The 72,089-nt window shown below is 33.4% G+C and overlaps 1 protein-coding gene and 2 long non-coding RNA genes across 3 annotated transcripts; 1 reads left to right on the forward strand and 2 right to left on the reverse strand.

Annotated features, from left to right (window-relative positions):
- Positions 1 to 27,537: 27,537 nt before the first annotated feature.
- Positions 27,538 to 28,860, reverse strand: LOC105220397 (uncharacterized). The gene is made up of 2 exons (XR_852330.3): positions 28,262 to 28,860; positions 27,538 to 28,199 (listed from the first exon to the last, which is right to left on the reverse strand). It is a non-coding gene; the product is annotated as an uncharacterized LOC105220397 (long non-coding RNA).
- A 272-nt stretch (positions 28,861 to 29,132) lies between these two features.
- Positions 29,133 to 52,067, forward strand: LOC128920307 (uncharacterized). The gene is made up of 3 exons (XR_008470404.1): positions 29,133 to 29,434; positions 50,706 to 50,812; positions 51,644 to 52,067. It is a non-coding gene; the product is annotated as an uncharacterized LOC128920307 (long non-coding RNA).
- LOC128920306 (venom allergen 3-like) lies at positions 31,733 to 32,824 on the reverse strand. Its single transcript, XM_054227379.1, has 3 exons — positions 32,598 to 32,824; positions 32,125 to 32,527; positions 31,733 to 32,033 (listed from the first exon to the last, which is right to left on the reverse strand). The coding sequence occupies exons 2-3, from the start codon at positions 32,307 to 32,309 to the stop codon at positions 31,757 to 31,759; spliced, it is 462 nt and encodes a 153-aa protein (XP_054083354.1). The 5' UTR covers positions 32,310 to 32,527; positions 32,598 to 32,824; the 3' UTR covers positions 31,733 to 31,756.
- Positions 52,068 to 72,089: the final 20,022 nt, after the last annotated feature.

Here is a 72,089-nt window from a genome sequence, read left to right on the forward strand (position 1 = left end):
GCTAAAATGTCAGCTATACCCAAACTTTTTGAAGCTATTGTCACTGACCAAATAACTTTCTTAATCTCTCCTTTAATTTCATTCTCTCAGCATGGATTTTGTAAAGGGAAATCTACAGTAACTAACTTGCTTGAATTTGTAAACCATGTGTCAATGGGTTTTAGGGATAATAAGAATACTGATGTTATATATACAGACTTTAGTAAAGCATTCGATAGAGTAAACCACTCAATTCTTTTGCAAAAACTGAATCTTCTTGGTTTTCAACCAAGACTTCTTGAATGGGTATCCTCATATCTTACTAACAGAAAACAACAAGTTTTATTTAATAATACATTATCCGATTCAATTAGTGTCACTTCAGGGGTTCCACAGGGTAGTCATCTCGGCCCGATTCTGTTCTTGTTATTCATCAATGATATACCTTCAGTAATTAAGTTTTCAGAAATTTTATTATATGCGGATGATGTAAAACTTTTTAAATCATATACTTCTCATAACGAAAGGACTGAGTTGCAATCGGATTTAAATAATTTAGTTACTTGGTGTCACAAAAATGATATGCCACTGAATCTTAAAAAATGTAAAACGATGTGCTTTTCCCGTAGAACTGTTGATCTTTCCCCCTATGTAATAAATAACTTCAGTCTAGAGCAAGTTTTTAGCTTTGTTGATTTAGGAGTTAATATGGACCCTAAACTAAATTTTAATTCTCATGTAAATTCAATTGTCTTAAAAGCTAAAGGTGCTCTTAGCTTTGTTAAACGTTGGTCTAAAGAATTTAGTGATCCGTATATTACTAAAATTCTTTTTACAACATTGGTAAGGCCTATATTGGAGTATGGTTCTGTGGTATGGAATCCTAGCTATCAATCCCATTCTGATAAGCTTGAATCCGTTCAAAAACAATTTTTACTTTTTGCTTTAGGCCACTTACATTGGGATTCAAGATTGAATCTTCCCCCGTATACTAGTCGTTTAAAACTTATAAGTCTTCCCACACTCACTAGTCGCAGAGAAATGCTAGGTATAATTTTTCTAGTAAAACTTCTGAATGGTTTAGTTTGTAGTTCATTCCTTTTGTCTGATATTAAGTTTAATGTCCCATTGCGTTCATCCAGGCAGTTTAGACCATTATTTCTAAAATCTTCTAGAACAAATTTTGAGTTAAATGAACCATTCTGCCGAATATGTCATGATTTTAATTCGCATTCCAGCACATTTGATCCATCTGACTCAATATTTAGCATCAAAAAAACTATTTTGTCTTCTCTTAATAAATAATATTCAGAAATGTTTAACTTTTTGTTTTTATATATTTTTAAATCTCAGCTGTTGAAATGTTTCTTTCTGTAGCTGAGCAGTATGAGAACCGGACGCTTAAAAATCTCTTGCCTTTCTAGACTCGGCAAATTCCGCTCGTATGCGGACTGCGCCCCACGCGTCGGTTGGGCGGGAGGAGGGTAATCGTTTGGGTTAATAATAATATTTTTCCACACTTCCACCTCTTTCTTCGTCATTTGTCTTGAATTAGCTATGTTGGACTACGTCCATACTAGTATAGCTGAAAATACACATTATAATGCCCAAAAAAAATTCGAAACATACGATCGAGTACTTTCAAAATTCACGAAATCAAAATATTTTTTCATGAGTTACACTGGTATAGCCCCTTAAATGTAACTGTCCACAATTATGCTTTTGCTTTTTATTACACATTACCTTTGAGTTAATGTTTTTCTTTTCCATTTTTAGTTATAGACTTTTCTGATGTTTTTTTTCGATTTTATGAGCTTCCTTCTTATACCATATAGCGCCAAACAGTTACGCTAATTGACAATTCCTTTGATGAATCATCATGGTCAGCCATTATAAGCCTCATTTACTGAGTTAAGTAATTGCATTGCAGAATATGTAGCAGTATACATACGAGTACATCACCTGTAAAATCTTTTGAACTCACACATACACACAAATATCGATCAAAGCTTTATTTTACTTTATGTAACTGATGTTAAATTATCGTCGGATAATTAACAATAAAGCTGTCAGTGTGTCTGTCTGTTACGAATAAATATATATTACAAAGCGTTGCCTGGCATAGTGAAAATTAGGTTTTCGGAGTTTTCCTTAACATTGTTAAGCTATGCCACCCGCTTTTATTTTTATGGCTATTGCTTGTGTTGGCACTATTATGATTGTTTTCGTGTACAATATTGAAAAGAAATTGCATGCAACTACAATACATTTATTACAGAACCTTCATGTTAGCAATTCACACGAACATCTTTTGAATATGATTCCATCAGTTGGCAAATAGAAAGATGGACAGTCGGAACAATTTAATCTGAGGGGTATCAATGAAGTGAATTGAATTTTATTGAAAGTGACAACAGTGTCAGTTTGTTCGATGAACGAATGCGTTGTAGAAATTTTGCATATGCAATAGTTGTATATGCTTTTACATATGTTGTTGTCTTTTCCCCCACACAATTATTCACATATGATTGTCGTCGGTATCATTTACACTTTGGTTAACTTTCATAACTTGGCACAAAGCCAAAGCCGAACATTCAAATTGTTTGCACATATCTGCAAATATGAATGTGCATGGTAGCAGAGAATTCGGTAGCAGGCCAATTTAAACCCACTCAAATATGCCGGTCAGAACATTGAGAAGTGTGCGTCTAAAAAATAACTTTTTTTTGCTGTTCGAACAATCGGTTGTGCAAACCAGTATACCGAAGCGTATTAATTTGTCGCAAATTCTGACAAAGGGCTTATAAAACAAGTAAGGAAGGGATAAGTTCGGGTGTAACCGAACATTTTATACCCTTGCAATTTATTTATTTAACTTAATTAATATTATATAATACACAATTTGACCCACATATTCGCCATATATATTATATAAAGTCCATTGAAAGTTGTAAACCCTAATATTAGGTTAGAAGCACCGAGGTCCTCATGTTCGATATATGGGGCCTTGAAAACAAATGTCCGATTTTGGCGATTTTTAGAATGTAGTACTTGTGCAAAGTTCTGCACCGATATCTTCACTAGTGCTTACTTTATATATTTCAAAGTAAACAATTCATATCGTCTTCAAAGTTCTGGTATATAGGAAGTAGGCGTGGTTGTGAAGCGATGTGAAGGTAAGGAAACTATTACAAACCAAGTTTCATTGAAATCGGTCGAGTTATGGTTTTTGACCCATAAGTGGGCGACGCCACGCCCATTTTCCATTTTGTAAAAAAATCTGAGTGCAGCTTCCATCTGTCAATTCTTTCGTGAAATTTAGTGTTTCTGACGTTTTTCGTTAGTGAGTTAACCCACTTTTAGTAATTTTCAACCTAACCTTTGTATGGGAGGTGGGCGTGGTTAATATCCGATTTCAACTATTTTCATGGTGTGTGGTGGGGCACGTAAGATAATCGACTGCAGAAAGTTTGGTTTATATACCTTCATTGGTTTGTGAGATATATACAAATATCCGATTTGGGGGCGGGGTCACGCCCACTTCGCCAAAAAAATTACTTCCAAATCTGCCCCTTCCTAGTGCGATCCTTTAGTCCAAATTTTACTGTTATAACTTTATTTATGGCTTAGTTATGACACTTTATGTGTTTTTGATTTTCGCCATTTTGTAGGCGTGGCAGTGGACCGATTTTGCTCATTTTCGGAAGCAACCCTCTCTTGGTCCCAAGGAACATGTGTTCCAAGTTTCATTAAGATATCTCAATTTTTACTCAAGTTATCGCTTGCACGGACGAACGGACGGACAGTCGGACAGACATCCGGATTTCAACTCCACTCGTCATGCTGATCATGTATATATATATAACCCCATATCTAACTCTTTTATTTCTTGGTGACACAAACAACCGTTATGTGAACAAAACTATAATACTCTGTGCAACAGGTTGCGAGAGTATAAAAATTTTGCAGAAAAAATTTAGTGAGCGCAGAAATTATATAGTTGTGGATTGAATTTGATGAAGTGGAAAGCCCGCTTGCAAATAGGCAAAGCCGTTAAGAGCTTTACAATTGAATACAGGGTTGGTTGGTGCATACAAAATTTGATTAATAGCATGGCTTTATTGGCAAAATCCATGACAATAATAATAAGCGTTTTCATTGCTATTATCTTTTCAATTCTTTCTTTTTGAGTTATATAGGGGAGTACTATGTTACTAATATTATATGATTATTGTATTTTATATCCGCGTAAAATATATAATTTAATATTATTTTATTATAATACAGACTCTTTTAGGTATTAGCAATACAAATTCAAAGATCAGTATATTTTTATTTGACAAATTGCGATATTCATGTGCGATTGAATGTTAAAATATGCTAAGGGCTTCCGTTTGAGTGGAATTTTTACATACTTGTAAGTTTGTGAAGTTCGAAGTTTATTTGCAATAAATTTTGTTAAATTGTGTTAATTGGGTTGATTTTGATATAAATATTTCGCGTTTATGAGTATTGCAAATTAAGAGAGTAGGAAATTATTGAATATATTCTAACTTAGGCATGCTGTATTTGTTTTTAGTGTTCGGAATACCAAAATTGCTCTTACTTCAAGCCGAATTTACTTTTAAATTCAACCCAAAATACAAAAGATACTCAGACAGCGCGAGGCACGAAATATATTCAGAGTTGTATGTGTAAAACTAGGCGTGAACACATATAGTTGAATTTAAATAAACTACGTTGAAGTATGGAACGACTCCAAGTGTCAAAGCGCAAGGCAGTGTTATTACGAACGAAACAAAGCAAGTGCATTAAAAATGCAACACTACAAAGCACAAAAACCGCTTCTAGCATTTCAAACTACCAATTCAAGCCACTAAAGCTTTATTATGCAATTGAAAAGTAGACGCAGCAAAATTTGCCCACACAAACAGAAAAACAAAAACAACTAAATAGAAAAGTGAAGCATCTCTCAAGAGTAGCGCCGGTATTACGGTTGGAACTAGCGAGTGCTTTTAAACAATTCTTGCAACTTAACTATAATTAATTGGCATAATTACCTAGAAGTATATGTGGTTATGACTACTTACATTTGAGCAAATGCAGCACTTTAAAATGTACATTATGCAGAGTGTAAATACAAAATGGATGGTAGAAACAAACATGTACATTTACATTCAACAAGTAGTTGTTACAGCATGCAATTCTTACTGTCTATATGTTACTCATATATTGAACAATACACTCTTAGCTACCAACTAGTGTGAGTGGCTTGCAAACAGCTTTTGTGGTAGGTGGCAATTGATATATTATAGCTTATCATAGGTCGCAAAAATACTATTTGCAACTGTTATTACTTACGTTCTAAAGAACTTAGTTAGTTATTGACATATTAAATTGTGTACCATTTATAACTCCATTTATCACTACTACATATCTTCGGATTTAGTGAAATAATATACGTATATCTTTCAATTTTAATATGATACAAGAGCATTTTTGGTGGAGCCTCAATTCAAACTCTTTAAGAGTATACATACATTTGAAGATTAAGTGTTTGGAAAGCAATAATTTTACACCAATTTGTTCTCTTCTACTTACTGTATGATAAGTCAATCAATCTCATTTCTTCCACTCTTTTTTTATTTCTCATAAAACAAATTTTCTTTCCAGCGTAAGCACAATTTTATCTTCATATCGGGCTAGACAAAAATCTGTTTCTGTTCTTCTTTATTGTTGTTATAGCATATTAAACAGATTTGGAATGTTCATATGTGCAAAAAAGTGAAAAGATAAGCACAGAGAACACTGCAAATACCAAAAGCACACATATACGAAGGCTGCTATATATATTTCTAGCCTAATAATGAAAATAGGAATATTTATCAACAAAATGGTTTTATTGTTTTTCAAAATATTCTCCATCAAGATTTATACACTTCTGCATGAGCTCAAACCAATTTTCGAAGCACTTTTTTTGAGCCTTTTTTGAGCGATTGTCAAATTGTGCGGGATCCAACGAGAACAAACCTTTTTTACGGCCAGGTGATCATGCAATATCGAATGTATGCTGGTGGGAGAAATGCATAGGCATGCCTCTATCTGAAGGTATGTTACATGACGGGCTTGCATTATCAGTTCACGTACGGCATCGATGTTTTCTGTCACAACGGCTGTTTTTGAACGACCTTCACGGAATTCGTCTTTGAGCGAGCGTCAGCCACGATTGAATTCGTTGTACCAGTTTTTCACAGTGCTATAGGATGGTGCTTCATAACCATACAAAGATTTTAGTTCATCGATGCACTCTTGTCGCGATAATCCACGTCGAAAGTTGTGAAAAATGATCGCACGAAAATGTTCACGAGTTAGTTCCATTTTTTGGCCGAGATGAGTTTTTTAATTTCTTGTAAATAAAACAATTCACGATTAAATGACAAAACGTTCTGAGTGATGTTATGCTAAAAAATGTCAAACTTTCACTTAGTGTTGCCTAGGCCAGAAATTTATATATAGCAGCCCTCGTATATATCTAAGAAAAGGCAAAAACCGTTTAAAATAGCAAGAAGGCATTGAAGGAAATATAGGGAGCATTTCAGTCAAGCAATAACTTGGCCAATAACGATGCTAAGGAAAGCAAGCCGACTATATATCAGAGGGACTGTCGGGCGAAACTTTATGAGAGAGAGGGAAAGAAGGTAGACAGGAAAGGATACAGAAATCGAAAAAATGCATAATTAATTTAATACCAACAAATATAAGTGCATATGTGCGATACAACATGTTACCAGCATCAGCATTTACAGATTGATAATTTTGTATTGTAGCTGATAAAGCTCTTAATATTGCAATGAAGTTGAGTTGTTACATTTTGTGTCTTCTTTTCTTTGTATTATCATGTTACTGAGCATGTTTGTGCCAACTTGTTATTATGTATCTATTGACATTCACCAAGGAACACTGTCAACAGATTTCAGTTCATTATTATCATTAATAAAAAATATAATATTGTTAATAATTTGAAATAACGTCGACATTTTTCGCGGGACACAAAAGACATAGATTTGGTTCTAAGCATATCATTTTATTTTCCAAAATAAAAACACTTCAAATTGGCTTCTTAAAATTATTTTCATTTTTTTACATAACACTAAAGTGAACAAATTCATATCAAAGTTTTTGATGAATGTACTCGTATTAATCTTGTCACCGTGTATAAATAAACACTAAATGAATGTATAAAAATCAGTTTCTAATATACATATTATAGACTCAGTGAATATTCAAATGTGTTTAAGTAGTTGTATAATTATCTGACAATACATTATTTAAGTCCGATTATTTTACAACTTCTACATGCATCTACTTACATAGACCACAGCTCTATAGTCACTTAAGGGAGAACAAAGTTGCATCCTTAGTACATACATATATATATATACGACGAATCTAAATATGAAATTAAAGAATGAAAATTGCAAGAAATGGATCGTACAAATAAACAAAAAAAAATATACCGAGAAAGCGAAAACATTTAAGTTGTGTGTTGAGAAAATATTCTCTAACGGAAACCACAAATACAATGAACACTTCCCACAGCGCAATGCCAAGATTGTCCAACAAACTTTTCCAATTTAAATTAACTCGTATACTTAATTTCATTTCTTAATTTGTTAGTGTTGTTATTTAGAGTATGAAAACATTCCGGAGATATTAAATTTATAAAATAGAAAGAAAATTATCTAAGTTGTTTAAAAGGGAAAGTGAGATAATGTACCGTTAAGTTTAATCAAGAGTTGTCTGGCTGCCACAAATTGCACTTCATTGCTAAATTTAGAAGAACCAAATTGACATATTAACTGTTAACATTTAAAAAAAAAAATGTTTAATTCAAGTTCTTCACAAACAATAGTATTTTAAAACTTCTTAACAGGAAGTTTAACAACAGTGGGAGAAATAGAGCCAGTAATCGCGAAATTTAAGTGGAGAGCCCGTTGTCATCTCATCCTGATGTGGTTGAAAGCAAGCAATTAACTGATTTCTTTCTCATTATTCTCTCTAACAGTTTTCTTCCAATTTCTTTCGACTGAGTACTCGCTGACCCAAATCCCTTCTAACACATATACCAACATATGTCCTCACATACATATACCAGTCGCTTCCATTTGTAATCGTACAAACATGACTAGCGGACAACAATTGATTGTTGACAAGCAACTAACACATGTGGCCACACACAAACACCAAATATGTACATATATCTTTACACACTCAGAATGGACCACATCAACAACACTATGCAGACATAGAGTAAGGTGGTAAGCATTGTTAGGTGGTGCTTCCTACATACAAACACCCGTTTGTTGGATGGTGTGTAGTTGTTTGATTGTTCTGCGGCTATTCACTTTTATGACCTTAACACGCTTGCAGGCGCTCGTTGCTGAAATTGGCAGTTTGGTCTAAACGCTAATCAAAAGGCAACCAGGCAATTCCAGTAAGTGATGATCGCTGTTGGCTGCTAACTGCTGATAGTTGATCTGATGTTAATGGTTTCCGCAGCAGGTATATAAAATTGTTAAATTGAACTGAAAAATTAATATAAAATTTATATTTTATCAACACAAGTAAAACTAACGCCATAAATATCTATCTAACTGCAAAAATAATATAATAAATATCAACTTTATTGAATATGTTTCTCAGATTTATTTGCACCTGCTTCTTAATATTATTCAGTTATTTTTGGGTATATTCACCAAATATTGGTCTGTATAAAATTTAGTTTAGTTTAGTTTAAAATTTGGTCTTGTCTTTTTTTTTTGGAAAAAAACTATCACAGTGTTATTTTTAATGCACTGTCGATATTCGAAAAATTTTGTTCCCAAGCCACAATAAAATCCAGTAACAGCAACAACATCAATTTACTGTCAATAAGAAAATATTTGCACACGTGCATAACATGCATATGCGCTTAGTATATGTAATATCAGTGCAAGTACATTGGAAATATTTTACGAAATTGGGTCTTCAGTGAGTACTACAAAATAAAGTTTAACGTTCTCATACTAAAGGCATAAGAGGGATCTTTGAAATAAATCAAAATCAAAATAAAATAAATCAATAAATCAAATTTGGCTAAAAACATAAATTATTTTAAAAGTCTTCAACATTTATGGAACAGAGGCTTGTTCATCAACTATATTATATAAATATACCATTAGGTTATAAATAAAAAAATATTGGAATTCTTGTTTGGTTGAAATCTTAGTATTAAAGTTGTTGTTGGTGAGTAAAACTATAATATCTCAAAACTATAACATCTGCACCATATACATTATATTTAATTAAGTGTAAAGAACACGAGAAAGTAATGTAGGCGTACGAGTTGAAATTATACACATTTCTTTGTTTTTCTTGTTGTTACTATCTTTCCGCATTTAATCACGAGGAATCCAGCTGGCGTAATGCGGAAATTAATGCCAAACATTTGCCCATCCATTAGTTGTTAATTTACTGTATTTTGTTTGGCTGCTTATGTTTGCCCTCTGCGAGAGTTACTGCGAATACTCGTATTACCAATACGCTATAGCATATGCTTAAATACAGTACCCTTTAACAACATTAAAATTGCGTAGACGCACAAAGAAAATAGAAAATTCAAATAAAAGTCAGCACAACTTGAGGCAAACTCCATTATGGATATGAATATGTGGACTGCTATTTCCTGTGGATTCAGTCGCCTCTGTGGTTAATATAATATATACATATATGTTTCATGTCGGAGTCTATTCAACTGCCTTGGGTGATATTTCAAATGTGCCATGCACATTTTGGATTGTTATATGTATGTATACCAGAGAGCTGCAACGGGTATATCATTTTCGTGCACACTCGAATGTCCACTCTGATTTTGTTTGATCAAACTTTTCGGTATGAATACACGTATTGATCGCTTGGAGACATGTTCAAAACGAACGAGCCTCTTGCGACACTCGAAACACAAGCATATATGCTTGTTTTAACAGAGTGCCGAGTTGACACTCGTTTGTGAACGAGCTGGCACTCTAACCCGATCGTATTGAATGTGATCGAGTCACACACGAGTGTGCACAAAATTTCAGAATATGTATGTATGTAATTGGCAGTCATGCTATTATTGCGTAGTGATTGTCAATGATTATTGGTTTTGTTTGTTTTGTTTACTTTTTATAATTCATAATGACAACGATAGAAAATTCGGGTTGTGAGAACATTTCCAATGGCACAAACACCTTATCTGGTCTACACCTGAAATTTGTGATTTAAAAAAAATTAAAATATTTAAGTGCAATGAAATGTTTTTTATTTATGATTTATGAATCAATAAATAAAATAAGTTTTGAGTGAATTCTATTCTTAAATTGAATTATTCTTTTATAATATGTACTATGTACGTCTAATATTCAAATTATTCAACCAAAAAAGCTAAGACAGAACGCGTCATCCCGACGCCAACATACATACATATGTGTGTACGTATGTTTATCTATTATTTTTTGGTCTTCGAGTGCCACTCGAGTGTGTCGATCACAATCAACACGTGCACGACACACCCGAAAATATAATATACATAAAATCCGAGTTTGCTGCTTGCACTCGAAGATAGGACCGTCGTGATTGTTCGTTTGCGTTATTTTCGCTTCGGGTTTGAAGAGTGTTACGACACACTCGTACCGAATTTAAGCTAGTGTGATTGAACACACTCGAACATACCCGAAGCTGCTCTCTGATGTATACACACACATACATACATAGATTCACGATTCTGTTTCGGGCATACAAATGCCGTATACAATGTAATGTTACGATCGTTATAAAATACTCTGAGCGTAAACATGAACTTAAAGCAGAGCATTCTGAACACAACATATATTCTATGGTATCGGTCAAATCTATTTAGGTAATACTTATTATATTCAAAAGTATGCTGATAGTTCTCCGTAGCTGGGTTGGTGCGTATGAGCAACCTTTTCATTAATATGAACAAGTAGCTGACGTTGACAGTAATGGTTTGGTAAATAAAAAACAAAACGGTAGATTTTACACCATTTTTCTAAGTATTATATTTTTATATTCTACAACATTATTCTTAGAACCGTAAATGATGGAGAATTGAGGAAATATCTGAATAATTGCTTATGACAAAGTCGTTATTACGCAAACATTTATAATTTCAATTTATGCTATTTGATATAAAAGTCTTAAAGGACTCATTGTGTGCATTATATATTTCCTACTATATCCGATCATTATCATCTTACCTTTTATAAGAATTTCCCTCAGATGGTTTTCCGGAAACTCCTAAAATCTTCTATATGTTTCACTAGAAATCGTTCTAGTTAATTTCCACATAACGAAATAAATAAGTTACATCGGTATTAGGAAATAAATCACCAATAAGTGTGGAACAATTTTGCGCTTATTTAAACCAAACTCGTCTCAAATATATGTATACACACATATGTACATATGCGTGTGCATGAAAATCCGCGTACACATGCGTTTTTATAGTTAGATTTTAGTTTTGTGGCAAACTTATTGCACCGTAACCACAAACCATGAAGCAAAACAGAAACAAGCGTGACAGGCAGACTACCACAATGCCACAGGCGGTGCAAACAGCGCTTTCCCTATTTTCTGCCTTTTGCCAACGCGTTTGTTCAAATTTCACAAATTCACACGCCGTCATAGCAAATACCTTCTCTGCCTTTTTCCTTTTTGTCGTCACTCTTTCCCATTGGAATTCTCTATGCACTTTAGCTGTCACAGAATTCGTCAAGTGAAGTTATGTAACGACAATATAGACTAGAAGCATTGGAAGGCAAAACTGTCAGGCTTCATCACTACATCTACAATGGTAAGAAAAACAAGCAACTGAAATATTGAGAAAGGTTGTTTGGTGGTGGCAAATAAGGCAAGTTTGCGTGAATTTGAACAGAATCTTCTAAATTCTTTATCGTTACTCTTTGACGCCTTCGTTTCCTTTATTTTCCAGTAAGTATTTTGCATCAGTTTTTCTTCTCCCAACAATCCCAACTCTATTACTATCGCCATTTGCAACAAATTGTTTTTATAACAGACGTTGTAAATAATTAAATACAAAAACTATAATACTAAACGCTGCTCATTCCATTCCACACTGTCTTCATTTCAACATGCATTTCCGCAGAGAAAATTGTTGTATTTAGATACTACTTTTCTAATTTGCACCACTAAATAATTTAACGCAACGTTTTGTGTGGAAATGACAAGGGATTTAAGTTTTGTACTACGTATATGTGCTACATTAACACATATTATTTACAGTGTGTTAATAATCAAAAATGACCAATCGACAATGTAATTTAAAATCGAAAACTTCTATGTATATCTATGCATTCTGTTCACATAACCACTCACGTAGCTTATATCAACCATCGCAGAAATTACCATAAATAAGTATACTAAATCGCTAAGTAGCACACCACACCACACAACCACACGAATGTTTATAAAGGTCACATAAACATAGCATAGTCCGGCATTATTCTTCTTACTTTCGCACCAGTGAAGGAGAGAACTAGTAAAAATATAGTAAATAGACATGAACACTAGACCAATGTTTTGGTTTATTCAAGTGCAGTTGGAGTTTTATACGCACATTGCCCTTATCAACAGTCTTAGCATCTAGTTTATATATTTCTATTTTCTGTACTTTGACATTACGACTTCTACTACAATTGGTCTATCTTTGCACACTGGCGGAGATAACAAATTGTACGTGTGTATATATTTTCGAGAGAAAGTTGTGTGACATTGTACATGTATGACCTGCAATCTGTAACACTATTTTTTACAGTTGCAGCATTAACGCTTTGACTGCGCTTTTTATTGTGGATTCAATACGCTGCAGTTTTCACTGCCATGCCAACGCTTTGGTTTATTTTATACCGCACTTTTGAATAGAATTCGCTTCATGGCATTTCACTATCGTGGTTGTCTTTCAAAGATACGTACTTTTCTTTCTCGCTAATGCTTTGCTATTAAGGGATTTTCCTTTAACATATTTTATTTTTCTCTTTCATTTTTTCTTGTATATTGCTTAACTGTGTGTGGCAGAGAAAGTTTTCCGAGTAAAATAAAAATCAGTAAATTATAAATTCGTTTTGTCTCTTTAACAAGTAAGAAAGTGCTAAGTTCAGGTGTCTCGCAATTTATTTATTTAATTTTATAAATATTATACACAATTGGACCCACATATTCGGCCTATATATGGTATAATTGATCCACTGAAAGTTGTAAACCCTAATATTAAGTATATGGGAGATAGGGGAGGTTATGACCCGATTTCACTCATTTTTGGCACGGACACATATTATTAGAAGAAAAATATGCCCTACAAATTTCTTCAAAATATCTGAAATACTTGCGTATATTTTCGGTAAAAAAATCATCCTCATATTAGAATATATATTGGGGTCTTGAAAAGTTATGGACCGATTTCGTCGATTTTTGGAAGGGCGAAATGCAGTATTTTTGCAAAGTTCTGCTCCGATATCTTCACTAATGCTTGCTTTATATATTGTAAAGTAAACGATTCAGATCGACTTCAATGTTATAAAAAAATACAGCTGTGAATACTATATAAAACTGCATAGAATCTGACAACAGGAAAGTAATCGGAATGAAAATCTACATATATTTATATATATATTATAAAGCTCACACTTGTTTACCATTTATATCCAAAAAACCAACAGCTGTCATACAAATCTGCGTACAGAAAGCACACAAGCTTACTTCCAACAATAAGCAGAATAGCAGTAAAGCTGCTGTTGGTAACAGCATTTTGTATCGCTATCGGTGGCAGCAGTTGTAAAGCTTCTCAGCGTTTCGTTAGCAAAAGGACAATCATATTTTCTTCATGGTGGGAGTTGTTGATTTTTATCTCCTCCTCGCAATATATTACATTTCACCGACGACTGCTTTCACTTTTCTGTTTTAATACTGTCAACATGGTTGTGCTGTTATTGTTAATTTAAAAGTAATATTATATAAGAATTCCGGACCGTAGCTATGACAATAGAGCTTATGAGTTGGCTTCGCAAACGACTTTGTAACTTTGAAAAAATTTTGCGAATTAAATTTCGTTTTCTAGTTTTCTCGTTAACGATAATAATATCCATCTCATGCCCGAATTAAAATGGGCGGAGCTAACATTTTTTTACGACAGATATATATTCGTCTTAACTCAATTATTTTTTAAATAACTCTCTTATCTTTACTTATTTATATATTTCACCGCTGGTCAAACATATTCAAATAACGAGGCATGAAAGGGATATACAGATGTAGTCAAAATTATTTTCACATCGGACGTTTTTTTTTTTCAAGTTTCACATTTCTTTACAAGTTTGCTTGTTGTTGTTGATGTTGTCGCAGGGTAACAAACTGCTATGTTGTTGTAAACCCTTTTTTATTCCTGAGAGAATGAAGTCAGTTTGGCAAGAATAACTACAAATATGGGGGAGATATAAGCAATTGAACTGAAGACTCTCAGTAGTCAAAAGTATTTACACACAACATGAAATGGATTATCCTGTTAGTTTAGTTTATTATCGACCTCTGATATTTAACGAAATACCAAACATTTTGACTAAAGTTTTGGTCAGGGCTGTGCGGTGGTCAATTGCTGGTGGTGATTTGCTTCATTTAAAACTTTTGTAGGTAAAGATCCTTTATGAAATGGAGCATTATCCTGTTGTAAAATGTAGTCAATAGTTGGAAAAGGCCGACGGACCACTACAATGGCATGGTCATGTGAATTCTGATATATCCGGATGATTTAGGGTCCCTAAATTAGTACCAAATCTCCAAAACAGAAGTAAGGAAAATGTCCCCAAAAAATCATAATGTTACCTCCGACTCTATTTAGCGTCTAAACTGCATTATTCTTCTTCTCACGTCGTAAATGCATAAAGCGTTTACTAAAGAAGCCCTGGAACTGAAATTCAGCATTATGTGCCCACGACAGGCTTTAGGATGCATTTTAAGGCATATCGCTTTTTTGGTTTCGAAAGTGGTCAACATTATGCACAACGTATGTATTTATGTTACTATTTTTAAATGTCCTTAACAGTGTAGCATCATTGACAGTTCATGCAATATGCTCATTCGATGATGCTGCGATATTAAGAGGACTAATTGTGGGATTTTGTATGACAGTTCCTACTAATCTTATATATTTGAGTTATCACAGTGTGTAAATACTTTTGACTACTGCGAGTCTTCAGTTCATTTGTTTATATCTCCGCCATATTTCTAGCTATTCTTTCCAAACTGACTTCATTCTCTCAGGAATAGATCAAGGTTTACACCAACATAGCATTTTGTTACCCTGCGACAGAAATAACAACAAGCAAAAGCTTTTTCTGTGAAACTCGTAAAAAAACGTCCGATGTGTAAATAATTTTGACCACCTCTGTATATGCTTGTTATTATTGAAATAAAATTATGTATTCATTGAACTGTATTGAAAAATGTTTTGAAAAGTGCTTAGATTATTATTGTGGGATATAGAGTTGTAATATACATATATAGCTTTCCACATAATTAAATTTGAAGCTCCTAAATGATTTGAAGTGTTTCTTAAATATAAAATATAATTCCATTTCATTCCCTTATTTATGGTTACGTATACGCCATGGAAAATCATGATCAACACTTTTTAGCTCTTTTGGAAAATACGATCGACTCAACTCAACTTTACTTAGGAAAAAATCGTACCACAAAATATTATACTAATTATTGAACCGAAATGATAATAAAATTTTATATCCCAACAATATTTTTAAAGTTGAGTTAAAATTGAGTGCGACTTATTCTGTCATTTCTTCTGTAAAGTTTCTGACGAGTTTCGTTAGTAAGTTAACGCACTTTTAGTAATTTTCAACCTAACCTTTGTATGGGAGGTGGGCGTGGTAACAATCCGATTTCAGTTATATCAATTTTTATGGTATGTGATGGGGTACCTAGGGGAACCGAATGCAGAAAGTTTTGTTTATACAGCTTTATTGGTTTGGGAGATGTATACAAAAAACCTATTTTTGGGCGGGGCCACGCTCCAATTATAGAACTGAAATAATAATAGTGATTTTATATTTCTAGATTTTTTTTAAGTGAAGAAATAAAATAATAATATTCATAATAAAAGTACAGTAAGCAAAAAAAATAAATAATTTTGTGTACTTTCATTACATAACAATATTTTTCCTCACCAAACGAAATTTTGTTTTTTTCATGGAAAGCTGATTAAGAATGCCTTTCAGTTATCTTTCATCAAAGATTACAATTAAAAATTGCATTATCCCTCTTGCTAATTGCAGGTACTGCTGATGCAAAGCAAATTTTTAATTGAATTTACATACAAATGATTTAAATATCATGCCAAAAGATTTTGATCTATATGCACCTCTTATCTCTATCCGATATTACCAAAAAATTTAATTCACCGACTATTCGTTTGATGTGGCAGCATGGCTTGCAATTTCCGCAGCCCATAGAAATATGATTAAGCTCCTTTTGCGCAGTTAAAGTAATTACAATGTAAAAGAGCAGTCTACATACGCCTCCTGTATAACACTTTCAACTCTTTTTGCGCGTGAACGCTTCACTGCATTCAACGTTTCCAATGAATTGCAGTCAATACCATTGCTTAATTTAACATTCTGAAGCTGAGGCTGCATTAAAGTCGGATTATTAACAATTAAGCTATCAGTATGTCTGCATGCATATACTCGTAGATGTTGAAATATATTCACATTATTGGAAGGCATAGCTGTATGTAAATAAAGGGTGATTTTTTAAGAGCTTTATAACTTTTTTAAAAAAAAAAACGCATAAAATTTGCAAAATCTCATCGGTTCTTTATTTGAAACGTTAGATTGGTTCATGACATTTACTTTTTGAAGATAATTTCATTTAAATGTTGACCGCGGCTGCGTCTTAGGTGGTCCATTCGGAAAGTCCAATTTTGGGCAACTTTTTCGAGCATTTCGGCCGGAATAGCCCGAATTTCTTCGGAAATGTTGTCTTCCAAAGCTGGAATAGTTGCTGGCTTATTTCTGTAGACTTTAGACTTGACGTAGCCCCACAAAAAATAGTCTAAAGGCGTTAAATCGCATGATCTTGGTGGCCAACTTACGGGTCCATTTCTTGAGATGAATTGTTCTCCGAAGTTTTCCCTCAAAATGGCCATAGAATCGCGAGCTGTGTGGCATGTAGCGCCATCTTGTTGAAACCACATGTCAACCAAGTTCAGTTCTTCCATTTTTGGCAACAAAAAGTTTGTTAGCATCGAACGATAGCGATCGCCATTCACCGTAACGTTGCGTCCAACAGCATCTTTGAAAAAATACGGTCCAATGATTCCACCAGCGTACAAACCACACCAAACAGTGCATTTTTCGGGATGCATGGGCAGTTCTTGAACGGCTTCTGGTTGCTCTTCACCCCAAATGCGGCAATTTTGCTTATTTACGTAGCCATTCAACCAGAAATGAGCCTCATCGCTGAACAAAATTTGTCGATAAAAAAGCGGATTTTCTGCCAACTTTTCTAGGGCCCATTCACTGAAAATTCGACGTTGTGGCAGATCGTTCGGCTTCAGTTCTTGCACGAGCTGTATTTTATACGGTTTTACACCAAGATCTTTGCGTAAAATCTTCCATGTGGTCGAATAACACAAACCCAATTGCTGCGAACGGCGACGAATCGACATTTCACGGTCTTCAGCCACACTCTCAGAAACAGACGCAATATTCTCTTCTGTACGCACTGTACGCATTCGTGTGGTTGGTTTAATGTCCAATAAAGTAAACTGAGTGCGAAACTTGGTCACAATCGCATTAATTGTTTGCTCACTTGGTCGATTATGCAGACCATAAATCGGACGTAAAGCGCGAAACACATTTCGAACCGAACACTGATTTTGGTAATAAAATTCAATGATTTGCAAGCGTTGCTCGTTAGTAAGTCTATTCATGATGAAATGTCAAAGCATACTGAGCATCTTTCTCTTTGACACCATGTCTGAAATCCCACGTGATCTGTCAAATACTAATGCATGAAAATCCTAACCTCAAAAAAATCACCCGTTATAAGGCACGTTTATGCGGCATAAACGAGCCGATTAATTTCCATGTCAGCCAGAAGCATAAGCGCTCACCGGCAGTGTGATATGATATGATTAAGCCTGTGCATTATAGTAGAGTAGTCATCGCTATGGTTATGAGTGGCAATGAAAATCAGTTAACGCTGTCATTAATTCGTTATGTATCTATACATATATTGAATATATGAGTTTATAGTTTTTGCTTCTTAATGTCAAACATATTTTTGTAGTATGGTAAACTCGATTTTAATGGCACCATGAATATTTTAAGTTTAATTCGAGTAAAAATTTCGATTACTTTATAAATAGTCTTACAGTCCTATTCTGTGCACTTGACAAAATAACAAAAAAATTGAAATTTTTTTCGGATTTTTATCAAGTAAGAAATTTTTTGGTATTCTGTGTAGGGATGCAAACATCGTGAAATGAAACATCGATGGTTCGATGTATCGATGTTTCTTCAAAACTCATCGAAATCAAAAACATCGGCCATTAAACACATCGATGTATTTTTGAACTTTTTTAACTTATTTTAAATTTAGTGTGAAAAGCTTAGGGATACAGAAGCAGAAGCATAAATAAATGAAATGTAGTACGTCTTAAGTTGATACATTTTTTTTTCACTTAGCATTTTATGTCTGTTAAAGTTTTTTCTCAATAAATAACAGAATTTCAAAACAACGACATGGAAAGTTTTTTCACTGTCATTTCTTTACTATTTTACTTCTGCGTGATAGTTGCCCTGGGTTTAGAAAACGGTCGTTTACTCGGCACTGATGTGGCCACAATGTGTAAATATTAATAAGCCTATTTATACAACTCCTGAAACACAGTTTTTATGTCAACCTAAACTCTATTGGCTTCTGATTGGTAGAGGTAACAGCCGAGATACACTTTCTCTTCATCCTTCCATCGCTGTATTTGTAGATAAATTTGACAGCTTACATTTAACCTTTTGGTGGACCAAATGTTTATTCTGGTTCCAAATATCAAACTAGTATTCTGTTTCACACTAATCCGAAGATTCTGTTGTATCAGCGCGATTCTTTGAATTTCTTATGAAACAAAAAAAAAAGTATTTCTTTTAGCCATAGCATCTTTAAAATGCAGTCATTTGAATCTCTGATCTAAGGCAGTAGCCTACGCCAGAATTAAAGTGTATAAATAAATCATAAAAGTAACCGCAGTGTTGTACCAGCGCACATTCCCTTAACGAATTCTCCGTATGTAATAAAGCGTATCCAAATAGAGGGTTTCGAGTTAATATCCGAAAAAGTGTGAAGGTGTGAAGTAAAATTTTTATATAAAACATCGACATAAAACATCGTTGAATGTGACATCGAAGCATCGATACTTTTAGATTCATCATCATCGATGCTTTTTGACGAAAATATCGATGTTTCAAAAATATCGATACATCGTTTGCATCCCTAATTCTGTGACAATTTTGATAAAAGAAAAAGCTGCAGTATGAGAAAAAAGAATGTAAACAGAAACAGCTGATTTCTTTTTGGCTCGGATGACAGGGGCTATATATTCGCTTTTCGATCCCACATCCCCCGGGGTCTTTTGCTCCTCCGCGGAGCAATATCTATATCCATATGTATATAAAAATTTCATGTCGCGTTGTTTGTCCGGGATTGGCGCCTAAACTACTGAACCAATTTTACTAAAACTTTACACACGTCTGCAATCTGGTCTAACTTAAAAGATAGGATAGTTTATATTGAAAATTTATTTATTATTGAGTCGCAATGTCCATCCGTCTGTCCATTCGGCCATTCGGTCAAGCGATAATTTGAATTGAATTGAAATCGTTCGTATACGTTACAGTTAGCAATATGATATTGTATTGTATATAGGCAAAATCGGACAAATGCAAAAAATAAAAAAAAGAAATAAATTAAGAATTTTGCAACAGATATTCACAAGACCGAAGGACAAAAGGATTTACAAATTTTTACGTAAATGGACGTGGTCACAGCCGTTTATCCGGTAGGTCATTTGGTCAAGCGATAATTTGATCTGGATATCCCCATATAACTTAGCTCAAACTTAAGCATTGTGTTACTATGAGAAGGTTGGAATTCTTGATGGCCAAAATCGGACTTCTGCAACGAAAAAACCCAAGAGAGAGTTTTAGTATATTTATCGTAAACCACTAAAGCTGACGGAGAAAATGGAAAGTAGTTAAATAATTTCAATTTATCAAATATACCTTATCCACAGCAATGCGTGGTCCGTTCACTAGTCATATTATATAATATAATGCATATACATACATAGGTCCTTTGTAATAGATTTAAAAATATTTGGAATGTAATTTTGATTTAGATGGTTTAGCTTCAGAATAGTTCCTTGGGGACTACGAAATCTAAACTTTGTTAATTATTGGCAAAAATGTGCTAAGATGTAATCGAATGCAATATATGTACATATTAGAGTGGGTCAATTTTTTTCTTGACAAAGCGGTTATCAAAATCGTAAACTACGATGAATTCTAAGAAAATTTGCCCAAGAAATGATGGGTCTAAAATTAAAATCGAGCTTCCGGTTTTTAACGAGAAACTTTCGTATATTGTATTTTGTAAAAAAAAAAAAATCCAATTCCTATTCCACTGTCGATTTTTTGCATGTTTTGTAGATATTATTCAATGAACTGCAGATAATATGATTTTTGTAATACCTAATTTACTTGAAAATCTCGGCATCATCATTGTAACGGGTGATTTTTTTGAGGTTAGGATTTTCATGTATTAGTATTTGACAGATCACGTGGGATTTCAGACATGGTGTCAAAGAGAAAGATGCTCAGTATGCTTTGACATTTCATCATGAATAGACTTACTAACGAGCAACGCTTGCAAATCATTGAATTTTATTACCAAAATCAGTGTTCGGTTCGAAATGTGTTTCGCGCTTTACGTCCGATTTATGGTCTACATAATCGACCAAGTGAGCAAACAATTAATGCGATTGTGACCAAGTTTCGCACTCAGTTTACTTTATTGGACATTAAACCAACCACACGAATGCGTACAGTGCGTACAGAAGAGAATATTGCGTCTGTTTCTGAGAGTGTGGCTGAAGACCGTGAAATGTCGATTCGTCGCCGTTCGCAGCAATTGGGTTTGTGTTATTCGACCACATGGAAGATTTTACGCAAAGATCTTGGTGTAAAACCGTATAAAATACAGCTCGTGCAAGAACTGAAGCCGAACGATCTGCCACAACGTCGAATTTTCAGTGAATGGGCCCTAGAAAAGTTGGCAGAAAATCCGCTTTTTTATCGACAAATTTTGTTCAGCGATGAGGCTCATTTCTGGTTGAATGGCTACGTAAATAAGCAAAATTGCCGCATTTGGGGTGAAGAGCAACCAGAAGCCGTTCAAGAACTGCCCATGCATCCCGAAAAATGCACTGTTTGGTGTGGTTTGTACGCTGGTGGAATCATTGGACCGTATTTTTTCAAAGATGCTGTTGGACGCAACGTTACGGTGAATGGCGATCGCTATCGTTCGATGCTAACAAACTTTTTGTTGCCAAAAATGGAAGAACTGAACTTGGTTGACATGTGGTTTCAACAAGATGGCGCTACATGCCACACAGCTCGCGATTATATGGCCATTTTGAGGGAAAACTTCGGAGAACAATTCATCTCAAGAAATGGACCCGTAAGTTGGCCACCAAGATCATGCGATTTAACGCCTTTAGACTATTTTTTGTGGGGCTACGTCAAGTCTAAAGTCTACAGAAATAAGCCAGCAACTATTCCAGCTTTGGAAGACAACATTTCCGAAGAAATTCGGGCTATTCCGGCCGAAATGCTCGAAAAAGTTGCCCAAAATTGGACTTTCCGAATGGACCACCTAAGACGCAGCCGCGGTCAACATTTAAATGAAATTATCATCAAAAAGTAAATGTCATGAACCAATCTAACGTTTCAAATAAAGAACCGATGAGATTTTGCAAATTTTATGCGTTTTTTTTTTTTAAAAGTTATCAAGCTCTTAAAAAATCACCCTTTATATTTGATATAGGATAATGCAGAGACGTTTCAACATAAATATAGCAAATGGTACTGAAAATATATTTAGAGCTACAGTTGTGCCTCTCTTGTCTTATTCTATTCCCGTTATTATTATTTAAAAATAGGTTTCGGAAATATGTTTAGCTCTTTTCCATATACCCAAATCTTATGCAACAAATCTTTGCATTAGCATACAAAAGAGCATTATAAAAAATATGTGTTTGCAAAATATATGCCAGTCGTTGAATAACAAAATAATTGCATTGCAGTATATGAATCCATTTACTAGGACTTCCGGAGATTTTCATTTAATTAGGAAATGAGAATGAAATTACATACATTACCCTTATAGCATTATAACTCCTATAACCAATTTACGAATTTGATAGTCAGAAATGTTAACAGCAGAAGTATTATCAAAAACATAATAGCAATAATAATAATAATAACGACGACACTTTCTTACAACAATAAACATTTCGTGAAGGACTTACAACTACAATAAATTGTCATAAAACTCACCAATAAGCTACAAAATTTCTCCCATTCTAGGCAGAGTCTTCAACAAGTAACTTGCCATGTATGCGCGATGTGCGTCGATGCATGAAACAAAAGCAAGTATAAAGGAGCTTCCGAGCACGCATACACCGCAATGAATTCATGAGAATATGTATATTGGCGTGTATCTTATAGTTAAAATTAAATTCCACAGAGAGTAAAGCAAAATTATTGCATTAAGTATAACTAGAGTCACCAAGAAAAAGATGTATTGCACATACTCATATACAATTTCCGTTGCAGCTTCACGCAATGCATAGGCGACGCCGATTTGAAGGCTGCCTGCAGCGAATAATAACGCACACTCAAAATAATACATTATGTGTAGCAGTCATGTAATTGTATGTATATTTGTACTTAGAAATATGCATTTGCTCAATATTTTTAATTATATATAATTCTGTTTACTCTGTGAAGTTTAATCGACTTGAAAATGAAATGCAACTCTGCGACAAAGACCGTATTTCTAATTATATATACGTTCTTTGTCTGCGTATTGTTGTTCACGCTATACGTTGTCGTAGATATAGTGCTGGAAATTACTAAGAAAATAACAAGCAGCTGATCATCCTTACCAACTTCTTATGAACAGTAAAAAGAAAAATGGAGTGTGAAGAGCAAAAACTGGTTTCTCAATCAATATTTTAATAAAGCAATTCATTTGGCTGTGTGAAAAGGCTATTAGATTTAATGATTTATATTCATAGTGCTCTTACTACGAAATACATACACACAATGCGTAAAAAATATTTGTTGAAAATACTTTGAAATACTAGTATACTTTTAAAGGGCTTGTCTACGCAGTTTATTGTATTCACCATGCGCTAAATATAAGAAAATATTTTTTCTTCCAAAATGGATTGAATATATTTTTGTTGGAAGTATTCCACACATGTATGTTTACGTTTACATTGGTAATTGCCTTACATTTAAGATCCTCCCACACAAGTGCGCCTGGGCGATCAAGAAACGGAAATAATTTATAGACGAAATACACGCTCTTAAGTCTTAGGCAGGCAATTTAAAAGAACAGTTCAAACAGAGGAATATGTTTATATACATATAAACCAACCTCAACAACATTTGGCTTTTATCTACGCGAGTAAATGTGTAGACCACCGCCACTGTAGACGAGCACACATAGGACTTCTAGTTCTGAGTTAATGCGACACATATTATCGCGTTATCCCGCGGCACGTAATTAACGCCAAACTGCGTTGGTTCGTTTTAGTCGAAATATCTGGAAAGTTGCAAAATGCATGTACACGTCAGTTAGTAATTACCAAGGGAAATGCACACTATTGTGCGCCTATCTGAATGTAAACATATGTTTGTACAAATCGAATGCCAAGTTGCACTGCATTTTACAATGTTTCAAATACAATTTGAAATTACAACAATTTTCTATTCACACATTGGCAAATGTGCTTATTTTCCTTGCCTACTTTTAGGCGCTACAACTCTCTATAATTATTGCCGCCACTTTGCTTAATTTGATTCACGCGAAAGTCCATCACCGTCGCTATCGAGTTATTTGCAGCCTACGACCACGACTCTGAGCTGTACGTACGTACAGCTGATATATTTCTACTCTTGCGTATGCAATTTTAATATAATAAAAATTTAATTCAATTAGTTTATAATTGAATATTCTCACATTTAAGTTCCTGATTATGATTTGAATTTGTTAGATCACATAAACAAATCACAGTTGAATGCAATATTTTAAGAGCTGAAAGCTCGTTTATCAGTTAAATATTTTTTACATGGATGATATTTAGTTCTTGAACTTTCTCTCAAAGATCAATCGCTTCATAGGGGTAATACAATTATCGAGGGAAAATTTCTCTGCCTTGCCCTTGTGGATTGCACAAGATATTTAAGAGCTCACGAGCCATTATTAGCAGAACTTTCAATAGTGAATGCAGATTTTTTAGGTTTTATCAATCAACTTATGTTTGCAAGCAAATGAATTATATTATCATCAATCTGTTGATCAATTCAGGCAATGACCTGTGCTGTGGGCCCATATTTGGAAAATTTTGATATAATAACCAATTAACTCTGCAAGCTCTTATGCCTCAAAATGTGAAATCCATTTGTGTTATAGAGCCAAATATTAAGAGCACATCCTAATGCAATGATTTTCAATGAATTTTACCATTCCAGCACTCGACTCTCTCCTTTCTTTGTTCCATTTATTCCCACTTTTTGCTCGGTTTTTTGGTCATTGTGAAGTAATTTATATTCGCCATTTTGTGGTAGCACGCTTGTTGCATGTTAATCGTTCGCTATTTTACTCTTCATTTGGTAGTTGCAGCTAAATTAGCGTTTCCCTATTATTTTCCGGTACTAAGTTTTAAAACGCTTTATTATCATTTCGACAAAAAAGGAAATTGCCTTGCCTTAAGAGTGATTAAAGAAGAAGAAATGCAGGGTGAGAAGCTCCTATAGGAAATATGATCTCTAAGAACACATAGCAGTAGCTTAAAACATATGTTAAAATTTCCCACTTGATTACAAGACATATTATCTGCCGACCTGTCAGTTAACCTTCAAGAAGTCGCGCGTAGTCTTTTCGACCGCCCATGGTGATTAAAGTATTATAATTTTTGTGTATATAATCCCAGATATTTGGTAGTTCTAGTAGCTTGAGGTTAGTTCATTTCCAATCGAATGCACTATTTCCGTCTCTTTTTCACGCTTGTCGACTGTTTATAGCGAGCATTTACTTCAGTTGCCTCTCGTCGTCGAAAATACTACGCGCGCCTGACGTCTTTTAGTTTACGCGCGACTCTCTGTGCACATTTTCTGATATAATAAAGTGTTGCAGTTATTGGTAAAAATTGCTAAAACAAGAATAAGTCAAAGTAAAATAATGAAATTTTTCCTAGAGGAAGATGATGAAACTTTAAGTGATGAAGGATCAGAAGTCTCTGACCATTTATCTGATGTGGAATGTAGTGAGGAATCAGAAATATCTGAATGTAGACCAGATGTGGAATCTGATAAAGAAATGGAACATTCAACGAAGAAAGTAACTCGGAAGAGGAAAACATTCCTTTTGGCTCATAGAGCATACTTCATGGCACGTGATAATGTTACAAAATGGAAAAAATCAAATAGTGATAGAGTCAGGTATCCTCCCCATAATATTCTGACTAAAGAGGCTGGTGTTCTTGGAAAAGGCATGGGCGTAACAACATCCATAAAAGCATGGGATTTTTTCATATGCGATAAAATTATAACGACAGTAGTAAAATGTACAAACGAATTACGAATACAGAAAAAAGAAAGCGTATACTCCAGAGTTCGAGATCGTAAAACTACCGATTCTGTTGAGATTCGGGCCCTGTTCGGATTATTATATATTGCTTGAACCTTACGAATGTCTCATGGAAACTTGGAGGATGTGTATAGTGATGCTACTGGTCGAGACCATATGGTATTTATTTGTAATGAGTGTTTTGTGACCGATGAATCTGATGAATCTGACTATTGAACTATTCTAACTTTCTAATAAGATATTAATGTATTTACATTCTTTTCAATGTATTCTATGAATTTTTATGTTTTTTCCCAAATTTTGAAAACAATTTGTTTGGTTTTGTGTTAAGATTAATGAATTTACTTTGGATTCAATGAATTATATTACTTTTTATGTTTTTCCCTCATTTAAAATGACAAAAAAAGACAATTTTCCTGTAAAATATTATTTTATGATTACATAATAACTAAAACTAATACAAAAAATGAATTCCACAACTTAATCCACTTTAAATCTCGCATTTCAATTGAGGCGTCGAAAACTCTACGCGCGACCGCTTTTGTTACAAAAGATGGTGCGCCCGCTTGAAGGTTAATTGGAGGTTGATGTCTTTGTAAGCCGCTTGTGGATGGCACAATTTCATTTATTGCCAGCTAAATGAATGTTGTCTCTTGGTTAGAGATTGAAGAACCACTGCAATACTAAAACTACTAAATAACGATATTTTCATTGTAGACATTTTGTTTTCTGAACGTCAAAGTTGAGTCAACGAATGAGTTAACGCCAAGCTAAATGGTGTTCCCATGCAAAATTAATTTTTTGACTGTCATACTGTCTGTCCCTCTTCCGAACATTATCACTTTCAGTACCACTACTAACATTTGGGTTTACATGTACTAACTCTTTACAATTGCTAATGTATACGAGTATAATGGAGGCAAATAAGCACTGTTGCAAACGTCGGTAACAGTTAAAATACCAAAAACAAAAGACAAACGGCATTGTAGCACTACTAGCACGAAGCATTTGACTAACTATATGTATGTGCTACTGCAAAAGGTAATTAATGGTGACCCGCGCCAAGATGTGGCCACATATCGGTTCTTGTGACATTTTTATCTTCGCTGGAAAATTGATTGGGTGGGCGTTGCAAAATGACATTTGCAACTCAATAAAAATTGGTTGTTTTGGATTTTGTTACATTTAACATTTCATTTTCCCATTAAACTGACACAAAAATGGAAGGCTTTAAACCAGCAAAAATGCTTAGAGAAAAATAATAGACGGTGAAATTGAATAGTGTCTACAAACCAGAGATCTGCACTTTATGACAGTCAAACTGAAAACAATAAAATAATTTTGAATATCTAACACAATAGTATTGTATATTATGTCACTCTTGAGATTGTTGCTCTTTCTTTAGTTTCATCTGTATCTAAAAGTTAAAAATATAGGATTAAAAACAATAACAAGAACATATTTGGAGCATTTTAAAAAAATGTATTTATAATATCCATAAAAATATAAAAATGTTTAATATTCTATACTTTCGCTTTTATTTAGTCGCTACATCAATAAGGCCTTACATTTTAACCAACTCGTATTATTATTGTGAATGAATTATGAATACTAATAAGCATTTTCCCGAATCCGGATTATACGGTCGTGAGTAACTAATATATTATTAGTACAGTATCATATCTTATATAAGGCGAAGTTCTTGGTCTTTTGCCATTGACAGGCTCAATTAAACGTCTTTATGTCGATCGACACAATGAACATCGCAACAGATTAGCTGGGAGTGAACAGGAACTCAAAGGCGTGGGAAAATTTCCAAAGGCCAGTCGCATGCGTGAAATAATCTGGGATAACGAGTTAGCGTATATAGCGGAAATCCATGCAAAACGTTGTAATATGGTGCATGATGCTTGCCATGGTACTGAATGGATTTGAAGCTCCGGTCAAAATCTTTATATGTATGTGGGATGGACGTGCAAAGCCAAAGTCAAGCTGATGTGGTTGTGCTTGCAATATATTACAGGCGGTCCGAAAATGAATTTGGAGGTTGTGACAATGTTCTTCCGGACGTTTTATTAAATTTAGGAATATAAGAAGTCGCCCACTCCACAGCAATAGCAAACGAACGTGCAGCTTTTGTCGCTTGTGATTTGACGCTATACAAAAACGGTATTTCCAACGATTATTCTATCCACGTAACTTGTAATTATTCACTGACCAATTTAGAGGGTTCGCTTATGTACAAGAAAGGCAACTCATCAGCATCTGAATGTGATCATTATGAGAGTGTTCCAAGTAGTAAATATCCTCATCTTTGTAAAAATACTGCCAAAATTTGGACGAGTAGAATGGTGATGATTAAATTTCCGTATTGACTGTATTATGTTTCCATTTTTAGTATGTATTTAGTTGTTGAAATTAAGGATCACAATTGTTTATAACTTTCCCAGGCACTTCCGATAATTGCTCTGTCACCACACTCTTATAAAGATCATCATTGTAATCCCAAATGGTGTAAAAATATTCCAAGTCCTCTATAGGTTTGTCTTTACATTGTCTCGTTTAATAAAAAAATAAAAAATATGACACTTCTATATACAAAGAATACTGCGTTAAATATTTTTGGTGTCTAATGTTTGACTAAGTGAACAAGTGTGGAAGGGCTAGGTGCAATTTATTTTTTAGTGTTATTAAGATAATACACAATTAGACAGAAACATTCATCAAAAACTCATTAGATTAACGATAATCTTTATATATAGCTGAGGTTATTCCTATATCGATTTGAACTATTTTTGCCACCAGGCTACATTATATCCTAAAAATATCAGAGCTGAGTAGTCGTATGCTAAGTAAAAATTCGTTTTCATTGCGGTTACTTTCCCTTCTGGTCACTCGTTCCCTTTTCTCTCTATATTAAAGTTCCTTCCATGTATTTGAAATACATTTACTTTCGAAGGATTACACATTTTTTAAAAGCTTCTGCATTAGGGCTATGAAGTACAATTTGTGGCTGTCGGCACTAGATAAAATCACTGAGGCAAGTAATCTAACTTTCCCCTTTCAGAAGTTTTCAAACAATTCCTTAGAGTACTCTATTTGAAATTTTAATGTTTTCTACAAATGTAACAAACATTTATTTGCATACTTGAACAAGCAACACTAACAAATTAACAAAGGAAATTAAGACAATGTTTTGATTTAAATTAGAAAACTTTTTGGACAATTGTTGGCCTTAAGATAGTGTTGTAGACATTGCTGTCGTGCTGCCGCGCTGTTCTAAGGATATTTTAGCTAGGCACGTTAAATAGTGTAACAAGGAGGCGTAACGTTGCTGTGCTCTCGTTGGTGGAGGGTGAAAAGCTAGCAAGTTTGTTTCAAGGACGGACGTGTAAGTGAATTTTTTAATTTATTTTTTTTATAATCTGTATATTCGACTGATATTGTCATAAATCATTGAGCTGATATGGTACTCGATATAATCGATATTCTACATTTGTTTATTTAGAGTATTTTAATATGATGTTTGATACTTTTATGAATGGTGATATTAATGTGATATTCAAAATTAAGCATTTTCGTTCTAACATCCTTTATTCTTTTTCATCCATTATACGCTTAAAAAACCTAACCTGGATGTTTGCTTTATTAAGCTGGTGATTCACTGCTGGAATAAACAGCACACAGTGGAAAATGTACTTATTTGTCAATGAAAACTGCCCTTTTTGTCCCAGCTGAAATTAACTGCAATGCTAGTTAAAGTCGAAGTATACAAAAAAGTTAGTAAAACGAAAGTAGGAAAAAATGACATTGCAATCACAATCAGGCAGGTTCTGCAATTGCCCTTCCGAGTGATATTCAAGCAAATTCACTTTCGTTTTCGAAATGCAGCCAATCATAGAAAGGTACAATATTTCACTAAAAAAGAATACGATATTTCACTACTTACAACAATCTAGCTATTTTAGCGCAATTTCATTATTGAGAGTATCATATTGCTGTCTCCAATCATGGTTCTCCTATTCTCTTTTTTTGTTCAAGTATTGCATTAACACACCATCAGTGCACTTCAACACCACTTTTTTGACAAAATTTTAACCCAAAAACTCACTTTTTGGCAAAATTTTCGCTCGAAAAAAGTCTACACCAAAGATGTGTGCAAAATTTTAACAAAATCGTTTCATTTTTCATGAAATCGTGTCCACCGATTTGAAAAATTGAGTTTAGAGATAAACTCGTTTAAAGTTTTACATTCATACCGACGTTGCCTAATAGGTGGAACCTCTTATACTACGTTGCATTAACACTTTTTCACCACGAATTACATGGTCTACTCGGATAGAATATACATAATTTAACTTGAAAAGTAGTGGATAAAAGACCTAATAAACCTTTGAATAAAAAGGAAAGTAAAATTTTTCATTTACCATCGCTTCTGTACACAACTATATTACAAGAAGCATATGCTATGCGCCCGGAAGTATGCCAAAAATGCCATAATTCAACATTTACGAAGTTACTTAAGTAACAAGTGTGTGCATTTACTTGTTACCTTTTTATATGCAATAACACGATTGCTCTACTGTCTTTTAAATGAAGTTTAGTAACTTCATAAATGTTGAATTATAAATTATGAATTATGGCATCCGATTACACCACACACATAACACATACATAAATGGGTTTGACAGATCCAGCAACTACGAAGAAAGAAAGGTACAGCAAACCGGTTGGTTACTTTTCATTTAACACAAGTGAATGTTGGACAATTCACCAACTTCTTATGAAAAGCAAAAACAAAAATGTATAACAATTTCTCGGTTATCGAGTTGCCGGCAGTGTGAAGGGTAAAAACTGGTTTCTCTATTAAAATGTTAATAGCTCAATTAATTTGACTGTACGAAAAGGCTATCACTTTCGGCCAATGGAGGCTGACGTCCTAAACTTCTGTATGCAATGTTTTTATGCCGTATGAATACAGTTCAATACACACTCGATACTTTGCAACGTTGCCTTTTCTTAACTTTGTAACTATAAATAAACAAACAAATGGACAACAAATAATTTGTTAGAACAAACCAAAATGTTAGCGCCGCGCCGATTATTAAATTTTTTTGTGCATTTTTCGCGCAGCGTTGCTATTAGGAATACAATACTTCATCCAAGTTTGTGCAACTGCGTTTGGGAATGTGATACTTTGTTCGAATGCAAAGCGGAATACATTTAGTAAGTCAGTCTGTTTCTTTGATTAATTTATGGATGTTTTTGTTTCTTTCATGCATTTGCTTTGCATACAAGCCACTTGTGTTTAGGTTAAAAGCATTCCCACTTTTCTCGTTGTAATCGCAACACATTTTAACTTCAGGTGACATTTTTATTTTTTTGCTAAGATATTTTGGTCTATATTTTGGGATAGTAATAGAAAAGGTCTAAGTGTGTATAATAACAACTGAGTCGAATTTGATCTATTATTATAATAAGTTATAAAAGAAATTGACAATAAATATGTTGATATCTTTTCTTTACGGCGCTTTAAAAATTACTTGAACTTCATGCCTCTACACCGGAACACCCCTTTTAGAGAGCATTATCTATTGAAAGTAGCTATATTCTTTAACATTGACGGTGACCTATATGAAGTTATTCAAGTAGTATATATTTTACTAGAATATTAAACAGAACGCGTATATTATCCAATAGCCAATAAGAACATTTATTTATCATCTTTAAAAATTTTGCCAGTATTTGTACAAAGATGTGCATATTTACTACTTGGAGCACTTTCATAATAGTCACAATTAGATGTTGAATAATTGCTTTTCTTGTACATAAAAGTATCCAATACATTGGTGTTTGAGTAATTACAAGTAACATGTATGTGATAAACTTTAGAAGTAGAGTTTTGACATAACGCCAAACCACAACCAACAAAAGCTGCACGCTCGTTTGCAATTGCAGTGAAGTGACCGACCTTGAACCAGTCCGTGGTACTGAAATTCGTTTAAACATTTATTAAATAATTAATTTCAAAACTAGTACGCAACATTTTTATATTTTATACATTTTTTTATCTGCACTCACCCTTTCGGAAATTCGTCCGCCAACGCGTTTCCATCATCTACATCTTTATATTCATTCCACCAAGTATCTATCGCACCCAAAACAAAATTAGCCCCTATTTTGGGCTTACTACTATTTTTCGCTGTATAAAGATTTTGACCAGAGCCTGGAAACCGTTCAGTACCATGACACGCATCGTGCTCCATATTACATCGTTTGCATGGATTTCCGCTATATACGCTAATTCGTCATCCCAGATTACTTCACGCATGCGAGTGGCTTTTGGGAAGATTCCAGCGCCTTGATTTCCAAATTCTTGTTCACCCCCTGCCAATCTGTTGCGATGTTCATTGTGTCGATCAACATAAAGGCGTTTCATTGAGCCTGTTAACGGCAAAAGACCAAGAACATCGGCTTTGATAGGCTTAAAAGAGGGATTACTGGTTTAGGTATACTTACGTACACATAATAATACTAATAAATAAGCTACTTACCACAGAATCTAAATCACACATAAAATGCTTATTAGTGCCACATAATTTTTTCTGCTTATTACAGTAATAATAAGCGTTGGTGAAAACATAAGGCCATATCAAAATAGCGACTAAATAAAATCGAATATATTGAATATTAAACATAATTAAGTATTTATGTTGCGATATGAAGTAATTGTGTTAACCTCCTTGTACAATTAAAATAAAAAAAAATAAAAATTTTAATTTGAAAATTTTGACTGAAGATCTTTCACTTAAAATTACATTAGAGTTACCTGGAATATTTACAAACAAGTTATTCGAGCAATCTACATAGATAAATTTCTACCTATGTATATATAACCTTAAAACTAGAAGATAAACAATTAAGTCGCTGAATATGGTCACAAAGTGTTGAAGAGTTTTTATATACAAACTGCGTTAATATGTTTGTTAAGGGTTTCTACTGCCTAGCTTTCCTAATTATAGGTAGGCAAGGTATTTAATGGGTGAATCGGACCAATGCCACGCCCACAAAATGTCGAAAACAGAAAACATATGAAGAGTCATAACTAAGGCATAAATAAAATTATGAAAGTAAAATTTGGTACACACGATCACATTAGGGAGGGGCATATTTGAGTGTATTTTTTTTTGAGGAAGTGGGCGTGGCCACGTTCACAAACAGGTTTTTTGTATATATCTCGCAAACCAATAAAGCTTTATAAACTAAACTTTCAGCAGTCCCTTTACACCTTGAAATCGGATAGTAACCACGCCTATCTTCCTTAAAAAGTTTATGTTGAGAATTACTAAAAGTGCGTTAACTCACTAATGAAACTAAATTTTACAAAAGAAATTGCAGAAGGAAGCTGCACTCAGGCTTTTTTAAAGAAATAAAAATGGGTGTGGCGTCGCCGACTAATGGGTCAAAAACCATATAATATTTTCTTGATACCCTTATAAGACTGATGAAAAAATTGAAATCGGTTCAAAAGCACGCCTACTTCCTCGAAAATATTGATAAAATAACGGAAATGGTTGGCTGAATGTGAATATCCCACATATTATTAACATATCTGGTGGGGTCAAGTTAGCATTCATAAATCAACATAAGACTACTTCAAATCACATTGCATCACATCAACTCATAACAGTTTCCACGACGTCACATCAACATCATGACATGATATCATATCACAACACATCATATGGGATCATATGATATCATATTGCGACGGTTCAAGGTATACATTATAATCCTTATAATCTGAAGCATATGTGTTGAACAATACTTATGATCTCCTTCACCTACTGTATAATAAGATAAACAATTCCGTTACTTCGATTCTTCTGTTATTTCTCTAAAAACAAATATTTTTTTCCACATCATCAATTATTGACAGTTAAATGAATGTTGTCTATTGGTTTGACATTGAAGAACCAAAGTAATACTCACACAACTAATCGGCCCTATTCCCGTAGTCGTTGTCGTTTTAATAGTCGTTTCTAAGTCGTTGTCGTTCTTATCGTCGTTTCGTTCCTAAATTGGTATTCTTGAAGTATATCGTAACGCCTAAGAAAAGTTATCGAAATTTGTCTACATATTTTATATAGTATACTTTAAGGAGCTCTTTTCCCATATAAAAATTTCTTTCTTATGCAACGAGACACACTTTTAAAGCAGTCCTTAATGGATTTTATGCTATTCTATATTGACTCTAAACAACGTTATCACTGTAATTATTGTACTTAAGTACAACAATGTTAGTCTTCCATCTTTATTTGATTTTTTTAAAAGAAGTAGTGGTGACATCCGCGTCCTCCAAACTTTTTTCTAAAATATGTTATACTTCCAGCGTCTCATACTCCTTGCTTCTGGCTAATCCGACAACTCTAACTAGTGGTCCAGCCAAAGGAGACATGGGTATCTGTTCATTAACTCCTCCTCTTGTTGGAGTACTATTTTTTTCTTCGTTTTGAATTTTAAGATCTTTCATATCTTAAATATATTCTTAGATATAAAAATGCAATTTTATTAATGCCAACAATTTCCGACGAGAGATGGCGGTGGAATGGATTTATTTTTTTTTTTTGAGAAAAAAATATCCCTCCCAAAAAATCGAAATTTAAAGGATTTATCCCTTTTCTAAAGTCTTTGGCATATGCAGGATATTTTTTCATTTCAGAAATTAAAATTTCAAACTGTTTCCGATTTGGAATTTTCATCTTCACTTCAAATATTCCTTCAAACAACCGCGTCGTTTCTATGTCGCTCACAATTATAGCAACGACAAAAAACGACTGTTTCTATGTCGTTTCTATAGTCGTTTCAAATTGGGCAAAGTGTATTCAACACTACACTTTGAAATTGGGGAATCTCAATTTATTTTCGATAAATGTCGTTAACGCCAACAGGAATGCCAAATAGGCGTTCTTAAGTCGTTTTAAAACGATAACGACAACGGGAATAGGGGCGAATATTAGGGTATTTGCATTGTTGACCTTTTGTTTTATGAACGGCATTGTAGCACTAATAGTCGGAAGCATTTGGTTAACTATTGTTGCCTCTGCAAAGGTGACTGACCGAAAGCTATGGCCACTTATTGGTTTTGGTAACATTTTTATTTATGCTGGAAAATTGATTGGGTGGGAGTTACAAAATGACATTTGCAAATTAATTAAAAATTGTAGGATTCCTTTTGCGATAAATGTACAAAATAGCTTCCATTGTAGTTGAAAAAGTTTACACATTTAAGTGTCAAAAATCACTCAGATTTTTTACAAATTTTATTAAAAATTTTTGAAGGAAATTTACACAATTAATTCATATCTATAAATATATTCATATCTATATAATGTTTAATATTCAATATTTTCGCTTTTATTTAGTCGGTATTTCGATAGGATCTTGCATTTTCACCGATGCTTATTATTATTGTGATAAGCAGGTTAAATTATGTGGCACGAGTAAGCATTTAATGTGTGACCCGGATTATGTGGTTGCTCAAAGAAGGCAAATGTCTTTATGTCGATCGACACAATGAACATCGCAACAGATTACCTGGGGGTGAACAAGAATTTGGAAATCAAGAGGGTAGAGTTTTTCCAAAAGTCACTCGCATGCGCGAAATAATCTGAGATGACGAGTTAGCATATATAACCGGAATCCATGCAAAACGTTGTAATATGCAGCACGATGCTTGCCATGGTACTGAACGGTTTCCAGACTCTGGTCAAAATTTTAATAAGTGGGGTGCATGTATAAAGCCAAAAGTAATAGTTGATGAGGTGAAAATTACATTAAAAAGGTGGTCCGAATATCAAGTTGTTGATGATGGCAATGCTCTGGCAAACGAATTCTGTAAAAGATGATTGTAAAGAATAAAGATTACCAACTAAAACGTACTACTACGTACTTTAAACGTACTTCTTAAAAGAATTCCAACGCTGTCTGGCAAAAACTCGTGCACTTCACAGCAATGGCAAACTAAAGTGCAGCTTTTGTCGGTTGTGGTTTGGCGCTATTCCAAAGCGGTACTTTAGATGTTGTATTCTGGGTTACTTGTAATTATTCACTGACCAATTTAGTGGGTTCGCTTAAGTACAAGAAAGGCAATTCATCAGCGTCCGAATGTGATCATTATGAAAGTGTTCCAAGTAGTAAATATCCGCATCTTTGTGAAAATACCAAAAAAATATTTGAAGACTGGAATGATGATGATTAAATTTGCGTATTGACTGTATTATGTTTCCATTTTTAGTTTTTAGTTGTTGATATTAAGGATCACAATGGTTTGTAACTTTCTCTGACACTTTCGAAAATTCCGGTATCACTATATGCTTGAAGAGGATTCACCCAATTATTTGTATTCCCAAATGGTGTAATAATATTTCAATCCCCCTAAATGTGTGTCTTTACATTGTCTCGTTTATTAAAAAAATAAAAAATATGGCACTTATATATTCAAAGAATACTGCGTTAGATATTTTTGGTGTCTAATGTTTGTCTAAGTCAACAAGTATGGAAGGTCTAAAGTAGTTTGTATTCGTACTACATTTTATACTCCAGCAATTAGTTATTTAATGTTATTTAGATAACACACAATTCAACCCATATGTGCAGTATAAAGCCCACCAGAATAATGAAAAACTTTATATTTTGTGTATATTATATATAAATTCAAACTGTTTTTGCCACAAAGCTACGCAGTATGCAAAATAATGCGTTTACTTAATTTTGCTAAGATATTTCACATATTTACCGATATATACCATATAAAGCCCACCAGAATAATGAAAAACTTTATATTTTGTGTATATTATATATAAATTCAAACTGTTTTTGCCACAAAGCTACGCAGTATGCAAAATAATGCGTTTACTTAATTTTGCTAAGATATTTCACATATTTACCGATTATCTGAATTCAAATTTCAAAATAGATAATTCATACCTCAATAAACCATTTTTCTAGTTATAACAGAGTTGCTGAATATGTCTGTTGGACAACTCCGTATACATCATGAGCATGACCAACACCATTTTGCTGCCACCAAATAATCCAATCTCGTTAATGGTATACGTCATATACCTCAGGAATATATTGCACCGTTTCCACCGCCAAGTTTTTAATCACTGGCGAGCAGACAACAACCAACAGGTAATACAAGTCATTCCTCGTTGACGTTAGCTGACGGTTATAAAAGCTATTATTATTGTGTACTTGGGTACGGCAATATTTAGCAATGCTAACCACCTTGCACTTTTCCTGTCTGCTATTGATGTGATAAATTTAAAGTCAGTACATATGTATTTATGTGTGGTGCGATATGTGGGAGAGTTTACTTTTATATAAAAAACTGATCCGCACTCACCTTTTAATTGTACACTCACGCCCACTTTGACTAAAAGGAGTATTTAATTTTTGATTCTCACCCTACAAGTTAAGTTTAATTTATAGTATTTGTAATTAATTTTATAACCACTTAATAATAATTACAATTATGATAAATAGTATAGGAGGATTGCGTCCTATATCAGCAGGATTGTCAGCACTAGCTATGTGTCGCCTAGTGGCTGCTCCTATTAGATCAAGTTCTGTTCTTTTAGAAATATACGTTTTTCACGCATGTTGTGGTTTTTCTAAACAAGTTAGAGCTATTTCGGAATCGGTCCAAAGATATAATTTGTATTTTGACATGTTTAAATGGGTCTGCACCATGGATACCAACTTGGCTAGTAGCAGTGCGTCACAGAGTTGAAGTCGTGGCAGACTTAGCGTTTTTAGAGGAGTAACTTCCGCCTTTGCTACTAGTAGGTGACTTGTAGTTGCTGTATCGTTTTGCGTGCGCTCATAGATAATGGCACAATATGCATATATCTTTTTTGGCATTGACAAAGGTCTCAAAAACAAAGTTCTGCAGAAAAAATAAACAATTGGGTAAGCACAAAAAATAATAGATTTGTGGATTGATGATGTGTAAAGCGCGCTTTAAAATATGCAAAGGCGTTGAGAGCCTTACAATTGCATGTTTGCGATTGTTTGCAAACTGGCGCAAAACAAAACTTTATTTATCGTAAGGCTTTATACCTTGACAATAGGAGTAGTAATAGACATTTTCATTTGATGTACGGTTTTCATTGCTTTCGTTTTGACGAAGTATGTACGGAGTGGCAATGTAACAAGTAATTGATTACTATTTTTGAGCCAGCGTAATTTATGATGACCAGTAGGTAAAAAAATGTCGTATTATTGACATATGTAAATATTAGTAATTATATTCCAAATAAAGCAATTTTAAATTAGTGTTTTTTGCTTAGAATCAGAGTAGCAATTAGAATCCAGACAAGCAATTCACAGCAGCAGCATAAGTAACATAGTACACCTGCACATACATCCAAACAGTCCAAAGTTTACTTGACATGAACACACATTACCTACCACTCTTGGCTCGGAACTATTGCACAATTAAGTTCGCAAATAAATCACCTGCCCATATACGAATATCGCAGCACTTTACGCTGCACATTATTGATAAACATAAATATTGTAAATATAGGAGGACTATCGTGAGACTCACTATTTAAAACACAAGCACATCCAAAGTTACTTTAGATTGCAATACCAATTTTATAACGAAATCATTGCAAATATAAAATTTGTTTAACTTGAAGCTATTTTTTAAGTTTTTCTTATTTTTCTGCATCTTTGCATTCAAATTCAGCTTTTACACCTCTTCTTTTCCATCGTCAAAGAAGTCGCTCAACGTTCATGCGCCCAAATATAAGCAACCCTTGATTCTAATTGCACTTTTTGTATGAAATATTCTACATAAAATAATTTGTATAACCACTTTGTGGTAGCACGCTTGTTGTAAGTTAATTTTTCTCTATTTTACACTTTATTTTGCAGTTGCTGCGAAAGCGGTTCAAGATACACAAAAGTTATGTATGAGAGAATTATTTCTCTTTTAATGATCTAAGAAAAATCCGTGAGTACCGTTTTCGTGATAACTAATTTAGTCCTTTAATTTTATTATGTCCTCGCATTATTCGTTTAGATGCAAAGTGTTGATATATAGTAATCCTTAGGCTGTATACTGCGTAGTAATGTTTTTACTCTCCCTCATTATTGCACTCACTTTAATAGTTAGCCTCTGGCAGTATGCAAAATGGTAAAACGCTTTTAAATGCAACGCGAAAGTTGTAATAGCGTGCCTTTAGCTGGTAGCTGACAACTTCAAATAAACAAAATAAAGAAATGCTGCCTGTTAACTCTTGCCTTCTGTGTGCTACAAATACAAGTTTAATTTCATTTTAAACTAGCATAGAGGCGTAAATAAAAACAACAGAAAATGTTAAAGATAAAGTTAAAGTGCAAGTTAAGTAAATAGATGATAAGGAGAAGAAGAGAGAGAAATATATGACACGACGTATAGAGAAAACATCAAGATATTCTTGTGACGTAATAGGGTACTTTTTATATTCGTGTACAAAGTATACATTTAGGGGCATGGGTGAAAAGTGTTGCAAAAAGTGACACAATTGTAGACAATATCGTGGATTTGATATCTAATGCAAATCAGAATTTGCATCATAGCAAAAACAATGTAAAATCATAGTTTCGAAAGAATTCTGACAGTAAATTACACGGTTAGCACGCGACGCACGTCTTGGTTACGTAACCATAACGCAAAGTGCGTTTAGGCAGGCGTTACACAAATAATTAATGATTTATTTGATGTGGTTATTGATTGATTTAGTTTAAGGTATGCCAATATCTGCATGCGTGTACTTATGAAGGAGACGGCGTGTAAAAAATATTATGCGAATGGTGGTTCGTAGCCATTTTCAGCGTTGGTCTTTTTTCTGTTGTGTCTACTTTAATTTCCATTATTTTTTGTCATTATCTTCCATATGTAGTTGTTTTCCAAGACTAAATTCCATAGAAAGTAATTTATTTCAAACGTACTAAATTTACCCATCATCTCCGTTTTACAAACGTCATAATTGTGTCACCAGCTACATAGACAAGTTATAAGAAACAAGTTAGGAAAGGCTTAGCTCGAGTGCAACCGAACATTTTATACTCTCTCAAGGTATACTATATCTCTATACTCACTTAATTAGAGGGATTTACCTATATTTTCGGTGAAAAATTACCCATTTTCCGTTTTAAAAAAGTCTGAGTGCAGCTTCCTTCTAGCATTTCCCATACAGGAATAACAACCCAACTTTAACTATTAGAAAAGTTAATTTCGCGCTATTTAAGAAATGTTAAAATTGTATGTGGTTTTCATTTGTATAGAGACAAAAACGGCATTAAATAGCTACTTTCGCTAAGAGCCTTCGCTTTAGCTAAACATGAGTGAGTTAGCTTCTTTGTGATTTCTACTATTTAACGCGTTTAATGAAGTGAAAACTTGTTCATAAATTTTCAATAATGATATAACTTTATCACGGCAATTTCTCAAAACACTCCAATATACCTTGCTCCACGCCAAGTGAAGGGATAATCAAAGAAACTTGCAATTTGTTTTCAAAAAGTGAAAAGGAAAATGTGTTACTGTTGAGATTGGAAAGGCGCCGAATCTGTAGCAAAGTTAATTGAAACAAAAAGGGGTTGAATTAATAAGTTGAAAGGTTAATTAAAGTGTAGTTTTCAACAATGGAAGTGGGCGAATGAGACACATTCTCCTGCTGTAGGGATCGAATGTTATATCATACAAAATTTTGCCACTTTAATAGAGTAACAAAAGTTTGTCTTGTTTGTAACTCTTGAGCCACGAGAGTGTAGTTTTATGCCCCAAACCATACAATGTAATTGGATTATGCGTATAAATTGCAAAGTTGAAAATAAAGTGATAATAGTTATTTAATATTGCTGTGCAAAATCATAATATGATTTTAAATAAATTTTGAACAAATCCTTTTATATGTTGGTTCAGTTTTAATTGTTATTATTCTTTATGCTTTCATTTTATTTTAAGGTGTATATTCAACAACTCATTAAAGTTAGTTTCAATCACGTTTATAGTCTACGACACATCTCTCACGACTATCACACAGGCGATGGAGCCAATAGCCTACTGCCAGCTGCTTTCAATCACACAGCAACAACATGCAAACGACTAAAAGTTCGTATTTAGCAGAGTTAGCATCTCGCTTGAATCAACGGATAGGCTGAAAACTCAGTCTCGCCTTCGAGTGTCTACAAGCAGTCTGCGGCCATAAATACGTTCACAAAGAATTAGAGGTTACCAGCTTTTACCTTGCAATATTTCTATTCATGTGGTACGAATTGGGAGCGTACACACTGTATGTGTCGATCATTTGTATGATTGGTCCCCCTTCCGGACAACATGTGTTCAGTGTACTAGGTGTTGTCTACTATTCATACAATTTTGCATTAATTGTTGTTGGGACGCAAACACATACAGTACATACATACATACATATATAGTCTAAATATTTTCTAGGAAATTTAGTTGTACTAAAGCGATCAAGTTTCAGAAGACGTTTTATAAATTCTTATTAAAAAAATTACCTACACACTGTGATTCCTTGCTAAAGAAAGTAAAATTTAAGTTTCATGCTTATCATCTCCTCCTCTTTACTTGTATTGTTGGGTTCTTATTATCTTCTGTGCGCCAAAAAGTATCCTTAGCGTATAAATATTGGATTGGATTGTGCATAATATGTTCGGTATAAACAAAGTTTTCACAGTTTAAAAAGTGAAGAAAAGGAAAATGAGGCTGAAAAAGCTTAAAAAGTAAAAAATATTTAACTACTATTTTGGTTTTAAAAGGTTTCTACGAACACGCCTGTCGTAACAAAGCTTTCGTTTGTATAACAAAATTGGTTTTGTCTACATATAGACAGATTTTTCCTATACGAAAAACTTACAAATCACAAATAATGTAAAAAATATAATGTATAAACTTGTATTAGTATGCTTTCTGAAATATAAAACTGTCGTGATTTTTTTTAGGCAGGCTCGTTTCTGCGTAAGGTAATCACCATGTCATATTATAAATGTCTTTGCAACTGTCAAATGTATTAGAAAGCGGCATTGTAACCACGCTCCAATTTATGCAACCTTAAACTTGTGACACTTGTATATACAGCAGTTTGGTGGTAGAAAGCTTCTTTTTATGAAGGATTAATTTGAGGACGAAATTTTCTATAGCTACGTGTTGGAATTGCACATAGTTCCTCTGAGTTATTAGAAAGTTTGGGCTTTTTCTCACTGTTCCTTTCGTCGTCTGCTTAGATGATTCCACTCTTTCAGTTCAGTCAGCACGTTTTGACATCCAGTATTAAAATTTTGGTTAAGTTTTGTTTCCTTAAGGTACTCTTTTAGATTCAAGCTTTGTTTACCTGAAAACAATAAATCGTATTCCAGTCTCCAAAGTTTTAATACCAATAAATACAACAACTGAATGCAACCGTAGTTGCAGAATATTGTAAGCTTTTCCTTTACAAAAACCAACATTAAGTGGATTAGATTTAGCGCCAATGATATAGATGTGTGCTAAATGAAATTCGTTCACACTTTTTTGTTGCACTACACTGCATGTGTACTTTGGTTCCACTTTATTGCCAATTTATGGCTAATTTTTGGTGAAAGGTTTATACGAACAACACGCTACCTGCCACATAAAGGGTGTGAATGCCAGTCGTACAATGCGAAATCTTACATTTTTTACAACGACGCGACAATGGAAGTTACAGACGAAATACCACCAACATAATATTTCCTTACACCCATATGTTTCGTATGGAAAATGGAGGAATATGATATAAAACGACGCCTACTTCCCATATAACGAACTTTGATGTTCCATCTGATTCGTTCACCTTGCTATGTATAAATCAAGAATCAATAAAGATATTAAAATCGCACTTTGTATAAATAATGTCGAAATGTCCCCAGATATCGAATAAGAATATCGGTAAATCTCGCAGGTATTGTATAGAAATTCCAAGAAGATAGTTATCTTTAATAATGTGCCAACTATTGTCAATATCGGGTCATAATTTCTTATAGCTCCCATATTCGTTGAAATTATAGCATATATATAGGTTAATATGTGGATATCTTAGCTAAATTAAGAACAAATAGAATCTTGGATATGATGTTATTAATCTTATAAAAAAAAAAACAATTTATTTTGGTCAATGCAGTTCATAATTTGCATTTATTACGATGTATTACTGAATCGAGAAACACCGACATTTTTATCAGAGAATCAGAGAAGATGGTGGATGGTATAATTAATCTAAATACAATCTAAATAATAACTGGCGTAGTGGACATAGCTTCCGAAAAACTATACAAAAATCCTACAGGATAGATACTCTTGGACATGATATTTAGTATAAATACCTGAATGAACTTTTTTCTTAACAGATAAAATTTAATACCAGTATTTATAAGTGATTAAAGAAATCATTGTTCATAGGCCAACCTCATAATCATCATCAGAGATAATCAAATCATTGACATCGTTATGCCAATTAAATATATTTGTGATCTTTCTTTCTATTTATAATGTAAATAACACTTAACATTTGGCTGTATGCTTCAATAAATATGTATATAATGAATAAAAGATTCTTAAAAAATATCTGTGTCTTTATAACATAATTGCGCAAAAATATCGATATACATCTCCCTTTTGTTGTTTATATGCATGCGCGCATTTTCATTAAAATGTCATACTTGATTTCCTATTATTTCCAATTTTATTTTAGTAATATAATATGTCTTGCCCTCGGTACTGTCATCAATACCCTGCGCTGCTCAGATTGTTAGAATTGACTACATTGGTTGCCATTGACAATTTGCAAATTATTAGAAAATATTCCAAAGCTAATAAGCAAACAGTGACTTGTCACATACATGAACATTTCAAAATGTGTCCGCATGGTGTAAAAAAGTTAAATATATTGTCTAATAAGTATTTCACTCAAACTGGTTTTGTTTTTCAAACAAATAAATTGGAATAGTATCGCTATCCCTTAGGTAACTGCCTTCCCTAAATAAAAGCGGCAGCGGCAAATGACTGTCAAAAACTTCTCATGCCCATACAATTTGTATGGTTCATACCTAAATAATGCGACGGCGACGCTGAGCGGTTGAAAATTTCTATTTGGACAGCGAGTTCCAAAGTAAAGTTGGCTGCGAAAAACGAATCTTCTCAGTACAATAAAATTTCACAACAACAATTCAAGTAAACATTTTGATATTTAACGTAAAGTTCGGTAACTTTTATTTAGGGATGGCGCATCGACGTTAATGCTGATCGGTAAAAACGTTCCGCCAACGCTTTTATTTAGGGAAGGCAGTAAGCGTTCTGGTCATCCTTCAACGAATATTCCATATTTTTCGTTATTATTTACAGTAACTCAGTAACATAATAAATATTAACGCTTTCGAAAAATCTGTGAATTTTAATTCACTTAATATTGCTTCACTATTGATATTTCACGAAGGTAGACACGTTAGAATTCTTCTGATGCTTATTTCATACATTCTGCAACTAAAAAACTACTCTAATACAATCTAGGGCAGACACCAATCAGCAAAAACTTAACTCTGCAATACCATTAGCTATATCCAATCGAAGCAACGCCAAGTAATGTGCGAACAACAATCATCATTTAATGGGGAAGTCTAGCCAATGTATTTCACAAACAACAAACGAACACATACACATATGCACTCTTTGATGATGTAAGTGCCTTTGCAGTAACTCAATTCAGCATGCACTTTCACGATTTCTCCATTTTTGCTCATATTCTCTCCGTTAAGTTGTTTGTATTTCTCTCAACATGTTTTTGTTATAAAGCTTTCCTCACCATCGTTATTGGTTTGGTTTGGTTCAATTGATCCATTTATTGCCTTCAGTACTTTCCTCGCATTTTCCTCCGATTTTTCCTCTGTGTGTATTTTTTTCCTTAATATATGTATTTCTCGTCGTCTATGTGCGGATTCTTTCACTTATTGTGTAGTACTAAATGCATCAAATCAATCCATCAAAATAGCAAATGCCAAGTGAGCGGCAATATTGGTGGGTTTTAAAAATTGCACAATTTTCTAAAGCCACGTGTTGGTATTGTTGCGCATACGCCATGGTATAACGAAGTGCTGCAAATAGTATATCCAGCAACAAAATGATTTTGAGATGTATGTATATGTGACTTCGAAGTTACACCCTTATTCTTCGACTTCTACTACTTTCTTAGCAATTTTTGCTTTTTTCGCACAGCTCGTTTCTTCGTGCCATCATTTCTTGATTCTGATTCTTCTCCATCATTTAGGTTACAAGTAGGCTCTGGCAACTTGTTACAACATGTTAAATTGTCAGTGTGAAAGAATTTTTAAGTTTTTTAGAATCAGGCTTTATTTATGAATTTTCCATATATTATCTGGAATTTGGTAGTGTCATAATGTATAATATTGTGATCTTTATTAAATATATGTAGGTAGATATTTGGATGAACTCGTTAGAACAATTCAATAGCGCCTGATAAACCGCCAATCTTCCCTCAGTAATGGACAAACTTGATATATGTAAACCCTAACTCTTTCAGAAAATCCAAATTTATTTATTGACAACTTACGACTATCCGGATAGTGTAAACCGAATATTATTATTCGAACAATATCTTATTCTGTTATCCGGTTAATTCGAATACCAAGAGCTCTAATATGTATACTGTTAGCTGTATATCGAGAGATGTATTTTTATGTAAATATATACATCGCTCAGTAGAAGCTGTCGCTGTATTTTATTTGCTATATATAGAAAATAATAACGACTAAAATTTTCTTTAATCATCTATCAACGTATATTTCTACTTCTTCGTTACACTTTACAACACACTAAATAATCGAAATTTATTAAATATTAACAATTATACGACATACACTTAATTTTGAGCAATTATTGATATTAAAAAAAAAAAAATTTCCTATGCTCATTTCATAGATTTCACAATCAAAATCAGACGGCAAATAACAACAATTTTGCAATATCAATAGCATTATCAGTTGCTGCAGCAACTAGTCCATGCAATTCGCAAACAAAACAGAACGGGTACACGCACAACTTTATACTGCTCTGAGCATCTTCTAATATAGCATACTATTTTTAGCAAGTCAATCCATGATTTCTCTATGTTTCCTTAATTTCTTTCGCACGAGGTTTGTACTGCCCTTAAACATTTTTTAAGCTTTCCTTACCATCGTTACTGTTATTGCTGAACTCAATTGCTCTCTTTATTGCCTTCCCTATTTTCTTCCATTTCCAGATTCAGATTTTACGTTTGTATGTATTCTTTTTTACATACATGTGGGTGCTTGGATATATTTCTGCTATTCATTGTGCGTATCTTTTCACTTGTTGTGTGTTGTAAAAGGCTTCAAGTCAATTTATCTCATATATCCATATCTGTGCACATATGCACCATTTCAATCTGTGTATGCTGCAGCAACACTAATAATGCATCAATATGGCAAATGCCAAGCGGTTCGCAATATTGGAATTTTTTTTTTAATTGCACAGCATTCAATTGTGTTATTCATCTGGATTTAGATATCTGTAATAAATTTTCCTTAAGTATATTTAACTCTACGTATACGTTAAAAGTACTCAAAACAAAATGCGATTTTTACATAAGCCGATTACATTATGTTAGAATAGCGCAAGGGGAATATTTTTTACATTATTTTGAGGGTTACTAAATGCAATCCACAACACACATCATATAAAAGTAAGGAAAAATGCAAATATTTTGAGAAATTCCTGGCTAGTGAGATGGACTTAAAACTATTCGAAATTATATTAAGAAAGATTTTAAGGAAACTAGCTAGTAGATAGTTTGTGCATTTTCTTTTTAAATATCTTCACGGTTTGACTCAGGTTCAAAGACTTATGAAACTTCTCTGTTCTTTCAAATCATAATAACTATTACAGCTAAAACTAAAAAACTAGTCACAATTTCATTGCAGAATTGACTCCTTCTTCCTAATACCCCTCGATTTTCTTATATCAAACAGATTTCAGACATTAAAATTGTAAATTTTTTTTTTAAATATTCTCTACCAATCTGTGCCACAAAATGGCTTCTTTCCACGTCATTGCACAGCTTTGCATAAAACTTCTATCTTTTACGCCTAAAAGCAAACAAGGGGATATTTATGACACTGCTGCCGTTTTTTTTAGGTATTCAGACGACACATTTGCACACAGATAAAACATTAGAGTGCTCCAAAACGTCTTAAGCAAGCAAGAAATGCATGCCGTAGCATGGAAAGGGTAATTGCAGCCATGAATGAATAAATTGTGACTACTTAGGCATTAATGAAAAAAAAATTAGAAGACTTTGAGTGCGTTCAGCTAGAAAGTAACTGGTGAATTATACTAAATACGACTATATGCAATGGTACATGCAATTTCGAGCAATTTACTATCGTTGATGCGCAGGAATTCAATTTGCTGCTTGGCATGCTTTTAATTATGCCAATAATAAACGTCACCATAAATTCCAATTGTAACAGAACTGTGGGAAGATGACGGTATTTAAAATAAAGGAGCTAAGCATAAGAGATGACTTGCGAATGAGAATAAGCAGCCGAAAGTGTGAGAAAATGTAAGAACGTATGACCAGGTAAAGAGTCGGAAAAGGCTAATTAAAGACTAGTGTTGGCTAAATAGTACGTGAAACATGCAAAAGCGACGTAGCAACGTAAGTTTTAGAATTTCAAATTAAAAAAAAACTGTAGAAGACACACACATCTTTATTAGTTCTTAAGCAGTGTTTGAGCTCAAAAGGGAATTTACAAATTAGTACGCTTCCTAGGCGAACATGTGAATTGTGCAGCTTAAGGTTAGTGCTATTTTATGCATATACTCAGGTGTGAACGATATTAAATACCTCTCTTCCATAACTTTACAAACGTAAGTTTTAGCAAAGCCCAGAGTAAAAAACGGTTAAAAGTAACCGTTTCAAGGCAATAAAGATCGTTATTTTTCAGTAAATTCATAATGAGCTTTTTATGGAAGGCATCTCACGTAATTGAAATTCTAGTATTTGGAAGCTTTTGTCACAATTGTCAAGTCATTTGGAATTCATTATCTCGCAGCTGTAATTTGCCGTTAGTAAATACCGCTTTTTTGTGAAATACTGTGGAATAAGTGAAGGGCTCCCAGCTTTACTGACTCAAATACTACATACTATGGAATTATATTACTATATAATATTTAACCCAAATCACCCTGCGTAAATTTTTTGTGGAATCTGGAAAACAATTTATGTGTGTAGTGTCCAACTCTCAAAAATTTACAACAAAAGTAATAAAACACACCAAACAAAATTCAACTTAAACCAGTGGCCTAGCCTTTAACGTTTAATTTCAATTAAACATACGTATACACAGGTTTTCAAAGTTGGTTCTTATTTCTAGAGAAATTCTGCAAAATTCTTAAAAAACCTTCTTTCAAAGACAATATATGAATTTTATGACTTTTCCGACCTTACACTAGTCTTTATACGATCAAACTTATATAACCAAAGCACACAACATCGAAGCATTAAAAAAATGTCTGCTTTGAAAAATGTTGTCCCTACATGACGCCGGCACAATAATTAAAAGTTTATATGGAAAAGTGTATCCATTGAATACACACCTTGGACACGATTGACTCGGTGAATACGTTTTATTTCGTTACATATTGGTCGCTTTTACTTTATGGTATTATACATTAAGGTGTACGCATCTGATCCAACTAATTTACTAATACAACTAATTTTTATTATGTTAATCATATTATAGCTGATCTTACATTTCAATGAATGTTATTTCAGAATTTGTAATGTTTATTCAACTAATATTTGTCCAACATGGCGTATGAGTAAAATTTTAGCTTTCATACACGACGTTACGCATGCATTTCATTGTACATTATATTTTCGGTTTATATGCAGATTTTTGTTGACAAGTCAACTATCATTTCGCAAACTAATATCTGTACGCAAAATATTATGCGAATATTCCATTTGCGAATACAAAAGTATAAGTAGTATGGCATATGTCATATGTTTTATTTCTAAAAATTTTTTAGCTAAAAGCCGTGCACTTCTTGCAATTTCACATTTTTCACTTGCCAGTAATGCTCTACGTTCATTCGGTGTTTTTGAGTTCTAGAAAAGGGAAGTACCAAGCAGCATCTGCCAGTAAAGTTTATACTAGCTTTTGCCGTTTCTTCCTTGCCGGTATAATATCATATTTCACTTCCAAAAGCTTAATTATTTTTGCAGTTTTCAGCATTATATGTATTATGAGTTAAGCAGTTGTCTCCTAATAAATGAATAGATCACATGACATCTTATGTGTTAAAAACAGGTTTTTGCTTTCAGATTTCACTTTCTCAAATTTTTGTTATTTAATTATTTTGATAAATTCTAAAATATCTGTAGAATATTGTCATACAATTTCAAGTAAGTCAGTCTAGACTGATATTCGATTCCTGTTAACTTGGTTATGTTATTTTAGATAAAATGTGTGATGGCAAAAAACTCCTAACCATGTGGTTGATGTAATCGATTAGATTAAAAATTATTTCTGGATATGACTTACTGTTCAAAACTAATAAATTTCGGAAATCTCAACAATTTTATTAATTTTATTAAAGCAATTAAAAATTATTTCCGAGTTTTTAAAATAGGTAAAATAATCTTAAAACCATTGTCAACTACTCCAATTTCCATACCTTAAACATACAGGTACATGCGTAAATTTATGCTACAATTAAATCATCGTAAAAAGTTTTGCAAAATTCAACAAAAAAAACAATTCGAAGTATTAGTTTTACAGGTAAACCCTTTACGCAAATAAAATGAAATTGAATTAATCCGAGAATATATAGTTTGAAGCAGTTGTGTGGAACATTTAAATTTCTAATTAAAATGCAAAGCTTTTTATTGCAACGTGGAAAAGTACTTAGTGCATATGCATGGCAAAGTCTAACCAACGCGCACTCTAATGTATGTACTATATGGTATATGTGGTATGCAAGTGGTTATTCATATAATACTTTTTACACAGAATGTTAATGAAAATTTGGTGCAAGTGCTCATGTATATGTGTGAGTGAGAATTTTTAGCAGTCTCTGCAAAGCGAAATTTTCTTCTTCATTTCTATATATTTTATTATATTTATATATATATATATATATATATATATTTATTATATTTATATCTCAACAACATGTATACCGTTCACGGCATACGATTACAAAATAGGTAGCAACTAGTCGCTAATCTAAACTTAGTTTGATCTTACTTGCTGGAATAGTGCGATAGTTTAAATGTAACAATTTCGCAGACTGGGTACTACCTCACTACCTCCCAAAATACTGAGGCTTCAGGTCGAAATGGTAATTAAAGAGATAAAAAACAATAATTTGAGGTGTGTTTGGAACAACTTCGGTTTCTGCCTTTTAGTTGGTATATTTCGAATAACTAATATTATTATTGTTAGTAATTTGAAAAAATAAATTTTATTTTCTAACTCCTATCAAATTTCTGTTAACCTTTACATCTGTCATATGTTTTCAGAGCCGCCCTGTTAGTGCTTATGTCTGGCCCTACATGATTACCTGGCGTGTGCCAGAAACAACCAATGGAGCAATTAACTGAAACACAGAAATCCTTTCATTGTTTTCGTAAGTGAGTTTTTGAGAATATTTTGTTTGCTTTCCCTTTCCGGTTAAGACACTTCATCGACATTCAGCACCTTTACCAACATTACGACCACCATTGAAATGAAGTACCCTATCTGTGCTTCTTATTTGAGTCACCTGTAGATGCCGAATAAATTAAAGTGCAAACATTTGCATCAATATATATATATGATATGTGTGCTTATAACACTGTGTTTCGCCTCGTTGCTGCTATTACTACTATTACTTATGCGACAACTATTGCTGACAAATCTCGTAAGCAACCTATACCATATATATTCACAGTAGTGTCTGCAGCTAAAAGCGAGTGAACGCCAAAGTTTCACCTTAAACCCCACATACATTTACCAATATTTAAATATCGAAACCAACCGACAAACTTTGGAGGAGTCGCTCTAAGAAAACAACAACACCAAAAGTAGCAGCCATTGCGCTTGTTGTTGGTTTCAAATCCACATTGCATTCATTTGGTTGCTACGACTCTTTCTCATGTATGTGTATTAAAGTGTGTGGCGTATTATTGCCTCAGTACTAAGCCACTCGTACTGATGTATTTTTATAAAAAATTGAAAATTTTAGTGTCAATGCGGGTAAAGCCCTATTCTTTTATCCACAAGGTATGCTTTCTGCTTCCGTTTCTTCTTCAAATCATACCCTCTTTTTGAATGTTTATAACGTCGGTTGACAATAAATTTCAGAAAAATTCAATTACAGAATGAAAACCCTTCCTTATTAATGCGTTTCTGTATGACATAAAATTGTAAGCAGGCACATTGGCGACTAACAGAATGCAATGAAATTTTTTATTCCCAGAAAAAAAATTCTATAATTTTTCGAATTGAAAAATAGTTCAGAGTTCGAAGCATTTATCAATAAAGGCGTGACAATATGGGGCAGGACGAAATTGTAAAGAGAAATACAAAGAAGTATGCTAAACATAATTTTGGCAACTTTAATTTGTAGGATAGTCAAACAACAAACCTACAAACGCATCTAAGGTTAGAGTTGAAAAGCAAAGCATTTAACAGAAAAAGCATAGACATCAACTGTCACCAAACAAAATAATTGTGTTGATCTTATGTTTTCCATCGAGGAAACCGTATCAAAATTTTGTATAGCCTGCTGGTTATCTGGCAGAGAAATGAAAAATGCTGTTGGAGCTAGTAGAAGAGAACGTGAAAGGATGATAAAATGTTGGTATGATGCTATGTACATATGGAAAGTATTTAGTGGTGGATGGTGCAAGCAATTTATGCGTGTTCAAAATTAAATGTATTTATCTGATTTGTTTATTTTGGCATTTCGATCTATATTATAAAAATGGTATTTGTATATAGTCACAAACCTATTATGAGAATTATATTATATACAAAGCTAATTCTATATTGAAATACTTTTGTTGACATTAGAATTTAAATATACGAATCTAAAGGGTTTTTCAATAAGAGCGCAACAAATGTTTTTTTAAATAAAACAAAAAAGGTTTGGGATATCAATGAAATTCTTTATTCCTGTGAAAGTACATTCGATGCCATTATATATGGAACTCGATTTATTTTGCATGGCCACCACGGACACGCTTGCAGAAGTCCAGACGCTGAACCCAATTTTCGTGAGATAACACGTTCACCAAACTTGGTTTTCAATAAATCGATCTTGTGGCGCCGTTCTGTTGAAACCCCAATTGTTCAAGTCCATATCATGCAATTCGGGTCAGAAATATTCGGTTATCACTAGGCGTTCAGACAAGACGATTATGACGACCATAAATTAAACGTAGCGCTGTTACAGTTGAGGCCACAAACTCAGAATTTCGGTAGTAAATTTTAATAATTTCGACTCGTTGTTTGATCGTATATCCTTCAATGATGAAATGGCAAAACTCACTGAAGAGAAATGTTAAAAAAGTGAGAAAATATATGGTGTCGTTTGCTGTCCCAATCCGTATACTTTTGTAGCGTCCCAATTGAAAACCCCTTTACAATGTGTTAACAATTCTCTTTTCTCGAATACCCAATAATGAATACAGAAATATATTTCTTAATATTTTTCTTTACTGTAGAGAATAATAAAATCATCGAAAAATATCATTCCCATTGCTTTAAAAGAATTTGTATTCAAAACACCGCTTCTTTCCTTTAAAATAAAAAAAAACAAAAAGAACAAGTATTTACTCACAAACTTGCGTTGACTACAAATTTTCTCTGGCGGTACTTGGCGGTACAAAAACATACCTACATATACGAGGGCTGTTATATATATTTCTGGCCTAGGCAACACTAAGTTTTGCAAGGTGCAATCTGACATTTCCATTGGAAAGTTTAACATTTTTTAGCATAACATCACTAAGAACGTTTTGTCAAAAATGGAATTAACTCGTGAACATTTTCGTCGATCATTTTTCACAACTTTCGACGTGGATTATCGCGACAAGAGTGAATCGATGAACTAAAATCTTTGTATGGCTATGAAGCACCATCCTATAGCACTGTGAAAAACTGGTACAACGAATTCAATGTGGCCGACGCTCGCTCAAAGACGAATTCCGTGAAGGTCGTCCAAAAACAGCCGTTGTGCCAGAAAACATCGATGCCGTACGTGAACTGATAATGCATGACCGTCATGTAACACACCTTCAGATAGAGGCATGCCTATGCATTTCTCCAACCAGCATACGTTCGATATTGCATGAACACCTGGCCGTAAAAAAGATTTGTTCTCGTTGGATCCCGCACAATTTGACACTCGCTCAAAAAAAGGCTCAAAAAAAGTGCTTCGAATATTGGTTTGAGCTCATGCAAAAGTGTATAAATCTTGATGGAGAATATTTTGAAAAACAATAAAACGATTTTCATTGATAAATATTCCTATTTTATTATTAGGCCAAAAATATATAAAGCAGCCCTCGTATTTGTTTGTCTACAGCTACTACTATTATTATTATTGTTATTGTTTACAATATTGAAAAGCAATTGCATACAACTATTTGTATTGCTGAGCATTTTTATATGTTATCAATAGAAATTTACATGAACGGTATTTGTATATGATTTCATCAGTTGGTAAATAAAAATATGGACAGTCGGCACAATTGAATCTAAAGGGTTATTAGTGCAGTAAATTAAATTTCATAGAAATTGCATGTGTCAATTTGTTCGAAGTTAAATGTTACATATAAAAAAAAATGTTCATATTTGTTGTTATTAGTATGTATGATTGTGAAGCAGTTATTGTTTAGTATTTTTATCCACGCCTCATGCTTCTCTTTTTGTCAGGAAACTATGGATAATATTTAATAAATAAAATAGTGGACTTTTTAATCAAAATTGTAAAGAATTCGTTAAATAAATATTGACAGCGATAAAAATTGGAAAAACCTTAGTCCGCTTCTTAGCTGGACTAGATTCATATTATCATGCAATAATGAGAAACGATGTCATAATGACAGGTAAAATAGATCTTAATTCTTATCTCACCAAAGTAACATTCTACAAGTAAATATATTTTGGAGAAAATTTCAGTAGAATCGAACAAAATCATTTTCCTTGAAGACTTTATATGTAACACAGCTTGACACAAGAAATATACATCTCTTTTCCAAAGCCTTTTATACGTCGGTACGTTATGTGTGTACTATAACCGGCTAAACGGTTGCAACGCCAATCACATACGTTATGTGTGTAATATACGTCATCTTTTGATTATTGCTTGAAGCATAGCGGAAGTTCTATCATATCGAATATGATAGAGAAGAAAATAAAAAGTTCTAAAAAGAAAAGAAAGCAAATGTATTTAAAAAAAAATGTAGGTAAACACTTATTTCACACTCGAGTTGTCACGAATGCAAAACGTTGAAAGCTGAGCGGCTTGTATTGAAGGAAGTCAAGCAAATATCATTTGACTGGTGGCATTTGTGACTGGTACTTCGTACCACCACCAGCTGTTAATATTGTAGTAAGCTGCGAATGCTATTACTTCTGTTCTGCTAGTTGTTGTCATTGTGCATATCACCTTATTTTTATACTCTCGCAACAACAACAACAACAACAAAATCGGACCACTGCCACGCCCACAAATTGGCGAAAACCGAAAACACATAAAGTGTCATAACTAAGCCATAAATAGAGTTATAAAAGTAAAATTTGGAATAAAGGATCGCACTAGTTAGGGGCATATTTGGATGTAATATACTATATATGATGATTTTCGTTATTCTATTGGACTTTATGTCGAATATATGGGTAAAATTGTGTGTTATCTTAAAAAAATTTTTCAATAAATTGCGAGACTATAAAATGTTCGGTCGCACCCGAACTTAGCCTTTCCTTATTTGTTTACTTCATTTTTATTTCCTTTGTTGTTTTCTTATTTCAGATTTTATTTTATGATGCTGTGGGTTATAAGTTTTTCAAAGCAACTAACTGTGCGCTATTTGTCTGCTTGCGTTGCCGTGTCTTCCTGCTAACTGACTAACTTAGTGACTGACGGCTCCCATACACAACTCATAATTATGCAAATTTGCACCGCTATTGGCGATTTCTACATCACTTTAGTATTGTTTGCATTGAAGTCATAAATATTTTATGCAATGCCTGCTTCATTTTCGGACTCGTTGGTAATGGCGGTAGTAATTTATTGCATTGGTTGATGTCACTCATAAACTGGTAAAAGCAATGAAAAACGTAATGACTTTGAAGAAGTGAACACCAAAAGGTGTTCAAGGATTTTTGAACTATATTGCCGTAAACAAATTATTGGTGGTTATCAAATTTAAAAGACTATATTTCTAATTAATTAAGGGATTGTATAGAAGAACCTATCGATTAATTTATTTTTGTTCATCGTAACTTCCATTCGCATTATTCAGAATTTTCATTAATATTCATTAAATCGAACGAAAGTTTATTGCATCTGCTTTTTGGTTACTAATAGAAAAGGTTATATCCGAAATTTAAAATTGAAATGAATAAATAATGCAATTCACAACTTATATTCGAACAATCTCTATTTACACGAATGAATATGTAATGCAATGAAAGTATTGAAAACTTTTGTGTAAATTTATCGATTTGCTATGGAATTTCTACTGAAAAATGTGTGCTTCCTCTTTTGTCCTTTGGCTCTTATTTATAAGAGCATTGTTGAAATAGTTTAGTTAGATGAAGATACACATATGTACATACTAATCCACTCATGTAAGATGTTGCAATTGCATGTTAGACCAGCGGTTTTGGTATATGTCAACCCAAACCCCATTTTCAGAAATGTGTGTTCGTGCAATTTGTTCTATGACAATTGAGTTGTCAAGATGCCACAGCCTACCACATATGGCTGAATTTGATGCAACAGACGTTATAACACTTTCTTATCTCGTAAATGTTGTCACCTGCTCTATCGCAATGATTACATATAAATAAAGGCGTTTAAGACACGTTCACCTACTTTATGAGAAAATTTCTCTAAGTGAGATGAAGTCAAGTTTGAAGAGAAGAAGGTTCTCTAAGCACAAGAGCAATATTACCTACCATACAAATAAATTTACTATTTCAATTTACTATTAAGTTAATAAAAAGTAGTTGCCACTTAATCTACATTTCAATATTGAATGCCATTATAATAAATTTTTTCGCCACTTACACGGAAAATACCATTACGCTGAACTCATATGGCAAACAGCGAAGAAACGCACACTTACACTTGTGAAACTGTATCGTTCCACATGAAGAATGTAGTCGAGGTGTATAAAAAGTGTCACACCCGGGAGCGCATTAATTAATAACAGCGATTGAGAACAAGTGCTTGACTATAAGTTTTTTTTTTGTTTTCACGCTTTTTGGTTTCTGTGAACTTTCATTGTATTTCGTTTGGTTGGTTTTTACTCTGAATGCGGGGTTAACTGTGTGTGTGAATGAACACTTTTATATGCCTTGAGTTAATATTTGAACATTTTAGTTTGTGATTCAAATAGGAAAATTTTTTGCCTGTCTCAGTACTTGTGACTCAGTACTTTTTCAAAAAAATTTCACTGTATGGCAAACGAGCAAGTACATTAAGAACGAATAAATTTCAAAAATCAACTAAAATTGATTTAGGCCAAGGCAAATTACTAAGTATTTGGTGCCACATATCCAATTAATATATGTATATTGTGTCCATAAGTTCATGGTTTAAGAGAAGAGAAGAAGAGGTCGAAAAAATCGAACATACTTAAAATTTCAGAAAATATAACCAATTTTTATCTTTTTAAGATTTTAAAGAGGAAATGTTTTTATTTTCTTCATTACCACGGCCTATACGTAACTTTTCGAAATCTAATAAATTGTTGTACGCTATACATTTTTTTGGCTCTTGGCTGGCGAGTGGAACGAAATATCTGTTAAGTTAATATGAGAGATCTAGAAGGGTGAAGTGCAACACCAAAAAAAGTATATTCCAATATTACACACTACAAATGCAAACTCCAAGCTCTTAGCGAGACAGTAGTTAAAGCTTTATAAATTAAATTCAAAGTACGGGTAACAAAATGTGCTCATAGTAGCTAAACAAATTAGTGAATCTTCTTTGAGATGATCATTGTTGAAGCTAATGAGTAATTTTAAACAGTTTTTGCAACTTAATTATAATTAACTAAAACAATTACATAGAGCCAAATGTGATTACTACTAGACGCATTTTTGCAAATGCAAGGCAACAAAATACACAGTTATACAGAGTGCAACACAATCTGGAAATTCACATTTGTATGCAACAGACGTTTGCCACAGCATGCAACCTGCCTGCATTAATTTAACCGCGGCTAGTGCACTAAACAACAGTGCAAGTGTACGTGTAGCTGACATACTAAGTGCAAACGATGAGTGGCTCGTAAAGATCTTCTGTGACAACAAACAAATTGCCACAAATGCAACTTGCATTTGCAAATTTGAAGAGCAAATGACTGAGTGCTGCAAGCCGCAATGGCTATTTGATATACACCTCTCTCGCTATTTGCTTTACATATCGCCTGTTTTAACAAATTTTGCCGATGCAGTTTGGTTTCCGGTTCTAGATTACATATAGTCTTAAATTAGTTATTCAAGTTTTAATTCTGGATCAAAACTAAATAACAAAGTTCTCTCCACTCTATAATTAAGACATGCTCACATAATCTATATTAAATGGCAACAAAACCAGTGTTTTGTATATTATTCCATACTTTATTGCGGATATGTTTCTTCAATTTTGTTGTTGAATTGTGAATTGAACAATTTCATTATGAGTAAATAACTTTGTTCTATGAGGCAGTAAATTGAGGTCACATCACATCAGTTCATAGAAAAACTAAGAATGGAATGGAGGTCAGTCGGAGAACCTTTAATTTTGAATATTGCAATATGAAACAGATTTTGATTTTCTAATTAACTATCTAAATTCTTATAAACCTTTTGGAAATTCATAGAAAGTATTCAATATTTACGTCGTACCATAGAAAAGTTCTATTTAAAATTTTAAAGTTACTAATCTCCGAATGGATCAAACATCACTTTAACATACATTTTAAGAGGTAACCATAAAACCTTTACCTGAAATCAAATAACTTTATATAGAACGTTGATCAAAAACACTTTTACTTGAGTGCCACATAATATTCCAGTCGAATAAACTCCACCAATTGATTTACATTTATGTATTATTGCAGTACAACCTGTCCAAACTATACGCTTCATTTCATTTACTGTGGTATGTCCAGCTGCTGTTCTTAGTAATGTTGTGCAAAAATAAATTGAAGCAAAACTAACTTCATAATAGTCTGTGGAACAGCGATTTGCTATTAAACGGAGAAAAGCAAATGCAAATAACTTCACTGCATACAGATATGTGTGTATGTGTTGTTCACCGGAGAGTTTTGTGTTATTCGCCTCTTAGTGCAGATTCAATTATGATTGACCACTGAATAACGGTTCAATGATTCTATTTGTGCGGCATTAGCTGGTGGTAAAAGTAAAAATATTGCATATTTAACATTTTAAGTGTAACGAAGGAGTTTTTCTTTGAATACACATATATTTTATTATCAGCTATGAATGAAATTATCGAGAACTTGATATAGCAGATGTGAAAACGTCATGTCCTTTTTAATGTTGAAAATATGAATTGCAGACGCTTTCGATATATCTTCTTATTATAGGATATCAGGTATATGTATAGGTATATAATATACCTGTGATACATTTATCATATCGGTAGGGCAATTATAATGTCATCACGCTTTAAGGACAAATTAGTCTTAAATTATTTTATTCAGGTGACACTGAGTGATGTCAGCAGCCTTTGATTTGTGGAAAAATTCAGTTTTACTGGCATACGATAGCTTTGGTTTATATTTTTAAGCTCTCGATGTATGATTATACATAATAGGCTTAATCTCAATTAAGAAAATCGTGCAAAGTTTGTATCATAATCGCGACGGTGGCATAATAGCATAGCAGTGGCATGTTTTTACATTAATATTGATACATTTATTTACCCTTGTGAGAACATAAAGTTTAAATCTGAATATAAAGTATATACGTATATATTAATTTGCACAACTGTTGAATTTCACACAATTCTATTGTATTGTATTGTATTACTTGAATCTAATCTACGTAATAATTAAAAAAAAGCAAAAACCAAAAAACAAAAAAAAAATTAAAAATTTGAAAAATACAAAAAAAATTAAAAAAAAAAAATATTTCAAAATAAAAAAAAAACAAAAAGGGATTAAAAGTCTGCTACGTTCACGTCGTTAATCCTGGATTACGCTAAATTCTGATAATAATAGTGCATAAATCAATGATTTTTCATCATGTTCTGAGTTGGTTTTTTATTTGTAGCTCATACAAATATTGCTGTCCCAAAATTCCCTTTGGGGGGCAAAAAGGTGATGAAATAAGGAACATTTTAAGATATTTTCAAAAAAATCGAAATGGGCATAAGTTGTTAAAAATTCAAAAAAAAAAATTTTCATTTTTTGCTATGAAATATTAATTTTAAAAATTTTTACGATATACAGTTTCAAAGTTTAAGAAATTCTGTACAAAAAAGTCACATGGTGTTTTAAAATCTGTTCATTAGTTTTAAAGTTATGGCGGTTCGAACATTTTTTTACAAAAAACTTTGGCCCCTTATAATATGGCAACCCCGCGTTACACAGACCTAAAACCATATGTTTTATTTTAGGTTTTACATGTACTATAAGATACATAATTGCCAAAGAAAATAAAGAACTTTTTTTTTCAAGTGGCTTTTTTGCCAGAGAATGCCCCATAAAAAGCTGATCACTTTTTCCTCTTTTTCTTTCATCCACAAACAAACATTGTTTCTCAAAATAGTTCGTGAAACTTCTACTCAACTAACACCAAACATCACGCACCAGCTCACTATTACTCAATTTTTATGTACATTATAATTTTATTTTAAAACTATTTCTTGGTATGCCAGTTAAGGTGGTCTCTAGGGACGTGGTTACCTTCGATTGGTTGCATTTGGATCTGTTGTGATTGCAACGGGACTTTTTGTCTAAGTAAGCAAAAAACCACAGGCATATAAATACGAGGGCTGCTATATATATTTCTGGCCTAATAATGAAAATAGGAATATTTATCAACGAAAATGGTTTTATTGTTTTTCAAAATATTCTAGATTTATACACTTTTGCATGCGCTCAAACCAATTTTAGAAGCACTTTTTTTGAGCCTTTTTTAAACGATTGTCAAATTGTGCGGGATCCAACGAGAACAAACCTTTTTTACGGCCAGGTGTTCATGCAATATGGAATGTATGCTGGTGGGAGAAATGCATAGGCATGCCTCTATCTGAAGGTATGTTACATGACGGTCTTGCATTATCAGTTCACGTTCGGCATCGATGTTTTCTGGCACAACGGCTGTTTTTGGACGACCTTCGCGGAAAGAATGCTTAGAGTAAAATACAAATAATATAAAAACACAGCAGCAATAGGAGCGACTTCCGTTTGCTATAACAAAGGAGTTACTTCAATTTCAACTGCAGCTACTATAAGGATTTTTTTTAAGATTTGAATTGTTTTTGGGATTACTATGCATAGCTACATATGTGAAAATAAGTCGGTGGTAAGTCAGTTAGTGCAAAGCGATGAAAAGTGCAAAAGCAAAATAAAATTATCTGATTGGAAAACTTTTATTCCTCTATTTGTTGCTGCTGGTTTCCTTTAATATTTTTTATTTTTAAAACTGAATTGTAACCAAAATACATATAAAAATTTCGCAAAGATAAAAATTATTCATTGCAAATTAACAATATTTAACATACAGTTAATTGCGACACACCTCATTAAACAATGCTGTCAAATTTATTTTAACCCTTCTAACTCGCCTATAATCGCATAAGCGGTGTCTACGCCAGTAGATAAGTAGACTTTCCTTGCGCTATTGTATGCATTCAGCTTACGTAAAATTCTTGCTTTTGCGTTGAATAATCCCAACTTACGCACCGAGCACAATGGAGCATCCACTTATGGTCAGTAAATCTCAGAAATCTAAAGCCAGGTGAAAACAATGATTGAATGCTCAACAATTTTTAAAAGCAACCAATATTGCTGCTCACATGGTATTTGCCATTTCGATGTTTATTATTTCTCTTGTTGTGGCTATTGCACAGATTGAAAATGTGCATTTGTGCAAAGATAAGGACGATAAGGTTTGAGAGATTAATGGATTTTCTGCTTTTAACAATACACATCACGTGAAAGAATACGCATATAGACTACACCAAACACATACAAATGCACATATATGTAAGACATGTTGAAGCAGGTGAAAATGGAAGAGAAATATTGAAGGCAATATAGAGAGCAATTGAGTCAAGCTTTTATATGGCCAATAACGACAAAATGTTGTGGGAAGTACAAACTACCTGGACTGCGAGCGAATAAGAAAAAATAAAGTGCATCATGAATTCAGGTGCTCCAAAGATAAGTGCATATATGAAATCTAACAAGAATTTCACAGTAGTAAAAACGTATTAGTGTGCATGTATGTGTTCATTTGTTGTTTTTTGTAGAATACTGCCTTTGTAGCTGAAAATGCTATTGGTATAGCAATAATGTTGAGTTATCACTGTTTCACGTCTTATTTTGATTGTGTTAGAGGTGTGGTTTTAAAATAATTGTGGATTCTATGAATCTGTTTTATTATTTTCGTAAAATGTGAATAATGGTAAATGTTAAGTATTCAAAATCTGTTTAAGGTACAAAAGTTAGACTACATTTTGGGGTTGGCTAATAGCCACAAAGTAAAACCCTCTAAAGAGAAAGAATACTATCAAATCTTTCAAATCGGTTGCACAAGTTCTTCACTTAAGGGGGGAGCCTGCTTTAGAGGCCTCAAAAAATCGATTTTTTTTGCGTAAATCACTTCCTAAACTATCTAAGAATATGTCTCCAAAATTTCAGAACAAAATTCGGATTATTTCCGGAGATACAGACGAAATAGTGAGCAAGCGTCGAGCGGGTACATTTTTGCGATAAAGCGGACTAGTAGCGCATCACACGTCAAAACAGGCACCGCTCACTGGTCACCAAAGAGGCCAGAACAGCCCGACGAATGGAGCAATTGGCCGAAAACCAATTTTTTCAAGAATCCGAAGGACAGTTATATGGAGTAGGAATCGCTGATTAGCGAGATTAGAGGGTAAGTTGAAGAAATTTACGACTTTTTGGGAACGAAAACTTTAACACGCGATTTCTCGGATTTCCACTTTTATGATTTTATTCAAACCTAAAATACCTTCAGAAAGTTAACATTAATCCGGTTTTTAAAAGATTTAAAATAAATTTTTTTTAAATGCATTTTTTTCTTCAAACATGAAGAATATCTAATGTATAATAATAAAGAAATTTGAGAAGACTCTTCAAATATATGAAAATAAATCCTAAAAGTTTATTTCAATCAGACATTTCTTTCCTTTCCAAAAAATCTTTGAAAATATAGATTTTTTGAAGCCTCTAAAGCAGGCTCCCTTCTTAAAATAACAAATTTTTAAAAGCAAACCACTCAACGAATCATAATGTATGGGTTACCTTGCGATTTTTCACTCTCTAAGCCGAAAGTTCTAAGCTAAGCTAAGTTTGTTAAAGCTCTTTTACTTCTGACCGAAATGAAAATATGTTCTATAAGTGGTGGCTGTATTGACAACTATTTCATTTCATGGAATAACTATTCAGATATTCATATTTTAATAAAATACATGTATAGACAATATAAATGATGCATTGGACGAACTTCATTATGTCTTATTATACTTGTCAATCGTGCTTAAACACTTTCCGTTAAGGGTGAAAGTTGCAAAAAATTTTAGCAGACTTATGGCAAATCGTGGGAAAAACGTGGTGGTTTAAAAAGTTTCACACAGTCAAATATCATATATTTTTTCACTTTGGACAACAATGAGTTTCTGTATTAATTTCTGCAAAATATTTATGAAATCACATTTAGATTTTTTGTTAAATAAACTTAGAAAAATAGCTATAAATTGTAGTTACTTTATATATTCACATATTTATACATTCACATAAATACCAATTTTTGTATATCAGACTTGCTACTAATACTAAAATAGTTATCACGTACCATGAGTGAACATATAAATCCAATCAATTGAAAATTTTCTCAATTTCCGCGTCTTGCATTGTAACGGTTAGTTTCAAACAATTTTCGCAAGTTTTTAAATTTTATTGACGAAATTGGCTGACGTTTTGCTTGAATACAACACTTTTAATTTCCATAAGCAATAAATCAATCTCAAAACTTCACGTTGACACGGCAATAACTTCAACTTGTAAAGCTGTATACAGATGTTTCTATCTACATACATATGTTTACGAGAGAGAACAACTCCGAATTCTGAACAACAATGCGCTCACTCAGACATTTCACACTTCTTCATATGTTTTCCACTTATGTTCACTCGCAGTATACCACATTTACAGCAGTAGGCAGACAGGAAGAGAGTTATCTGGTTGGCATTTTTAATTGTTGCTTCTGGCAGACATACCAGGTTGCTTGTAGGCATTTATATGTATAACTGCTATTCATTTTTATGATCGTAATGAAAGTATACCCATAGGCACAATGGGCAAAGGCCAGTCAATGTCAATGGCTATTGGTTGCTGACTGCTGCACATGTGATGCTTACATTTTGTGGCGATTTCACTTAAGGTTAGCGACGGTTGTATTTTTCACTTCCGGCTCTTCAAGGTTATGAGGTAGAATACTAGCATGATTGGAGACACATATTGGGATATAGACTGTGAATTAATAAGCGATTTAGCTACGGTGTAGTCATTTCCTCTTAGTATTTACAATATGCAGAATTTTTTTTAAATCAGGTGACTACCAATAGAAATTATATACATAAAACTACTTAAAGTACTCTTTCCCAAAAATGTCAGAATCACTAAATTACACTACTTAAAAGAGATACATTTAAGTTGCTATAAATAATAGGCGCCGCCAATTTCTTTGTCAAAATCCATATATATCAGAAACTACTCGATCAATTTCAAGCACGTTAGTACATAATCATTCCTTGATATTCAGATGACACACTTTGAAAATGGCGAAATTATAAGAAGTATAGCTTCAAAAATATTTTGAAAATTCAAATTAACAAAAATAATGAAATTAATGAAAGAGCAAGTGTTTATTAATAAAATTATGTTGGCTCCAAATTTTCTCTGACAGTACTTGACCGTTCCTTAGTCGTCTCTAAGCCAGACTATCATTTTAAAACGATTAGCAGTTTATATAAAAATATAAATTGTATATTTCTATTTTCAGCAGAGAAAAGCTACCGATTACGCTGCAATGATTCTGATTCTACAAACAAATATTTTTGAACTATTAAAGGATACATATAAAATTAGGTAACTTTGATAGGGAGAACGTCCAAATTCCTTTACTTATTGAGAGAAACGAAGAATTAATTACGCCATATTTTCGACACACTGTGAGAGATAAAATTCTGTTAATCTACAATTGATTTGATACGTCTAACAGTTATGCTGTTTTTCAATTTCTATTACAAAAACATAAATACATATATTTGTTTGTCTGCAGCTACTTCTATACTATTATTTTTATTGTTTACAATATTGAAAAGCAATTGCGTGCAACTATTTGTATTGCTGAGCATTTTTATATGTTATCAATAGCTATTAACATGAACGGTATTTGTATATGATTTCATCAGTTGGTAAATAGAAATATGGACAGTCGGCACAATTGAATCTAAAGGGCTATCAATGAAGTGAATTGAATTTTATTGAAATTGCATGACAACTGTGTCAATTTGTTCGATGTTAAATGTTGCATATAAAAAAAGACGTGTTCATATTTGTTGTTATAAGTATGATTGTCAAGCAGTTATTGTTTAGTTTTTTCATCCACGCCTCAGGCTTCACTTTTTGTCAGAAAACTATGATAATATTTATATAATAAAATAATGGACTTTTTAATCAAAATTGTAAAAAATTCGTTAAATAAATATTGACAGCGATACAAATTGGATAAACCTTAGTCAAATATGCCTTGGGCTATATCATTGTTGGCTTGTTAGCTTGACTAGATGCATATTATCATGCAATAATGAGAAACAGATGTTTCTATGATGGCAGGTAAAATAGACCTAAATTCTTATCTCACCAAAGCAATATTCTACAAGTAAATTTATTTTGGAGAAAATTTCCGTAGAATCTGTCGAACAAAAACATTTTCCTTGAAGCCTTTATACGTACCACAGCGTATATATCTTTTCCAAAGCTCTCCATATATTTCTCACCTTCTTGCGTGCATTTTGTACGTCGGTACGTTATGTGTGTAATATACGTCATCTTTTGATTATTGCTTGAAGCATAGCGGAAGTTCTATCATATCGAATATGATAGAGAAGAAAATAAAAAGTTCTAAAAAGAAAAGAAAGCAAATATATTTAAAAAAATGTAGGTAAACACTTGTTTCACACTCGAGTTGTCACGAATGCAAAACGTTGAAAGCTGAGCGGCTTGTATTGAAAGAAGTCAAGCAAATGCAATTTGACTGGTGGCATTTGTGACTGGTACTTCGTACCACCACCTGCTGTTAGTGTTGTAGTAAGCTGAGAATGCTATTACTTGTGTTATGCTAGTTGTTGTCTTTGTCTCCTTTGTGCTTTTGTCAACTCATTGTGCATATCACCCCATTTTTATACTCTCGCAACAAAAGTTGCTAAGAGAGTGTTATAGTTTTGTTCGAACGTCCGTCAGTGCGTCCGTCCGTGTAACGGATAACTTGACGAAACTAGACACATATGTACTTTGGGATCGTGAGAGAATGGGTAAAATCGGACTACTGTCACGCCCACAAATTGGCGAAAACCGAAAACACATAAAGTGTCATAACTAATCCATAAATAAAGTTATAAAATTTGGAATAAAGGATCGCACTAGTTTGGGGCATATTTGGATGTTATTTTTTTGGGTAAGTGGGCGTGGCCCCGCCCCCTACTAAGTTTTTTGTATATATCTCGCAAACCAATAAAGCTATATAAACCAAACTTTCTGCAGTTGCTTCTTTTAGCGACTTCTCAATACAAAGAAAAAAAAATCGGATAATAACGAATGAAATTCGGTGCAACTACGACAACTTTAAATATAACTCAATTTTGAAGTCCATGCTTAATTCCTTCACTTCATTGGATATACATAAGGAACCAATGAAGATAGCGAAATAAAACTTTACACAAATATTATATATGATCTGTGGCATCACTTGTGAAAAAATTGTCGAAATCGGACTATAACTTTTCAATGCATCGGGGGCGAATATGAAGAACTCAGTGCCTAAGGGTATTTTTTTACCGAAAATATCGGTAAATCTTTCAGGTATTTTAATTTAAGTCTGAGGAAATTTTTACACTTTCGCAACAAACGTTGCCAAAGAGAGTATTATAGTTTTGTTCACATAACGGTTGTTTGTAACACCCAAAACTAAACGAGTTAGATATAGGGTTATATATACCAAAGTGATCAGGGTGAAGAGTGGAGTTCAAATCCGAATGTCTGTCTGTCCGTCCGTCCGTCCGTCTGTGCAAGCTGTAACTTGAGTAAAATTTAAGATATCTTGATGTAACTTGGCAGACTTATTTCTTGGCACCATAGGAAGGTTGCTTTCGAAAATGAGCCAAATCGGACCACTGCCACGCCCACAAAATGGCGAAAACCGAAAACACATAAAGTGCCATAACTAAGCCATAAATAAAGCTATGGAAATAAAATTTGGTATGAAGGATCGCACTATGAAGGGGCATATTTGGATGTAATTTTTTTGGGGAAGTGGGCGTGGCCCGCCCCCTACTAAGTTTTTTATACATATCTCGCAAACCAATAGAGCTATATAAACCAAACTTTCTGCAGTCGTTTTTTTTACCCACTTCCTAATACAGTCCAAAAATGAAAGAAATCGGATCATAACCACGCCCACCTCCCATACAAAAGTTGGGTTGAAAATTACTAAAAGTGGGTTAACTCATTAACGAAAAACTTCAAAAACACTAAATTTCACATAAGAAATGGCAGATGAAAGCAGCACTCAGATTTTTTTACAAAATGGAAAATGGGCGTTTCGTCGCCTACTTATGGGTCAAAAACCATAACTCAGGAACTACTCGAACGATTTCAATGAAACTTGGTTTGTAATAGTTTGCTTACATCCCAATGATATCTTGTGAAAATAGGTCAAATCGCTTCACAGCCACGCCTACTTCCTATATACCAGAACTTTGAAGACGATCTGAATCGTTAAGTTTACTATATATAAAGTAAGCACTAGTGAAGATATCGATGCAGAGCTTTGCACAAATACTATGTTTATAGTGTGGCAGCCCCATTCTAAAAATCGCCGAAATCGGACCATAGGTTTTTAAGGTCCCATATATCGAACACGAGATGCTCGGTGTTTCTAACCTAATATTATGATTCCCAACTTTCAATGGACTTTATACAATATATATGACAAATATGTGGGTCAAATTGTGTATTATATAATATAAATAAAGTTAAATAAATAAATTGCGAGAGTATAAAATATTCGGTTACACCCGAACTTAGCCCTTCCTTACTTGTTTCTCTGAATTGTGTGTATCTGCTCCAAAAATTATTAAAATTGGATCAGAACTTCCCCTAGCTCCTATATACCTAGTTATATGTGGGCTTTATTCCGCATATATCGGTTAATATGTGAGTGAAATCGGTTTAGGAATTACGTCTCGTATACCATATATGATGATTTTCGTTATTCTATTGGACTTTATGTCGAATATATAAAAAACTATTTCAATAAATTGCGAGAATATAAAATGTTCGGTCGCACCCGAACTTAGCCTTTACTTACTTGTTTAGTTCATTTTTATTTCCATTGTTGTGTTCTTATTTCACATTTTATTTTATGACGCTGTGGTTTACAAGTTTTTTGTGCGCTTTTTGTCTGCTTGCGTTGCCGTGGCTCCCTGCTAACATACTAACTTAGTGACTGACGGCTTCCGTTCACAACTCATAATTATGCAAATTTGCACCGGTATTGGCGATTAATACTTCACTTTAGTATTGTTTGCATTGAAGTCATAATTTTGTTATGCAATTCCTGCTTCATTCTCGGACTCGTTGGTAATGGCGGTAGTAATTTATTGCATTGGTTGATGTCGCTCATAAACTAGTACAAGCAATGAAAAACATAATGGCTTTGAAGAAGTGAACAGCAAAAGGTGTTCAAGGATTTTTGAATTATATTGCCGTAAAAAAATTATTGGTGCTTATTAAATTCAAAAGATTATATTTCTAATGAATAAAGGGATTATATAGGAGAACCTATCGATTAATTTATTTTTGTTCGTTGTAACTTGCATTCGCATTATTATCGGAATTTTCCATAATATTCATTAAATCGAAAGAAAGTTTATTGCATATCCTTTTTCGTTACAAACAGAAAAGGTTATATCCGAAATTTATAATTGAAGTGAATAAATAATGCAATTCACCAACTTATATTTGAACAATCTCTATTTACACCAATGAATATGTAATGAAATGAAAGTTAATGAGAACTTTTGTGTAAATTTAAAGCTTTGCTATGGAATTTCAAATGTAAAATGTGTGCTTGCTCTTTTGTTCTTCGGCTCTTATTAATAAGAGCATTGTTGTAATAGTGTAGTAAGATGTAGATACACAAATGTACATACTATCCAATCATGTAAGCGTTGAGAAATTTGTAACTAAAGAAAAAAGTGTAGAAAGCTCGCTTTCTTCGTTTATTAAACAATCACTGTGAATGAAAATACTTGTTTTCCAAACAAAGTCTTGTATTGTTCTCGCTACTGATGAATGAGTAGCATTCCATATTAGAATAAACACTTATTCAATGATTGTTCGAAATTCTCGCATTTCATGGACCCTTATGAAGGAAATTTTATATATAGCATTATATATAATCATAATTTTTAACATGCTTCCAGGCGCATAACAAGACCAATTAATTTGTTATACACTCTTTTCGAAATAAAAATTCTGTTGTGGGTATCAACTGTTGCCGGGTTTTATATTATTTATTATTAATAGTATTATATTAGCTGAAAGGTGAATTTTTGTTGCAATGAACTTTTATTTTGATGGATGCGGCTAATAGAGAGCCATCATGTTACCGAAACCACCTTTGTGTGATTTAATTTAATTTTTTTGTTAATATCTTCTAAATATTTTACTCACTCATAGCTTTCACCACCATGGACCAGATATTCACCATGCGCCAAATCTTGGAGAAGACCCGTGAAAAGAGGATCGACACACCCCAACTTTTTGTCGATTTCAAAGCTGCTTTCGACTGCACGAAAAGGAGCTGCCTTTATGCCGCGATGTCTGAATTTGGTATCCCCGCAAAACTAATACGGCTGTGTAAGTTACCAAATACCAAACGAGGTTTTAGACAAGGTGACTCACTATCGTGCGACTTCTTTAACTTGATGTTGGAAAAAATAATACGAGCTGCAGAGATAAATAGAGAAGGTACAATCTTCTACAAGACATACCACAAATGCATGCTGCAAGTTCTTAGCGAGACAGTAGTTAAAGTTTAATATATTTTAATTCAAAGTACGCGTAACAAAATCTGCTTTAGTATGAATTCAAACATATGAATAAATCTTCTTTGAGTTTTGAAACACAGTTTGCAACTTAATTATAATTAACTAAAACAATTACATAAAGCCAAATTAGATTACAACTACGCGCATTTGCGTAAATGCAAGGCAACAAAATGCACAGTTATACAGAGTGCAACACAATCTGGATACAACAGATAACACAATGCACATTTGTATGCAACTGACGTTTGCCACAGTATGCAACATAGAGCCTGCATTAATTTAACTTCAACTAGCGCACACTCAGTACGAGTGTATGTGTAACTGGTATACTAAGTGCGAACTAAGTGCGAATGAGTGGCTCGCAAAGAGCTTCTGTGGCAACAAACAAATTGGAACAATTGCAACTTGCATTTGCAAATTTGAAGTGCAAACGACTGAGTACCGCAAGCCGCAAAATTGCTATTTAATATACACCTCTCACGCTATGCTCTTTACTTAGTAACTTGCGCCTATTTTAACGCACTTTGCGGTTGTGGTTTGGTTTCAGGTTCACATAGACTTAAATTTAGTTAGAGCTCTCAAGGATTAGTTTTATTCTTTTATGTACCAAAGGTAAGTTTTTGGGCTAATACTGGACCAAAAATAAATAAAAAAAGTTCTCTCCACTCTATAATTAAAACATGTAGAACCGCGAATAATATCTTTGTATAAAATTCCGTACTTTATTGCGGATATGTTTGTTCAATTTTGTTTTTGGAACCGGATTGAATTGCGAATTGAAAACTTTGATTTGGAATCTCTCAATATGAAACAGATTTCACTTTTTCGTTTATTTCACGTCTATTTAAACCAACCTAAACTTCAATCTGTACTTCGTAGCTATCAACTACTTTCAGACTTCTCTAAAATAAAATATACAAATGTTGCGTATACGCCATGTCCAACTTACGTGCTGTAGAATAAGTTATAGCTAGCTTAAAGCGAAGGAATCTTATAAAACTTTATAAAAGTATTATAAAGTACTCAATATGTACGTACTCACCATGGACATTTTTTATATGAAAATTCAAACATCTGCGAATGAATCAAACATTATTTTAACATATTTATAAAGAGGTTAACTATAATACCTTTGCCTGCATTCGAAAAATTTTAAATAGAACTTTGATGAAAAACACTTTTACTTTAGTGCCACATAATATTTCACTCGAATAAACTCTACCACTTGATATACATGTATGTATGAATCATTGCAGTACATCCTATGCAAGCTATACACTTGATTTCATATACGCTGCTGTTCTCAGTTATTTTGTGCAAAAAAATTTATGCGAAACTAACTTCATAATGCGAAACTAACTTCATAAGAGTTAAACCTATGGGCCATAAATAACGGACTAGGTGTTAACCCCAATAAAACAGAACTGATGCTATTTACAAACAGAACAAAAATACCCCAATTTCATCTACCGGAGCTCAATGGTACACCTCTCTCTCTGTCACCCACAGCAATATACTTAGGGATTGAGATAGACACCAAATTGAACTGGAAAATGAACATAGATAAAAGAACAAAGAAAGCATATATGGCCTACTACACCTGCAAGAGAATCGTCAGCAGGAACTGGGGCCTTAGGCCAAATATAATCATGTGGATGTACACTGCCGTCATCAGACCAATACTTACATATGGAGCTTTGGTCTGGTGGCCTGCATTAAAGAAACAATATAATATCCGGAAATTAAATGGACTACAAAGAGCAGCCTGCGTAGGAGTTACAGGTGCTTTAAGGTCCTGCCCGACCGAGGCACTCAATGTGCTTCTATACCAACTACCCATAGACATCCATATCCATAAAATAGCTGCATGCTCTGCCATAAGAATTAAGGAGCTTGGTGGATGGAAACAGAAAAACTATGGACATAGTGACATTCTGAACAGAGTTAAAGTAAATGCCAATAAATCAGATTTCATTATCCCGGAGTTAGACTTCAATAGGGGATTCCAGGTGAGGATACCCTCTAGACGAGAGTGGAGAAGAGGTATAATAAGGGAGGAAAATACTATATCAGTCTATACCGACGGGCC

Source organism: Zeugodacus cucurbitae, chromosome 3, assembly GCF_028554725.1.
Source record: "Zeugodacus cucurbitae isolate PBARC_wt_2022May chromosome 3, idZeuCucr1.2, whole genome shotgun sequence".
In the NCBI taxonomy this organism is placed as follows: domain Eukaryota; kingdom Metazoa; phylum Arthropoda; class Insecta; order Diptera; family Tephritidae; genus Zeugodacus; species Zeugodacus cucurbitae.

Excerpts from the sequence above, each read along its gene's own strand:
- LOC128920306 (XM_054227379.1), bottom strand. The coding sequence starts at position 32,309 with ATGGAGCACGATGCGTGTCATGGTACTGAACGGTTTCCAGGCTCTGGT. Across the intron at positions 32,034-32,124 it reads GCGGACGAATTTCCGAAAGG|TACCACGGACTGGTTCAAGG; the intron begins GTGAGTGCAGAT and ends AACGAATTTCAG.